The sequence below is a fragment of the Phyllostomus hastatus genome, unplaced genomic scaffold, assembly GCF_019186645.2.
Source record: "Phyllostomus hastatus isolate PE091 unplaced genomic scaffold, TTU_PhHast_1.1 phas_scaffold_129, whole genome shotgun sequence".
Lineage (NCBI taxonomy): Eukaryota > Metazoa > Chordata > Mammalia > Chiroptera > Phyllostomidae > Phyllostomus > Phyllostomus hastatus.
This window is the reverse complement of record NW_025334009.1, coordinates 1-66,725: the sequence shown is the minus strand read 5'-3', so window position 1 is coordinate 66,725 and position 66,725 is coordinate 1. Positions and strand designations below refer to the sequence as shown.

At 46.3% G+C, this 66,725-nt stretch overlaps 1 protein-coding gene and 1 pseudogene across 4 annotated transcripts; both read right to left on the bottom strand.

Moving 5' to 3' along the window:
• Positions 1–10,295: 10,295 nt before the first annotated feature.
• LOC123830631 (histone-lysine N-methyltransferase PRDM9-like) lies at positions 10,296–22,305 on the bottom strand. Of its 4 annotated transcripts, none has more exons than XM_045857066.1 (8): positions 22,190–22,305; positions 21,084–21,132; positions 17,968–18,124; positions 17,253–17,354; positions 16,782–17,053; positions 16,255–16,322; positions 14,880–15,073; positions 10,296–12,747 (listed from the first exon to the last, which is right to left on the bottom strand). In XM_045857066.1, exons 3-8 carry the CDS (start codon positions 18,110–18,112, stop codon positions 10,637–10,639), a joined length of 2,892 nt encoding a protein of 963 aa, XP_045713022.1. In that variant the 5' UTR covers positions 18,113–18,124; positions 21,084–21,132; positions 22,190–22,305; the 3' UTR covers positions 10,296–10,636. The 4 variants fall into 4 exon arrangements, with proteins under 4 accessions (XP_045713022.1, XP_045713023.1, XP_045713025.1 ...); XM_045857067.1 differs by having other exon boundaries at positions 10,296–12,744; XM_045857069.1 differs by lacking the exon at positions 17,968–18,124.
• LOC123830696 lies at positions 18,213–40,791 on the bottom strand (annotated as a pseudogene).
• Between the last annotated feature and the right edge of the window lie 25,934 nt (positions 40,792–66,725).

Below are 66,725 nucleotides of genomic sequence, written 5' to 3'. Positions count from 1 at the left end.
TTGAGGACAACATGGAATGGGAGAGATTGTGGGGAAACAAAGGAACCAGCACTCGCCCCTCCCAAGGGTGGTCGTCATCCAAAGGAAGTAATGATGTCCTTGTGGTGAATTCGGGAGGGAGTCCTGCAGTAGGAGCTCCTTTTGCAAAACCAGCAGGTTACTGGCAACAGGTATTGCTCCGAGTCATACCAACTGAAAGCTCTGCCTGAGGGGAAGAGTCTGAAATTTGTCAGCAAATGATGTGGAAGGTGAGGATGAGGTGAGAAAGCACATTTCTCTTTGGTGACCAGGGAAAAACAGTTCCAGCCTGGCTGCACAGTCCTCATTCCTCCACAGTAATCAGAAGACCTTGCTCCTTCCCACAACCATTTAGTTCATCTCTCTGAATTGTTCTTTGTGGAGAGAAATTTCCATTCCCTGGAAGACTGCAGAAGACACCTGGAAGAGTTCTCTGCTCCAGAAGAGAACAATGTTGTGGGACGATGGAATGGTGAAATTGCATGAAGGGGGTAGAGGGTAGAGAAAGAAAATGGTGATGACATTGTGCAGTTCTGTTGTGGGGGGACAGTGAAAAGTGTGCCCATGATTGCATCTCAGGGTAAAAAGCGAAGGAACCTTTCAGCCAGGCTAGTAGTAGGATATGTGTTGCATCTGTCAGTGTCTTCTGCCATCTTGTGACCATTTTGGGGAATGTCACCTTATTGCAGGTCCTCAGGAAAAGTGGGTGGGTATACTGTATCATCTAGGAATGTGGAATCCAACATTATTTAGATGTGCATTTCATCACTTTATAAAATAAGGACTTTTTAGTAACTTTTGTTACTTATTTCTAGATTGACTGCAGTTAGTGTCAGCAATATGCTTTACATAATTTCAATTTTTTGAACTTTGTTGAAACTTGCTTTACAGTACAAGATGATTGCTGAAAAAAATGTTCCCAGTGCGCCTCTCTTCTGCCATCTGGTGTTCACGTTGGGAAAACACTTCGGTGCAGATCAGAAGGAAATGTTGGGTGTAGTGGATCATCCCTAAATGCTGAATCCAATTTTTCTGCTCATAGTAGTTTATTTTTTTTTAAGATTTTATTTATTATTGTTAGAGAGGGGGTAGGGGAAGGAGAAAGAAAGGGAGAGAAACATCGATGTGTTGATGTGTGTAAGAGATACATCAATCGGTTGTCTCTCACACACTCCAAACTGAGGATCTGACCCCCAACCCAGCCATGAGCCCTGACTGGGAGTCCAACCATGACCGTTCAGTTCTCAAGCTGGTGCTCAGTCTGCTGATCCACACCAGCCAGGGCTCATGTGAAGTTTTTATATCTCTACAGGGTTTTTTTTTTGGGGGGGGGTGGTAAACAAGGCTACAGGTTTGATCCCTGGTCAAGCCACATGCAAGACTCAGGCAATGGCTCTGACTGGTGTGGCTCAGTGGGCTGGGTGTCTGACTGCAAACCAAAAGGTGACCAGTTCCATTCCCAGTCAGAGCACATGCCTGGGTTTGAGGCAGGAGATAGTCAGGAGGAAACTCCGGAGGTGCTCCAGGGACAAGATAAAGGACATCAATACAGGACAGAGACTGTGTTCTGAGACCACTTGTTCCTGCTTTCTGGGAAAGTGCTGAATCATGGCGAATCATAACTGCATCTGTGCAGAAGACGCTACATGACCCCTGCCTCATTATAATAGCAGTATAATAAACCAGCATTGTGGGACCCCTGGTGGTCAGTCAAGGAAGGTCATGGGAGACCACATGTGCAGTAGTTTTAAACTAATATAACTACTTGTACATGGGCAATAAAAGCCAAGAAATATTGCCCTATAAGTATGGAATCCCTCTAGCCCCTGAGACCAATCTCTGCTTGGAGTCAGCTCTCACATTCTGTGGAGTGTGCTATTGCTTGATAAATCTGCTCTCTGTCTGTCTGCTATAAACTCTCTGTGTTCTGTTCAATTCTTTGTTTGCTGGTTACCTGTGCCCACCTGTGACAAGTTGTGGGCCAGGTCGCCAGCTGGGAGCACGTGAGAGGCAAACGATAAATGTTCCAAACAAAAAGTAAATTAATAAATTTTAAAAAACTAAATTAAACAAAACACAATTTCTATGTGTATCTGTATGTTTTAATGGACCCTGTATTCTTTTCCATCAATCTGTCTATTCATAGGGCATTAATCCACTGTTATGCTTACTGTAGCTTCCTAATATAATACACCTTTTAATTTTTCCTTATTTTAATAGGTAAACTTAAATTGAGCTTGTTTTACTTTAAAAACTTTTACTGAGCCCTGGGCAATGTGGCTCAGTTGGTTGGAGCTTTGTCCTGTTAGGTAGGATAGATAGCAAACCAAGCCAAGGAGGAGGAGGGAGACATGTCTCACCCACTGACTCAGCTGTCCTGAGACGGATCTGATAATAGTGCCAGGTATTTGGAACACCACAAGAAACACCATGGTAGAATGGGAAGAGGGTGACCTTGAAATTCTATGTATTGTTTCTACTGTCTGGGAAAGAAAGCCTTTGAAACTGTGTGTTAATTCCAAGGTCTGGTTGGTGGGTGGGAGGGGGTCCACAGAGCCCAAAGAAGAGGCCCACAAAACAACTTTGGTTACTTGCCTACCTCTGGTCACCATCTGTTTTATGAGGAGTCCCTAATGTTTACAGAAAGAGCCTGTAAATAAATAACTTTGGGTGACTGCCCCAAATTTAACTGCCTCCTGTCACATTTCTGTTTTACAACAAGAGGAACATATGGGGTCTGGAGTGAGATAAGGATTCAGGCTAACAGACCCCCACACATACCTAAGTTTGGGTAGTCACATCCCCTGTGGAAGCTGGTACCACCTTTACCCACCAATCAATATGTAAATTCTTCCCCCACCCCCCATCCCGCCAACTACATACGTCCTCAGGACCAGGGACCTGAGGCTCTTGACACTCTTGCCCTTCCCCATTGCCGCCCTTACCTTGCCCTGCCTGGAATCCATACCTTTCACTCCACCTTGGCAAGGCCTGTTCTTTTCCATGAGAACGTATCACTAGTAAACCCTGCTTGCTCACTAACAGACTGGCTGATCTGTAGGTCTTTACTGCATTGTCAAGAAGAACCAAGTTTCTCCCATAAACGGAAAGGTTGTAGCCAACCTCTAGTCAAGGCCTGTGCCTAGGTTGCGGGTTTGGTCCCCAGTGGGAACGCATATGAGAGGCAACCCTTCAATGTTTCTCTCTCACATTGATGTTTCTCTCCCCCTCTCTCTTCCTCCCTTCCCTTTTCTCTGAAATCAATAAGCATATCCTCAGGTGAGGATTAAAATTTTTTTTGCTGATACTGTAATGTAGATCATATTACATTTGTAGGTAACTGTGGGAAATGGAGATTATTACATGTTTTTCTATCCAAGAACATGCTGTTACTTTCCTGTTGTTCAAGTGTCTTCCGAACAAAAGATTTTATTTATTTTTAGAGAGAGAGGATGACAGTATAGGAGACTATTCTGTGTGGCGTGGGCCCAGCTCCCATTCAGAGATGCACAGGACCCACGTTCACAGATAGGTTCTCCCATGGGGAATCAGGCCTGCATTGTATCTAGACTGCTATGAGACTTGCTTTTGCTAAAACTCCTTCACCCTGAATTGAGACATCAAGTGCTTACTGCAACTTCCTAAAATCCATGCTGAAACTCCCCAATATGGAGTGTAACTGGTTCATCCACTTTTCTCTTTGCATTTGCAAATATCCTTCTTCTGTGATGTGATTAGTGGCATCATCTCCTTCTGTCTTCTATAACCACCTAAAGCGAACCTGTGCATAGTAGATGAGGACCATCATGTAATGTGCCCAGAAAAGAAATAAAGGCCTGTCACAGCAAGGGGCCGAGGCTTTTTCTCCTCTTGAGAGAAAAGACATGCTGCCCCCTTTCCTCCACAGGACTTGGTAGTCTGTGTGAATTTCTTGTGTCTCATCCACAATGTGGCGGACTCCACGAGCCAGGGTCAGCATCATGAAAGGGAGAAAGAGAGAAAGAGAGAGAGATCGATTAGTTGTGTCTCACAGGCCTTCAACTGGGGCCTGAATTATCAACCCAGGCATGTGTCCTGACTGGAAATTGAACTGGTGACCTTTAGATCTGTGGCATGGCGCCCAAACCACCAAGCTACCCCAGTAGGTGTTGTTCAAGTGTCTTTTATTGAGTAGCTAGTTATGAATCAGTTTATTCTGATCTTACACATTCTTGTTAAGTTCATTCCAAGGCATTTTACCAGTTTTGTTGCTATTTGGTGTTTTTAAAAATTATATCTGTAACTTACTCTTTTGTATATAAAGGATATTTAATTATGCATGCAATTTGTCCTATACATTACTTAATTATATTATTTGTAATAATGTAAAAGTTGATTATAATGAGTTTCAAGGTAAGTAAGCTATCATGTGATAATGATTATCACATTATTTTAGTTATATATAACATAAAAATCTTCATAACATAACAAGCTTCAGTGGAAGCTTGATAGAGAATATGAAGAAATAAGATAATGTGAAGGGTTAGAAAAATTATTTTTGTTAGTTGTAAGTTTACTAGTGAGTAAATAAAGTAGTAACAGCATTCTTAGCATTTTAAATGAGTTAGGGCCTAGATGCATGGTGTTCTAGTACTCAGAAATCAGAAGTATCTTGTAAGTGAAACTGTGCCCCTTGTAGGTAATCTAAGGAACTTATAATATGGCAGATGTCCACATTTTCAAAAGGGACATTTTAGATGGTGAACTATGGGAACTAAAAGACTAAGATTATTGATTCTAGTTACATTATAGAATACTGGTTAACAAGCGATTTATGGGCAATGAAAAGAAGCAGTGACCCTCAGGTGTCTGCCATGGTGTATCACAGTGTGGTTCCACCTCCTAAGGTGTCAGACCTTTTTTACCTCCTGACTTTTTGAGGGTGTCTTCTCAGTCTAGGACACTCGCCAATCTTTGCAAGATGGCGAGCTTTGGTTGTTGTTGTTGTTCTGTAGGTCTCAGTTTGTATGCTGCCTGTGAAAAGAGAGAGCCATTGTTTCAGATCTGGGGAGCAAACTGACGTGCGGTTTCCATTCTCCTGGGCGCTTCATTGAGTTCCACGCAGAGCAGGGTGATGCGGACTCTGACCAGTGGGGTCCGTGTGTTGTCTCTGTGACAAACAAATTCACACGGACTGCAGAAGTCCTGTGGAGAAAAGGGTCTGGATGGCCACTCTCTGAGTGACAGAGCTCCTTGACCCTTGCCTGAACAGACTATTATTGCTATTCTGGGCACATGACATGGAGGGTGGTCCTCATTAAGTATGCACAGATTCACCTTAGGTGATTATCTTTTACAGATAACAAAGGAAAGGATTTTGTTGATTACTTCAAAGAAAGGATGTTGTAAATGCAAGGGGGAAAAGGGTGGAACTGGTTACACTCAGTCCTTGGGAGGATTAGCACAGACTTTAAGAAGTTACTTTAAAGATATGCAGTAAACATTTGCTGCTTCAATTCAGGGTGAGGGAATTTTAGCAAAAGCAAGCCTTAAAGCAGCTTAGGTACAATGCAGGCCTGGTTCTCCATGGGAAAGCTGATCTGTGGACATGGCTCCTGTGTGCTGCCTCATGCCTATCAGTTTTTCAAACCAGGGCTGAGCTACATTCACCACTGCCACATGGATTGATTCCCTATAGCAGGGCTTTTCATTCTCAGCACTGTTAAACAGGATAGGTACCAAACCAGGTGAAGAGGGTGAGGGGGACATGTCCCACCCAGTAATTCAGCACTCCTAAGTGGGGTCAGGTAAGATTTTCAGAGGTTCCAAGGTCACAAGAGAGACTAGGACCAGCACACCAGCAGCTGGAGGGGAGCCTTTGTAATTCTATGTATTCTTTTTTCTATCTGGGAAAGGAAGCCTTTGAAGCTGTATGCTAATACCAAGGTCAGCAGAAGGGCTGGGAGAAGGGCTGTGGAGGGGAAGCCTGGAGGCTTGCTGCAAACATGAAAGCCCTGAAATCCCAGCAGGTGGGGCACTCAGACTAGCTGGGGGCAAGCTTGCAGGTTCCTGTCAAGTGAATTTCACAAATAAACCTGCTACTTCACCTTCACTGTGCTTGTTGCCCCCTGCCTGAATCCATTCTTTCGAGCAGGACAAGAACTGAGGAGGGGAAGGCCCATAACTCCCCTAACTTGGGTCTTCCCAGTAACAGCACTGCTGATCCTCTGGGCCAATAATTCTATCTACTGGGGTTTTTTCTTTTCCTGCATTGCAGGTGCTTGTTAGCATGCGTTTCCTCTAGTCACTGCTGGCCAGTAACACCCTACCTCACTTCTGCCCTCATGACAATCTGAAATGTGTCCCTGCTTCACCTAATGTTTCCCTGGGGGCAAAATCACTTGTGCTTGAGAACCACTGACCTTGGCTGTTTGTTAAACCTGAATGATTTGGCTTTGGTATGCAGTATTTTTATTATCACTTAGTTTAAGTTAATTCTAGCTCCAATTGCGACTTGTTTGGGGGGTTATTTAGAAGTGTACTTTATAACATACAAATAAGAGGACTTTCTAGTTACCTTCTGTTTCTGATTTCTGGATTATCAGCAATGAGAGCAAGTAACATACCTTATATAATTTTATTGAATTGAAATTTGTTGGAACTTGCTGTATAGCACAATATGGTTAACTTTTTCAATTTGTGTTATTTTATTTTTTTCTATTTCTAGTTCAAAACTATAACCATGGGCATTCAGCATTGTCATAGGTGGGCACAGGTAACCAGGTTCTTGATGATCACAGACAAAAATTTGAAGTGAACACAGAGAGTTATAGCAGACACAGAGAGAACAGATTTATTAAGCAATAATACACTCCACAGAACATGGAGTAGGCCAACTCTGAGCAGAGATTGACCTCAGGGGCCAGAGGGATTCGGTTCTTATAGGGCAGATCCTCCCTGGCTAGACTTGGCAGGCTTTTATTGCACTTTTACAAATAGTTGTAATATTTTAAAGTTACTGTGCATGTGGTCTCCCATGATTTTCCTCAATTGACCATTGAATAAGGGGGTTACATGATGTTAATTTATTATAATGCTATTATAATGAAGCAGGGGTCGTGTAGCATCTTCTGTGCAGGTGCATTTATGAATCACCATGACTCAGTGCTTTGCCAGAAAGCACGAACAACCCATCTTAGAACAGGGTCTCTGTCCTGCATGGATGTCCTTTATCTCAGCCCTGGGGCACTTCCGGAGTTTCCTCCTTCCTGACTATCTCCTGCCTCAGAGGAGGCATACAAATGACACTTACAAAGAAAAAAAACAACAAAATACCAAGACACCCAAGTGAGATGCTTGGCAGAGAGAAACCAGTCAGGACATTGGCAGGGGTGGGGGTGGGGACAGGGATCAGGGGCTCAGTGGATACTCACAGGCTCCTAGCTGACAGTCAGCTTCATCCCATCCCAAGACCCAGAGTCCAGTCAGACAAGGAGCACCGATCCTGCCAGCAGGGGCCAAACACCTCACAGCCCTGATCCCAGGTGCTCCACTGGCAGGAGGAGGAGATAGTAGTGGCCGTGAGAAGCTGCGCCAAGACTGCACACCCTCAGGCCCCGAGTCTGGCTGTCAGCCCTGCAGGGCTGGGAGTGGAGCCAGAAGTCAGGCCTGGAGTGTCCTCTGCTGCCAGTGCCCCCTACCACCACCACCTCCTTGTCACAGCCTCTCTGACTGTGTTTCCGAGGGGAGCAAATTTCTCCATCCTGACCCAGGCCTGTGCAATCTTAGGTAGAGCCCAGTTGGAATGCCCAACAGCCCCAGGTGAGACCCTGACATCCATTTGTCACCTTGGGGGCAGAGCTGGGTTTACTGCTCGGGACCATTTAGATGAGAGAGTTGTGTCCAGATGTGCTTTCACATCTCTGTCACTGGAACAAGGGCACAAACTCCTGCTATTCTCTGTCTGTGTCCTGGCATCTCTGTTTTGGGATCAAAGGACACAAAGTATGGCTTCATCCAGAGTGGGGAGGGCTTTCCAACTGTAACAAGCCCAGCAGTAGCGGCCTCCCAGTTCAAAAGAAACTGACTTCCACTCTCCCACCTTCCAGTCTCTGGGATGAGATGAGTGTGATGCTGGAAGTGCAGGGGCCCCTCAGTACCAAGAGGACTAAACACAGTCCCAGGAAGACAGAGCAGAAAGACAGCTGAAGCTGTGTGCCTGGTGCTGCTGCTGGGCTGCCTGGCAGCCGGGCCTCTGGGCCTGGACTGTGTGCCAGAGCCTTAGTGCAGTTGTGCTCTTGAAGCATCTCGCTAACATTTCCGGGCACGTGGCTAAAGGTGTTTCTGCCTCATAGGTTTCAGACCACGCAGGTAAAGCACGCTGCACACACTGCTCAGTAACCTGTAACTGATGTTTCTTCTTGGTCAGCCAAGACCCTGAGCAGAGATCTGAGAATTTGGCTGGTGTGGCTGATGTCTGCATAAGCACCAACCACAGAGAGGCTCTCACGCATCACGGTGGCTGGACTGTCACAGGAAGGATACATGTGCCTATCTATCCCTGATGCCACTGTGATGGGAATTTGTGGTTGGAGTCAGAGCCCCTCTCCTGACCCCGGTCACATCTGGATTTTGTCATGGACTCTGCCTGCTGCCCTTGTCTCCCCATTTGAGTCACTGCCCAGGCCAGAGATGGCTGCCCCTACCCTGGGACAGTCAGTGGGTGTGTCCCAGTGAGGTCCAGAGGGTTCTAATGAGCCACCTGGCTGAGGACCACAGGCCCAGGCAACACTGCGGCTCAGCATAGTGGCACACAGGCTGCCAGTGAACACAGTTCACGGGATGTGTGCTGGCCCCTGCTGGATATGGTCAGGCTTGAGACGGGAGGGTGGCTGTTGCTGTCAGTGTGAGTCCAGCTGTCATTTGGTCATCTTGTAAAATAGATATGACAGGAGACAGTGAAAGTTAAAGCAGTCACCCAAAGTTATCTATGGGCTCTTTCTGTAAACATTAGGGAACCTTCATAAAACAGATAGTGGACAGAAGCAAACAGTTAGCCAGTTTTGTTTTATGGGTCCTTTCCTTGAGTGCTGTGGACCCCTCCCATCTTCCAGGTCTTGAGATGAATACACTTTGAAAGCCTTTCTTTGCCAGACAGTGGAAACGATACCTAGAATTTCCACATGTTAGCACGGTGTTTCTTGTGATGCTGGACCATCTGGCAATAGAAATGGACCAGGCTCAGGACTGCTGAGTTAGTGGGTGCCACGTCTTCCTCATCCTCCCTGCCTTGGCTTACCATCTATCCTAACACACCAGTGTGGGCAGATGTTGCTTCCAGTGTCAGTTCCCAGCAAGGGGTGGGTGAGGGTCTTATTTCACAGGGTATTTTCAGTACCACCTGCCTGTGTTGAGGAGGCTCTGAGGGTGCACAGGCTGAGTGAGAGGGTGGTAATGTGCAGGGAGGCACATCCCCCACCTCACGCCTCCTTCTCAGGGCAGTTGAGTCTATGTGGGGAAAGCAATGGGGTCTGCTCAAAATCTGAGTTTGGCTACAGATCCCCACCCTGTCCTTATCTTCCTTTGTCCAGTGCTAAAGACCCAGAAGACATGGGCACTGAAAGCTATTCAGCAGGACTTGTGATCTCAGCGATCCTCTGTGCTGACTCAACTTTGAATTTCAAACTGACAGGCTGGAGTTCCCACTTCCAGTGCACAGACTAGGAATCAGGCAGAGAGAAGTTGAGAATCTTGCCCTAGGTCACACAGCTGGAGATGACAGAGCTGAGACTCACACCGACTATGGACTGATGTAGAACCTGTATGCTGTGCACCAGGAAATGCTGACCCTGAAGGGGCAGCAAGGAGAGTGAGGAAGACCATGTGCCCAGACTGAGCAAGGCTCACTTCTGTGCACAAGTACACACCCCTCCCTGCTGTTCACTTGAGGCTCCAGAGATTGTAGGAAACCAAAAGAGCCAAGAGAATCCAAGGGAGGAGGGTAGGGAGCCTATTAAGAGAAAAGGCCCCACCTCCCAGGAGTCTGGGGAATTCCCTTCTCTGGTGAGTCTGTCTCAAATCCCTCTCTCTGGGCAATAACCAAAGTAGACTGACTCCAGGCTTACCCATTTGCAGGGGTTGAATTTCTGAGGCTGAGAATATGAGTTCTTTGTGGCTCTTCCCAAACTCTCTACTTTAACTGATGGGGGAATGAAAGATGTGGGCTTCATATTTGTATGGAGACAAAACTCTTTAGAAAAGCACATCAAAAAACCATGAAAGAGATTGGTGCTGATATCCCCACATTACTCATGGAACTGTTTGTCCATCTCTTCTCTTGTCATGAAACTACAGGGTTTGTTTAACCAGTTACTTCTGCAATAACTACACTTTTGGGGAGAGTAAGGTTCCATAGACTTCTTAGGGCTATTGATATGTGATTTAAGGGTAATGATTCATTCATTTCACCTGCAAACATACCTTCTCCTGAGTGTGTACTCTGGTGCCTGATGAGATATGGCTTCTCTGTAAAGCCTCACCCACACGCCCTGCAATCATAGGGCTTCTCCCCTCAGTGCGTCCTATGGTGTCTGTTGAGATGTGACCGCTGTGTAAAGCTTCTCCCACACTCCCTGCAAATTTAGGGCTTCTCCCCTGAGTGTGTCCTATGGTGTATGATGAGATGTGACTTCTGTGTAAAGCCTCGCCCGCACTCCCTGCAAACAAAGGGCTTCTCCCCTGAGTGTGTTCTCTGGTGTGTGATGAGAATTGACTTCTGTGTAAAACCTCGCCCACACTCCTTGCAAACATAGGGCTTCTCTCCAGAGTGAGTCCTCTGGTGTCTGATGAGACCTGTCTTGTCTGTAAAGCCACGCTGGCACTCCCTGCAAACATAGGGCTTCTCCCCAGAGTGTGTCCTCTGATGTCTGATGAGATGTGACTTCTGTGTAAAGCTTCGCCCACACTCCCTGCAAACATAGGGCTTCTCCCCTGAGTGTGTCCTCTGGTGTGTGATGAGACATGACTTGCTTGTAAAGCCTCGCCCGCACTCCCTGCAAACATAGGGCTTCTCCCCAGAGTGTTTCCTCTGGTGTGTGATGAGACATGACTTGCTCGTAAAGCCTCGCCCGCACTCCCTGCAAACATAGGGCTTCTTTCCAGAGTGTGTCCTCTGGTGTGTGATGAGATCTGACTTCCGTGTAAAGCCTCGCCCACACTCCCTGCAAACATAGGGTTTCTCCCCTGAGTGTGTCCTCTGGTGTGTGATGAGATCTGACTTCCGTGTAAAGCCTCGCCTGCACTCCCTGCAAACATAGGGCTTCTCCCCTGAGTGTGTCCTCTGGTGTTTGATGAGATACGTCTTCCATGGAAAGCCTCGCCCGCACTCCCTGCAAACAAAGGGCTTCTCCCCAGTGTGTGTCCTCTGGTGTCTGTTGAGATCTGACTTGTATGTAAAGCCTCTCCTGCACTCCCTGCAAACATAGGGCTTCTCCCCTGAGTGTGTCCTCTGGTGTGTGATGAGAACTGTCTTAAAGGTAAAACCTCGCCCGCACTCCCTACAAACATAGGGCTTCTCCCCTGAGTGTGTCCTCTGGTGTGTGAGGAGAACTGACTTCCAGGTAAAGCCTCGCCTGCACTCCCTGCAAACATAGGGCTTCTCCCCTGAGTGTGTCCTATGGTGTGTGAGGAGAACTGACTTCCAGGTAAAGCCTCGCCCGCACTCCCTGCAAACATAGGGCTTCTCCCCTGAGTGTGTCCTCTGGTGTGTGGTGAGAACTGACTTACAGATAAAGCCTCGCCCGCACTCCCTGCAAACATAGGGTTTCTCCCCTGAGTGTGTCCTCTGGTGTGTGAGGAGAACTGACTTACAGGTAAAACCTCGCCCACACTCCCTGCAAACAAAGGGCTTCTCCCCAGAGTGTGTCCTCTGGTGTATGATGAGAAGTGACAGCTGTGTAAAGCCTCTCCTGCACTCCCTGCAAACATAGGGCTTCTCCCCAGAGTGTGTCCTGTGGTGTGTGATGAGATGTGACTTCTGTGTAAAGCCTCGCCCACACTCCCTGCAAACATAGGGCTTCTCCCCAGAGTGTGTCCTCTGGTGTCTGATGAGATGTGAGTTCCGTGTAAAGCCTCTCCCGCACTCCCTGCAAACATAGGGCTTCTCTCCTGAGTGTGTCCTCTGGTGTGTGATGAGAGTTGACTTCCGTGTAAAGCCTCGCCCACACTCCCTGCAAACATAGAGGTTCTCCCCTGAGTGTGTCCTCTGGTGTGTGATGAGATGCGACCCATCACTGAAGCCTTGACAACACCCTCCGTGCTGGATTGTTACAATTTTTGACATTCCAGCTTTCACAAATAACTTGCCTGTGTCCTCTGGACTCTCTTTCTGGCCCCTGCAGGGCTCTTCCTCCATCATTCTCTGATGCTCACTGGAGCTCTTCATTCGTTCTTTGGAAGTTTGGAAAAAGGGTCTTGAGAGTCTGCTCAGACTGATCCTTTTAAGCAAAGGTTTGGACCTTTCTTTGACCTCTTGACCTTCAGCTTTATCATTCCAGCTATATGTACTACTATGTGGCTGCTGCTGATTATGATCCTCTGGACAGGGCTCCTCTGCTTGGAGGTGTTTTCTTGCAGATGTTCCCAGGAGATTCTGAGAGAGATGATTGAATTTCACGTGTTGGCTGAGGAATTTCTGACTGGAGAAGGCCAGAGAGCAGGAGGGACATGGGTGGATCTCTGTCTTGGGTTCTGCTGAAAGAGAAAGGTTTGGTCAGGGCAGATGTTGATGGGAATGCCTGGGCTCTATGATTAGTCTCCTGGTAAGACCTTCCCCATGATTCATTCTTACTGTGGTGACAATGCAAGCTCTGTCTCCCACAAACTGCCACACGCTGTCTATTTTCCTTTTTATGCAGTGTATCTTCTTCAGAAATCCAGAAAGCCCACATCAAGGGTCTCTTCTAATATTGCCCAGACTAGGGATTCTCAAGAAGCATCAGAGGCCATTTTACTCCCTGTATAGATGGAACTGCATTGACCTTTCCCTTTCATAGGTATTTTCTAAGTCATGTTAAAGAGGAAAGCCACAGGCTCCAACTAGGAACTGCTTCTCTGCCTTCCAAAACAGTAAAATAAAATGTCCTTCCTGCTCTTGCTTGTGTGGCTCAGTGGATTGAGTGCCAGCATGCTAAGCCAGGAGTCACAAGTTCAGTTACCAGTCAGGGCATGTCCCTGGGTGTGGGCCAGGTCACTAGTAGGGGGCATGTGAGAGGCAACCACACATGGATGTTTCCTTCTCTTTCTCCCTCTTCCCCTCTAAAAATAAATAAAATCTTAGAAATATCCTTCCTCAAGCCTAATACCAAATATTTAGGTTTCATTCCATTCAGTGTTAGCCCATTTCAAATACACTGAGAAGTCTTTTTTCAAAATATTTCTCCAACCACACTTCTTATACACGTGACTCCTGTTCCTCTCTGGCCAATCCAACATGCTTTCTCATTTGCAGATGAAGTAATTTCTGAGGGGATTCCCCACTGGAGTTTATTTTGTAAAAATTAACAAAGCATAATCAGAACAGAGAACACACTTTCACTCATGAAAGTCCCCAATGTCTCAACTCGGGTCATCAGCACTGCATTTCCAGGCTGCTGAGCATCTATCTGATCTCCATTCTTATGCTCAATGCTGAGATGAGACCTGAGTGACCCTCAGCCAATTCAATGCCCCACCTCTTTTCTTCCTGCACTAGCTGCTCCCTCTGCCTGGGATCCTCTGCCCCCAGGTATTTTCGTAAATGTTATCTCCTGAGGAGCCCTTCCCGGAACACCTGCCACACTGTACCTCCCCTCACACTGATCCCTAGGCACTTGTCCTGAATTAGTTTTCTCCAAAGCACTAACCGCTGTGTGGTGTTATGCACATGAAAGCACGTATGCCTGCGTTTCCCTCCTTTACCTGTCAGCTCCTCAAGAGCAGTGATTCTCATCCTCATGGTAATCTGTATTTCCAGGTCCCAGGACCCTGTGTGCCAGAGTAGGATCTCACCTGACAATTCACTGAAATGGTGAATGAATGTGCCCTGCCTGAATGGTGTGGCTCCGTAGGTTGGGTGTTGTCCGAAAAATGAAAGGTTACAAATTCAATTCCCTGTCAGGGCACATGCCAGGGTTGTGGCCAGTTGGGGGTGTGCCAGAGACAACTGATTAATGTTTCCTTTGTACATTGATTCTTTTTTCTCCCTGCTTTCTACTCTCTATAAAAATAAACAAAATCTTTTAAAAAAAGATTTATTTTGAGAAAAGGGGGAAGGGAGGGAGGGTGAGGGAGAAAAACATCTATCTGTGGTTGCCTGTCACCTTCCCCTTACTGGGGACCTGGTCCGAAACCCAGGCATGTGCCACAAGTAGGAATCAAACTGGCAACCCTTTGGTTCATAAGCTGGCACTCAATCCACTGAGCCACACCAGCCAGGGCAAAATCTTTAAAAAATAATGAATGCCTATAAGGAATGTTTTATTTAGAAGTATGGAGGAAAGTTAAGAAGAAACAGCTATTAAAGTGTCCGAAAAACTGCCTTGGTGAGAGAGCTGGTTAGTGCTTGAAAACTGTTTTTTTGTTTGTTTGTTTGATTGTTTTTTGCCTCTTAGCCTTTCAACGCTATATGTGGTTGTATATTTTATGTATGAAATATTTTTTAAATAAAAAATATAAAAATTTTGCCTAAGAGCCAAAGGCATATGAATGAATTGTGAATTTCTGAAGCATCTGACTCGAAACTTAACTGACTTTAGAGTGGATTTTACTCTAGTTAAGAGTTGGATCATGAATATCTGTATGGAGAATTCTCTTTTGTTTCTGTTTTGAAGAACAGTGGTGCCCACCTCTCCCAGATGGGAGCTGTCTCTTCCATTTGCTGCCCCACTTGCTGCCCAGCTCCTGGCCATACTCATCCCCAAACCAGACCAGCAGCTCACAGCCCGGCCTGATGACCCGGCAGGTTCGGTAGAAAATCTCCCCATGGTATTGAAAGGCCACCAGGTTCTGCTCTTCATCATCCCGGGCACAGTTCACAAACCTGGGATTGAGGCAGAGGAAGGGAAAGAAAACCACAGTGATGAGTTTCCACTACCTGTTACATCCATGTCTACCTCCTCACTGATTTTAAGGTCCTCAGGTTCTGGTGTTGCCCACTGCCTGTAATGCTCCAAGGGAGCCTTTTATTCAGGGTCTGAGTGTCTGTCAGCATGTCATGTGAATTCCTACCTCCAAGTTCTGCTTGCAGTGTGAATGCTGCCTAATAGCACTTTCTAAGACCCAGTTCTAGACTTAACCTTCACCCTGATTGTCCATAATATCCATTGATTTCTGGCTTCTCCAAACACTAAATCAAGTTGTCTCACACCACAGAAGGTGGTGCCTGATCTAGAGCTCTGCTTCGAACTTAGCTCACTAATTATTCAGTACTCATCCCACATGTGTTCTCTGAGAGGCCTTTGTCCAACCCCCCTCAATAAATGTAGGGTACAGAAGTGCACAGTGTCAAGATAGCACAATGTAGGGGGGTTGGACAACCCCCTTTATTGAGGGTACCATTCACTTGCATGCCCAAGGTGACCATAGAAAATTGGAGGTCTTTTTGTCCTAGTTAAAACAGAACAATAGTAGTTGATTCATATTCTGTTATCCCTGATAAAAAGAGCCCCTCTCAGGAAAGGGGCCCATGACCACTCCTCTGCAGGACTCAGAGCCCAGTTATAGTTTGAAGTGAGGCTGGGATGATTTGCTAAGCCATCCTTGGTTTGTGCTACCTTGACACTGTGCACTTCTTGGAAATGATAGTCAAATGCTTGTAAAAGCAATTGTTTTATGTCTGTCTATGAGAAGTCCTCCATAAGGACATGGGTTATGTGATCTATTTAAGTAATGTATTCCTTCATCTAAACTGGAATATAGTAAGTGCTTAATTAATGTTGATTTGATAAATTAAAGTGTAGTCCACTGTCCCTGGTAAATCTAGGCTCCTCAAGGTCTTTTCTGGTGCCCAAGTTGTGTCTAGTAGAGGGCTTTATATTTTGAGGACATATGCTATACACTTTTCCTAAATGTCCCCTGAAATGAAAGAACACTTTATGGAAAAAAGAGGGAAAAAGGATTAAGGGAGACCATTGAGGGAGGCATGATGAGAGGGAAAGATATATGGACTTGTGGGGGATGAGAGTCCCCTCTGGCACCAACCCAGAGACCTACTGACCTCACCTCATCCAGTTGGCCCAGGATCTGTCCTTTCCATCCACATACTCATAGCAGTTTCTCCCGTTGGTGATCTGAGTTTCAGAAAAGAAGTTAAAGAATTAACTTCTATTTTTTTTTTTGGTGGGGAGGTAATAGTTTTGTGGGGAGTTATTGTTTGTGTGGGGAGGTAATAGTCAGAAGAATTCTTTTACTCTACTGTCATCAAAGCTCTTCCAGCTTGCATGGGGATTCAACTGTCACCTGTGACCACATGATATTTTTCTTACTTATCATCTACACATCCAAGTCTACCTGTCCAACCAGAGCAGGAGCCCCACAAGGGAGGAGCCAGTCCTTTGTGTCTGCACCACTTTGCTCCCACTTACCATCTGATCCTTAAACAGGAGCTCTGTGTTCATGTAAAGTCCAGTCAGTACACAGAGCTAACCATATTGTCCCCTCTATGTCTAGCATGTAGGAGGTGAGGTCCTTCCAAGCCTCAGAAGGAATGTGGGAAGGCAGGGATAGTGGAAGAGGTAAATACTTCTCACCAGCCAGGAGTATCTGCTGTTGGCTGCCTCTCCATCTTCTGTGATGTGTCCTTCATAAGGGCCAAAGTGCAGACCCACTGGCAAGTCAGCTGCCTCATTCCACACTCCAAGCCCAGCCTCAGGGATGCCTGATGGCCCGATTCTCAAACCAGGGGGCAAGGTAAGGGCTGAGCGATGGGGATGCCCCTTGTCCACTGCACTGTCCTGTACAAATGTAGGGGGTCCATGCACAGCACAGTTGTTGATGAAGAAGTTCTGACACTTCTCACAATCTGGAGGTGAGAGCAACAGGGGTTAGGGAAGGTATAGTGCTTGTACCTGGACACAAAGAGCTTCAGAGGGGGTCTGGCACTAACATCATTGAGACTCAATCCTGTATTCCAGGTCACTAGAGGAAGGGCATAATTTGGGGACCAAAGGACTAGATGAAATTATTGTATCATAACATACTTCTTAGCGAGGGTCACTTACAAAGGTAGTCATCATCTTGAGGTTCGGTGACCTCTTGGTACACACAGTCCTTTCTTTCTAGTAGGCTGTACATCTTCACGTCCATCTCCTTTCTCCTGAGTTCTGAGTTGGAGAAGGACAGGTGAGCAAGGTTGGTGGGGTCTGGAGTATTAGTTCCCATTTTGTCAGATAACACGATCTCCCATCAAATTATTACCTGTTCTTTTGCATACTCTGGTATTTTACTCCATTAACTATTGTCCAGAAGACTAAGACTCCACGCTAAGCAGAGATGACTGATTCAATGTTAGTTTCTAGATCTTCCCATTATCAGGTTTACTTGCCAATATTTAATCATTCATAACATATTTATTGAGTGCACTTTATGTGTTAGGCATTGAGTAAAGGCCTGGGCACTCAACACCAATAAAATGTGGTTGCTTTTATCACTGATCAATTTATTGGAAAACTTGCATGTGTCAATTGTTTTAAATTTCATTTAATGGTTTCAAACAATATGTGAGTGATGTTTCCTTATCTTCTCCTTACACATTAGCATTCCGGAGGTCAGAGAATTTATAGGATTTGCCCAAAGCTCCATTGCTTAACTTCAGTCTCAGTTTAGCCCAGCTTAAATCCAGGCCTATTCATAGTCTGCCCAACATACCTAGGTCATACTTATCAGCCCTTCTATAGGACTCAGAGGAACTTAAGTCTCCAAATTATTTTTTCTTACCCGATTTTTGACTAGTGTGCTTTCCAAAGGCACATGCTTTTCCAGGAGAGGACACTGGTTTCTGGGCATGCTCCGAGTCACCTGAAGTCATCAAATTTGCTGTTTCTGACAATTCCTTCAAACTATATTCATTGCTTAATGGCATCCTGGATGTTGCCTTCAATATAAGAGTCACACATTAAAAGATAATGTGTATTTAATTTTTTAAGGCTTATGATACGTTTTACATGCATGTCTTTAAAACTTCAACCCTTGGAAATACCTAGGGAGTATGAGTATTAGAGGGGATAGGGCCATTGTGCATAATGAATCCAAGATTAGAACTCATGCCTTATGGCTCTTTCAACTGTGTCTATAATATTGAGAGTGAGGGATATTGGGAAGAGAATAAAGGAATAGTTGGCAGAAACATACCTAAACAATAAATAAAATGGTGATAAAATTTGCAATACCTTAGAAAGAATATTTTTATTTAGTTGGTTCCCAAAAATTCTGTTTCAATAAGGCTGTATCAGTAGCTGGCTGTCTTCAGTTTCACAATCTATTACATGCTAATTTTCAATGTTAGAGTGAAGGTGCCATTAAATAATGCTGACCAGTGTTCTGTGAACTGTGTAACAGTATGAATGTGAGATTACAGTCCTGATATCAATTTACCCCTCAACTCTCTCCATATTTCAAATCTCACAGAAATTACCCTCAGCGTTCATTGATCATCTTCTAGCTTAATTCGTAATTGTGATATCATTCATTCAGCAAATATTTGTGGCCCCTCAGGGGCCCTGATCTGGGCCTGTGACCTCTGAGAACACTCAGGTATGGACCAGTCTCTCAAAGAGCTCATAATGCAGAGGTGGGTGGGCTGAACAAATGATTCTAAACAGGATGAGAGTGGCCTCATTGGGACTCAAGAGAAAGGTGTTACTTCACCTTATAAGAAATGGCATTTGAAATCAGTTCCAGATTGATGAGTTTCTTTAGAAGAGTGTATAACCTATATGAAGTCCTTAAGTCATTTTATTATTTGTTGTTTCTCAATCATCAAACCTGAAGCTCTTCAGGGGTGGGAGATGCTCTTTGATTAGAGTGGGAGACTGTGATCCTGGACATTTTACATTCTTCTTCATCTGGGACCATCTACTGTACGAACTGCCTGCACATTGTATGCCTTCCTTAGTCAGAAGGTCTTAATGCATCTCTCATGTCCGATAGCAGAAAAGAACTTTGGTTGAATCCGTCAGTCAGATGAATGATGTAATGACATATGGATAAGACAATGTAAACTTTAGAAAACTATTAAAGTTTATTTTTCTAATTTTTAAAAAAGATTTTGTTCCCTGGCTGGTGCAGCTCAGTGGATTGAGCACAGGCTGCGAACCAAAGCATCGCAGGTTCGATTCCCAGCCAGGGCACATTCCTGGGTTGCAGGCCATGGACCCCAGCAACTGCACATTGATGTCTCTCTCTCTCTCTCTCTCTCTCTCTCTCTCTCTCTCTCTCTCTCTCCCTTCCCTCTCTAAAAATAAATAAAATCTTAAAAAAAATTTTTTTAATAAAAAATGTTAAAAAAAAAGATTTTGTTTATTTTCTTGAGAGATGGGAAGAGAGGGAGAAAGGGAGAGAAACATTGATGTGAGAAACATTAGTCACTTGCCTCTCACACGCACTCCAAACAGGAACCTGGCCCACAACCCAGGCATGCGCCCTGACCAGGAATCAAACCCAAGATCTTTTGCTTTGCAGGATGACACCCAGCTGAGTCATAGTGGCGAGAGTAAAACTATGAAAGTTTTAATGAGTTTGTAAGTGGTTTAGAGAAGCAACTATGGGATGGATTGCACTACCACTGATACTGTGATGTAAGATATATAGTCAAACATTTCTACTATGGAAAGCAGTATGGAACTTCCTCAGAAAGCTAAAAATGGATCTGCCTTTTGACCCTGCGATTCCACTGCTGGGACTCTATCCTAAGAATACTAAAACACCAATTCAAAAGAAGCTATGCATCCCAATGTTCATAGCAGCACCATTTACAATAGCTAGATGCTGGAAGCAACCAAGATGCCCATCAGTAAATGAATGGATCAAAAAACTATGGTACATTTACACAATGGAATTCTATGCAGCAGAAAGAAAGAAGGAGCTACTACCCTATGCAACAGCGTGGATGGAGCTGGAAAACATTATGCTAAGTGAAACAAGCCAGGCAGTGAAAGACAAACACCATATGATCTCACCTGTAACAGGAACCTAAATAAGAAAACAAAGAAACAAACAAAATGTAACCAAAGACACTGAAATAGAGGACAGGCTGACAGTGACCACAGGGGAGAGTAGAGGGAATTTAAGGGGACAGTGGGAAGGGTTCACAGGAACAAACTTAAAGGACACATGGTCATAAACTAAGGGGAGGGTGGTAATGGGAGGGAAGTGGGGAGGGGTGGGAGGGGGGAATGGATTGGGAGTAAAAAGGAGAAAACTGTACTTGAACAATGATTAAAAATAAAAAAAAACACATTTCTATATCTCTGAAAGCTCACTTCCCTCATCATAAATGGTGACAGTTATAGTACATACCTCATCAGATTGTTATAATGTTTAAGTCAGTTTATTCACATAGAATTCTTAAAGTCTGAAACATTGTGAGAATGAAACAACTGGTAGTTACTATTGTTGCTGTAGTTGGTAACTATTAAGAGGATGATGAGCCCTGGCTGGTGTGGCTCAGTGGACTGCATGCTGGCCTGAAGACTGAAAGGTCACCAGTTCCATTCCCGGTCAGGGCACATGCCTCCCCAGGCATGTGGACCTAATAAGAAACTCCAGATTTTGTGGGGTGTGGACCAGGTCCCCCACTTGGGGGCGTGTGAGAGGCAAGGTATTCATGTTTCTCTTGCACATATTTCTCTCCTTCACTTTCTCACCCCTTTCCCCTCTCTCTAAACAAATCGATAAATAAAATCTTTAGAAAAGGATGATAATGTTGGACAGTGTGTTGAAGAGACCAGGAAAGGAAGACAGTAGTTCCTAGGATACTTTCTGCATTTTCCTACTCTTACCTGCATTTCTATCCACAAGGAAAATTTTCTTGTCAACAGGATTTGGTCACTCACCTTGTGGTGTTTACTCTGTTCCTTCTGAAGGCCACCCAAGAAGGTTTCACTGAAAGGTGATGAGAAATCAGTGTTCTGGTTGGTTAATGTTTCTAAAATCTGGAGTTTCTTATTAGGGACACAGAATTCTGAATGAGAGTAGTCCAAGAACAATCCCGGGATGGCTGGAAAATGTTTCTGAGATTCATTAAGGCCTAGGCTTCTATTGGGGCCATCCACTAATTTCATTAGAATGATTAAAAAAATAGACAAAGTGTCATCTACACTTTACCCTATGTTCATAAGGCATCTATTACATTTATTAAAATATAAATTGTCTTCTCCTGACAATTAGTAACTGCACAGAAACTCCATGTCTTCAACATAACCCTTTCTATGTGCCATTTTCTTCATTCAAACTGTCCTTGTCCAGGCTGAGGACACCAGGACCACCTCACCTCCTTTCTCTGGTATCCGCTCCCCCACCCCCACCCCGCCCGTCCCCGCACATACTGGCCACCCACGCCCTTCCTTAATCATTAGACTCTGGTCAGCACCCACAGTCTGTCGACCTCAGAAAGGTAATCCCAGTCAACTTGAAGATCACATCTTGACTTCAGCTGTGTCAACCCCAGAACCATGAAAGTGGACCGACCGCACCCTCCGAACACTCACGATACTGGACAGAACATGGGGCCGACATCAGGAAACCACACGGTGACCAACCCCTCCCGACCCTTGGCCCTCCCCCACTCCCGTCATCACCACGTTAACACTGCTCCCCGCCCCCGTCTCCATGCGGGCCACCGCGCGGCCAGGTGTGGGGACCCTCCTCACCGCCCAGACCCGCCTCCCTCTCTTGCGATGCTGACCCTTCTGAAGTAGTTATTTCTCGCTCACTTTATGTTCCTACACATTCACTGCTTACTAATGTGTCTATAAATACATATGATTACGTCGCCCACGTGAAAGTTTACAGGAACAGCCCCTCACTGTACGACACACTGTTGTGCCTCTTGCTTGTTCGCTGCACCAGCAAACCTGTTCCCTGGTGACGTCCTGAGATGCCGCCCGACCTACACCAGGTCCGAGCCGGGAGGGCAGCGCTGGCTCCTCCCGCCGCTCACCGTGCTGCCTCGGAGCCCGTTCTTCATCGGAGTCCTCAGGGTCCTCCTCCTGGAGCTCGGTGCTCTGCCTGCGGCGGTGACACAGGACAGCCGGTCGCAGGGCCCAGAGACCTGGGAAGAGACAAGACCTCTGTCCTGAAGCAGAGAGCGTGGGGGAGGGACAAGCCCAGGAAGCCCGTGGGACTGGCTCCGATGGGACGGCAGAGTCTGCAGCGAGTTGCCGTGAGCCCCGCACCCTCGTCAGCGCCGGCCCCGCTCTGACTGAAGGAGCAAACTCCCCCTGATCGGTGTCCCTGCCGGAGGGAGCTGCGGGCGGATGGAGCCGCCTGAGCCGGAGCCAGCCCGGCGCCTGCGGGGTCTCCAAGCCCCTGGGCCCAGCGCCTGCGCGCGCGCTACCTGGGCTGGTGAGCGCGTCCGAATTCCTCTTCACGTCCCGGTACCGGCCTTTCTCTGGGTTGGCCTGGCTCAGAGAGCCAGATGCAGGGGCCTTGCGGGAGGAAGGGCTGGATAGGGTGGGGCAGACCCGCCAGAGGGGAGGCGTCCTCCCCCGCCCCCCTCGCCAGACTCAGCGCGGGCTCCGCAGGCAGCGGCCAGGGCGTCTGAGGGACCCCGTCGGCCGGGCGGGCCTGTGGCGGCGCAGGAAACGCGCTTCTCCCGGGGAAGGGCCCGGAGGCGCCCCCGGGGTCCGGAGAAGCCCGCGCGAGGCGCAGGCGCAGTGTCCGGCACTCCGCCGTCTCTCGGGCTGAGAGGCTCGGGGTCCCTCAGGACTCCATCTGCGTCTTCCGGGCGGAGGACACTCAGCGTCCCGGGGGGAGAGGGCCAGACCGCCGCGCTGAGGGGAGTCGGGGCGTCTCACGAGGGGCTTCCGGGTCCCCTCCACTGAGTCGGTTTCCAGGACGACGGCATTCGGGGTCTCTGAGTTTGGGGAGGTTTGGTCTTTCCGGGCGGGCGGGCTGCAGGAAGGGCGCCCCTGAGCTGAGGGGAACTGGGGTTTCAGGCTGTTTGGGGGTCTGAGCGTTGGGGGTCAGGAGACGTGGGGTCCTCCGGGTTAGCGGACGCGCCCCTCGGTGCTGAAGGGGCTTGGGGCCCCTCGGGATGAGGGCATCTGGGGTCTCTCGGGCTGGACTTGGAAGGTCTCGGGCTGAGGGTTCCACAGAGCAGGGCTCCCCGCTTACCGGCCAGTCTCCCGGGGCCCATGCCGCGCTGCCCACCTCAGCAGAGCATCCTCTCGGAGTTCCCGGGCTTCCCGCCTTGGGGAGGAGGCTCCACCCTGGATAGCCACGTGGGCACAATCCGCCAATCAGTGCTGGGATCCCAGGGCCTGCCCGCCAATGGGCGGTCAGAAGAAGCTGAAAGGGCGGGGCAGAGGGGCAGAGCCCCATGGGTTCAGGACCAGGCAGCAGAAGACCTGCCCCACCCCACGGGGATTGGCTACCCTGGGTCTCCCCGTGCACCAGTCACGCAGCCTGCCGCTCCTGTGGCTCGTTTTCCGCAGCTGGTGAGGGGTCCGCCCCGCAGGAGCTGGGAGTCCCTATCCGGGGCCGGACCATAGCGTGGACGTGGTCCTCCTGCCGCCTGACAAAGTGTTTTTGTTCCTCCAGACCGTAGTCGGGATCCCCAACTCACATCAAGGCCCGTCCGTGCCCCGCTCCCCCCCCCCCCCCTTCAAACCACTTTCAGCTAGAGCTGCCTAAGCAGTGAGGACGCGGTCAAGACTGCATTGCATTTCGTGGAAACTTAAGTCAGTAAATCCTGACCACGCAATTCACAGACACAAAATAAGTCCCAGACGGCTCAAGTATTTAAACACAACAAATAGAACAATAAGTATACTGGAAAACACACTGGGAGAATTTCATGTCTCAGGGAAGTGGTGTTATGATTAATAGGTGTATTTAAGTAACTCAGGTGTAAACACATTTCAGTAATAGGAAGATGAGATAAAACCAAACAAAACTAAATAAATTTAGAAATTCTGGAAAAACCTACAAATATTTTGCATAAAAATAAGATGAAGTTTGAGGACAGGGATTCACAGAGCAGAGTCAGTTTAGCTGCTACTGGCTTTCACGGGATAAAGTGGGAGAGTGTTTCTGGTCCTTACCTCGTTTTCAACACGTAAATATAACTTGATTTCCATGGACCTGAAATGACCCAAATAACTGTATTACTGTGAAACTGCATAAAGGGAAACCTCACTGAACTGGAGTTGGGGGTCAGTGTGGGTGCTGTCACATAGGACCACCTGGGGTCAATTACAGGAAAGATTGTCTGTCGCAGGCCCCAACATGAAGATGTACCCTGTGCTGCCAGGAGAAACTGACTCCCTAGCAACTCAGCCAGAGAGAAACCATAGTCACCCTGAACTGATGCTTTCCTCCAGCACACTTTCATTTGAAATGACCCCTCCTAGCTTCCTCCAGAGAGGGGAGGGCTTCCCAAATGTAACAAGCCCAGCAGTAGTGGCCTCCCAGTTCAAAAGAAATTGACTCCTGCCCCCTTCCCTCCCTGTCCCTGGAACTGGACAAGTGTGATACTGGAAGTGCAGGAGGCCCTCTCAACCAGGACGACAAAACACAGTCCCAGGAAGACAGAGCAGAAAGACAGCTGAAGCTGTGTGCCTGGTGCTGCTGCTGGGCTGCCTGGCAGCCGGGCCTCTGGGCCTGGACTGTGTGCCAGAGCCTTAGTGCAGTTGTGCTCTTGAAGCATCTCGCTAACATTTCTGGGCACGTGGCTAAAGGTGTTTCTGCCTCATAGGTTTCAGACCACGCAGGTAAAGCACGCTGCACACACTGCTCAGTAACCTGTAACTGATGTTTCTTCTTGGTCAGCCAAGGCCCTGAGCAGAGATCTGAGAATTTGGCTGGTGTGGCTGATGTCTGCACAAGCACCAAACCACAGAGAGGCTCTCACGCGTCACAGTGGCTGGACTGTCACAGGAAGAATACATGTGCCTATCCCTGATGCCACTGTGATGGGAATTTGTGGTTGGAGTCAGAGCCCCTCTCCTGACCCCAGTCACATCTGGATTTTGTCATGGACTCTGCCTGCTGCCCTTGTCTCCCCATTTGAGTCACTGCCCAGGCCAGAGATGGCTGCCCCTACCCTGGGACAGAGTCAGTGGGTGTATCCCAGTGAGGTCCAGAGGGTTCTAATGAACCACCTGGCTGAGGACCACAGGCCCAGGCAACACTGCGGCTCAGCATAGTGACACACAGGCTGCCAGTGAACACAGTTCACGGGATGTGTGCTGGCCCCTGCTGGATATGGTCAGGCTTGAGACGGGAGGGTGGCTGTTGCTGTCAGTGTGAGTCCAGCTGTCACTGCAGAACTTAACTCGTCACCTTGGACCATCAGTCTGCACATGGGCATGTTTTGCAGACACATACACAGTGTTCTGCTCTGAGGTTCAGAGGCAGGTTGGGCTCATCCATCCAGGGCCACCCAGAGAGCAGATGAGGAGCCCCTGAGGCACCCACCTAGAAGAACCATCCTCTCCATTAAACAACCAGCTTCTGGGTAAGGCAAGAGGCTTGGAATCCATCAGATGTCAGGCTGCAGTCACTTCTTGGAGCCTCCACTTCAAAACAAGGATGGTGGTTGCCAGCCACTGCCAGGTGGACAAGGGGTGTGTGTGTGTGTGTGTGTGTGTGTGTGTGTGTGTTCCCTGAACAAGGCGGTCTGAGATTCTGTGAACTATGCAAGCAAGGCTGAAACAAGTCTCTTTCTGACTTAGCTTTGAGAGCTGCACACCATTTTCATAACACAGATCAGCTCGGTTATGTGGAGGGACTGTACAAGGGCATGTGCATTTGGGGGGTACCTTGGAGGCTGGCAGCTACACTAGGAATGTGGTTTGCTGCTGAAGGGGAGGGAGAGGGAACAGACCTCTCTACTCATCTTGAATCACTAAGCCTTCTGGGAGAACTCCAGGGTCTGTCCTGGTGTTGGGGGTGGTGAGCATCATGTGGCAGTCTGTGGGTTCCCCTTCCCACTGTATTCAATGCCAGCCCCTCTGCCAGCATTACAGCAGGACTCTGCACCTCTCCCATGGCCCATGCTAAAAGCCACGGAATATTGAGTTTATGGTGTTCTTTCTGGGCTCTGGTGGTGGGGGGAGAAACAGGGAAGGGAAAAAAAACCCCAAAAATACACCTTCCTTTAAAAAAGCATAAAAGGAAATAATAGTGGATATTTATTATTGAAATCCACATAGTTTATGTAGACACTCTTCTTCACAAGCCTGACATTGGGAGGAAAGGTCATCATTCCAGGTCATGGGGGTAGGTGTCCCTGTTTGGTGAACCCACTCTAGCAGGAACAGGGTGGGTCATGCTTAGGGCTCCCTCATGCAGGAATGGGTAGGATGGGGTTCTCACTAACTGTTCACCATCTCTGTGTATTGAACTCAGCTGGGGTTCTAAGAAAAGTGTGACCTCTGGGAGCTGTTAGCACCCTTCCTAATGCTCATGCAGATGCAGATGTTTACTCTTGTCATCTTGAGTCTCCCGGGACTCCCACCATTGGCCCACTGGAATTTTGTCCTCCTGGGCCATTGTGGACATTATCTGGGAAGGGGTGGCCAGGAATGACCAGCATTGTGCATGTCCATTATCCCATCAGGCTTGACCTCACAAAGTTTAAAGATACAGTAGGTACTAATTTCGAGATGGTGTTAGTGTTGTATTAAGCCCTGTGGGGCCCAGGTACAAGGAGAGTACATTACAGAAGCTCCTGTGTTGGGGGCTTCATGAATGCCATATGCACATTGGGTGCACCTATCACAGGAGAAACTGCTCTTCTTTCCAATGCAGTATAGGATTACAGATCAGCAAGTGTATTAGTGTGTAAGCAGGGTTTGTTAGTAATATGTTCTCATGGAAGAGGACAGGTCTTGCTGGGATGGGAGTGAAAGGGAAGAGCTTGGGTGGCAAGAGCACCAGGTCCTTTGTCCTGAGGACTTATATAGTTGGTGGGATGGGAGCAAAGAAGTTACATATTGATTGATGGTTAAAAGTTGTGCCAGCTTCCACGGGGGATGAGACTACTCAAATGTAGGTATGTGTGGGGGATCATTAGCCCAAATTCTTATCTGGCTTCAGACACCATTTGGTTATCTTGTAAAACAGATACAGGGCAGGAGACAAAGTTAAGGCAGTCATACAAAGATATCTATGAGCTCTTTCTGTAAGCACTAGCGACTCTCATAAAACAGATAGTGGCCAGAGGCAAACAATTAGCTAAATTTCTTTTATGGATCCTAAGCCTTGAGTGCTGTGGATCCCCTCACATTTTCTAGGCATTGGGATGAAGTTTGAAAGCCTTTCTTTCCCAGATAGTGGAAATGATACCTATAATTTCTATGTGTTAGCATTGATGTGTCTTGTGATGCTGGACCATCTGGCAATAGAAGTGGACCAGGCTCAAGACTGCTGAGTTAGTGGGTGAGACCTGTCTTCCTCGTCCTCCCTGCCTTGGCTTACCATCTATCCTACCTAACACACCAGTGTGGGCAGATGTTCCTCCCAGTGTCAGTTCCCAGCAAGGGGTGGGTGAGGGTCTTGTTTCACAGGTTATTCTCAGTACCACCTGCCTGTGTTGAGGGGGCTCTGAGGATGCCCAGGCTCAGTGAGAGGGTGGTGACCTGGAGGGTCGTTAATCTCCCACCTCAGGCCTCCTTCTCAGGGCAGATGAGTCTATGTGGGAAAAACAGTGGGGTGTGCTGAAATTCTGAATTTGACTACAGACCTCTACTCTGTCCTTATCTTCCTGTCCAGCACTAAAGACCTGGAAGACAAGGGCACTGAAGTCTGTTCAGCAGGACTTGTGATCTCAGCGATCCTCTTGCCAGATTCTGTCTGTGCTGACTCAACTTTGAATGTCAAATGGAAAGGCTGGAGTTCCCATTTCCATTGTACAGACAAGGTAGCAGGAAGAGAGAAGTTGAGAATCTTGCCTTAGGTCACACAGCTGGAGAAGACAGAGCTGAGATTCACACCCACTATAGACTGATGTGGAATCTATATGCTGTGCACCAGGAAATGGTGACCCTGAAGGAGCAACGAGGAAAGTGAGGAAGACCAGGTGCCCAGACTAAGTCAAGCTCACATCCATGCACAAGCAAGCATTCCTCCCTACCGTTCACCTGAGGCTCCAGAGGTTGTAGGAAACTAGAAGAGCCAAGAGAATCCAAGGGAGGAGGGCAGGGAGCCTATTAAGAGAAAAAGCCCCAGTTCCCAGGAGTCTGGGGGAATTCCCTTCCCTGGTGAGTCTGTCTCAAATACTTCTCTCTGGGCAGTAACCAAAGTAGACTGACTAAAGACTTATGCATTTACATGAGTTGAATTTCTGTGGTTGAGACTATGAGTTCTTTGTGGGTCTTCTGGAACTCTCTGCTTTCAGTAATGGGGGAATGAGGAATGTGGGCTTCATATTTGTATGGAGACAAAACTTGTCAAAAAACCATGAAGGAGATTGGTGCTGACATCCTCATATCACTATGGAACTGTTTGTCCATCTCTTCTCTTGTCATGAAACTGGAGGGTTTGTTTAACCAGTTATTTCTGTACTAATTGCAGTCTTGGGGAGAGTAAAGAGCTGCAGACTTCCTATGGCTATTGATATGTGACTTAATGCTAATGACTCACTCATTCCACCTGCAAACATGGGGCTTCTCTCCAGAGTGTGTCCTCTGATGTGTGATGAGATTTGACCGCTGTGCAAACCCCCTTCCGCATTGCCTGCAAGCATAGGGCTTCTCCCCTGAGTGTGTCCTCTGGTGTGTGATGAGGTTTGACCACTGTGCAAACCGCCTTTCGCATTCCCTGCAAGCATAGGGCTTCTCCCCTGAGTGTGTCCTCTGGTGTATGATGAGACATGACTTCTGTGTAAAGCCCCTCCCACACTCCCTGCAAACATAGGGCTTCTCTCCTGAGTGTGTCCTCTGGTGTGTGATGAGACATGATTTCTGTGCGAAGCCTCTCCCACATCCCCTGCAAACATAGGGCTTCTCCCCTGAGTGTGTCCTCTTGTGTCTGATGAGACATGACTTGCTTGTAAAGCCTCGCCCACACTCCCTGCAAACATAGGGTTTCTCCCCAGAGTGTATCCTCTGGTGTGTGATGAGATCTGACTTGGTTGTAAAGCCCCTCCCACACTCCCTGCAAACATAGGGCCTCTCCCCTGAGTGTGTCCTCTGGTGTCTGATGAGATATGACTTCCGTGCAAAGCCTCTCCCGCACTCCCTGCAAGCATAGGGCTTCTCTCCTGAGTGTGTCCTGTGGTGTGTGATGAGAGTTGACTTGCTTGTAAAGCCTCGTCCACACTCCCTGCAAACATAGGGCTTCTCCCCTGAGTGTGTCCTCTGGTGTCTGATGAGACATGACTTGCTTGTAAAGCCTCGCCCACACTCCCTGCAAACATAGGGCTTCTCACCTGAGTGTGTCCTCTGGTGTGTGATGAGAGCTGACTTGTGTGTAAATCCTTGCCCACACTCCCTGCAAACATAGGGCTTCTCCCCAGAGTGTGTCCTGTGGTGTATGATGAGTTGTGACTTCCATGTAAAGCCTCGTCCACATTCCCTGCAAACATAGGGCTTCTCCCCAGAGTGTGTCCTCTGGTGTGTGATGAGACTTAACTGTTGTGTAAAGCCTCTCCCGCACTCCCTGCAAACATAGGGTTTCTTCCTGGAATGTGTCCTCTGGTGTGTGGTGAGATGTGACCGCTGTGTAAAGCCTCTCCCGCACTCCCTGCAAACATAGGGCTTCTCCCCTGAGTGTGTCCTCTGGTGTGTGATGAGATATGACTTCCGTGCAAAGCCTCTCCCACACTCCCTGCAAACATAGGGCTTCTCCCCTGAGTGTGTCCTCTGGTGTGTGATGAGAGTTGACTTCTGTGCAAAGCCTTGCCCACACTCCCTACACATATAGGGCTTCTCCCCTGAGTGTGTCCTCTGGTGTGTGATGAGAGTTGACTTCTGTGCAAAGCCTCGCCCACACTCCCTACAAACATAGGGCTTCTCCCCTGAGTGTGTCTGGGGTCTGAAGAGATGTGACACATCATTGAAGCCTTGCCAACACCCTCCGTGCTCCATTGTTACAATTCTTAACATTCCTGCTTTCAAAAATACCTTGTCAGTGTCCTCCGGACTCTTTTTCTGGCCTCTGTGGGACTCCTCCTCCATCATTCTCTCATGCTCACTAGAGCTCCTCATTTGTTCTTTGGAAGTTTGGAAAAAGGGTCTTGAAATTCTCCTCTGACTGGTCCTTTTAAGCAAAAGTTTGGACCTTTCTTTGATCTCTTGACCTTCAGTTTTATCATTCCAGCTGTGTGTACTAGTATGTTGCTGCTGCTGATTCTGATCCTCTGGGCAGGGGTCCTCTGCTTGGAGGTGTTGTCTTGCAAATGCTCCCAGGAGAATCTGAGAGGGATGATTGATTTTCACGTGTCGGCTGAGGAATTTCTGACTGGAGAAGGCCATAGAGCAGGAGGGACATGGGTGGATCTCTGTCTTGGGTTCTGCTGAAAGAGAAAGGTTTGGTCAGGACAGATGTTCATGAGAATGCCTGGGCCCTATGATTTATCTCCTGGTAAGACCTGCCCCATGAATCCTTCTTACTGTGGTGACAACACAAGCTCTGCCTCCCATAGTGTCCACTCGTGGTCTATCTTCCTTTTACTTTTTGCAGTGCATTTTCTTCAGAAATCCGGAAAGCCCATACCAAGGGTCTTTTCTAATAATGCCCAGACTAGGGACTTTCAAGTAGCATGAAAGGCCATTTCACTCCCTGAACTGCAGTGACTTTTCCCCTCTATAGGTATCCTTTATGTCATGTTAAAACAGTAAACTAGGAATTGCTTCTCTTTCAGTTTTTCAAAACAATAAAATAAAGTGTTTTTCCTGCCCTTGTTCATGTGGCTCAGTGGATTGAGTGCCTGCCTGTGAAGCAAGGACTCACAAGTTAGATTCCCAGTCAGCATGCCTGCCTGGGTTGTGGGCCAGGTCTCTAGTAGAGGGTGCGTGAGAGGTAACCACACATTGATGTTTCCCTCTCTTTCTTCCTCTTCTCCTCTAAAAATAAATAGATAAAATCTTTAAAAAAGTCATTCCTCAAGCCTCACACCAAATATTTATGCTTCATTTCATTGTGTTAATCCATTTCAAATACGCTAAGTCCTGTTTCAAAATATTTCTCCAACCACACATCTTACATGTCTGACTCCTGTTCCTCTCTGGCCAATGTGCCATGCTCTCTCACTTGGAGATGAAGTAATCTCTGAAGGGATTCCCCACTGGAGTTTAGTTTCTAAAACTTAACAAAGCATAATCAGAACAGAGAACACACCACTCTACAGATGACAAATGCACACTTTCACTTTTAGGAAAGTCCCCAGTGTCTCAACTCAGATCATCAATACTGTACTTCCGGGCTGCTAAGCACCTATCTGAACTCAGTTCTTACCCTCCATGCTGAAAGGAGACCTGAGTGACCCTCAGCCAATCCAATGCCACACCTCTTTTCTTCCCTGCACTAGCTACTCCCTCTGCCTGGGATCCTCTGTCTGCAGGTAGTTTTATAAATGTTATTTCCAGAGAGAGCCCTTCCAAGACAACCTGCCACAGTGCACCTCCCCTCACACTGATCCCTAGGCACTTGTCCTGGATTAGTTTTCTCCAAAGCACTAACTGCTGTGTGGTGTTATGCACATGCAAGCATGTGAGCCTGGTTTTCCCTCCATCACCCGTCAGCTCCTCAAGAGCAGTGATTCTCATCCTCATGGTAATCTGTATTTCCAGGTCCCAGCACCCTGTGTGCCACAGACTAGGATCTCACCTGACAGTTCACTGAAATAATGAATGAATGTGCCCTGCCTGAATGGTGTGGCTTGGTGGGTTGGGTGTTGTCTGAAAACTGAAAGGTTACAAGTTCAATTCACAGACAGGGCACATGCTATGGTTGTGGGCCAGTTGGGAGTGTGTCAGAGACAACCAATTAATGTTTCCCTTGTATTGATTTTTCTTTCTCCCTCCTTTCCACTCCCTACAAAAATAAATAAAATCTTGTTTAAAAATATTTGATGTATGTATTTATTTTCAGAAAAGGGAGAAGGGAGGGAGAGGGAGAGAAACATCACTGTGTGGTTGCCTCTCACATGCCCCCTACTGTGGACCTGGCCCAAAATCTAGGCATGTGCCCTGATTGGGAATCAAACTGGCAACCCTTTGGTTCACAGGCTGGCGCTCAGTCCTCTGAGCCACACCAGCCAGGGCAAAATCTTTAAAAAATAATGAATGCCTATAAATAAAATCATTTTATTTAGAAGTATGGAGGAAAATTAAGAAGAAACAGCTGTAAAAGTGTCAGAAAAACTGCCTATTTTTGAGAGAATTGGTTATTGCTTGAAAACCTTTTTTTTACTCTGTCTTTCAGTACTATATGCAGTTGTGTATTTTGTACACAAAATATTTTAAAAATAAAAAATATAAAAATTTTGCCTAAGAGTCAAAGGCATATGTGAGTTTCTGAAGCATCTGTGAATTTCTGAAGCATCTGATTTGAAACTATAATGACTTTAGAGTGGAGTTTACTCTACTTAAGAGTTGGATCATGAATATTTCTATAGGGAATTCTCTCTTTTCTTTCTGTTTTGAAGAACAGTGGTGCCCACCTTTCCAAGCTGCGAGCTGTCTCTTCCACTTGCTGCCCCACTTGCTGCCCAGCTCCTGGCCATACTCATCCCCGAACCAGACCAGCAGCTCACAGCCTGGCCTAATGACCCGGCAGGTTCGGTAGAAAATCTGCCCGTGATATTGAAAGGCCACCAGGTTCTGCTCTTCATCATCCCGGGCACAGTTCACATACCTGGGATTAAGGCAGAGGAAAGGAAAGAAAGAAAACCACAGTGATGAGATTCTACTACCTATTACATCCATGTCCTTCTCCTTACTGACTCTTAAGACACTCAGGCTCTGATGTTGCCCACTGCCTCTAATGCTCCCAGGGAACCTTTGTTCACTGTCTGAGCATCCGTCAGCATGTTACGTGAACTCCTATCTCCAAGTCCTGTTTGCAGTGCCAATGCTGCCTAAGACCATTTTGTAAAACCCAGTTCTAGACTTAACCTCCACCTTGATGGGCCATAATACCCCGTGATCTCTGGCTGCTCCAAACTCTAAAAGAAGTTGTCTCACACCACAGAACCTGGTGCTTGATCTAGGGCTCTGCTTCTAAATTAGTCCACCAATTATTCAGTACTCAGCCCACATCTACTTTCTCTTGAGGGGCCTTTCTCCAACCCCCCTACACTTTATTTAGGGTACCATTCACTTGCCTGCCCAAGGTGACCATAGAAAATTGGAGGTCTTTTTGTCCTAGTTAAAATAAAACAGAACAATAGTAGTTGATTCATATTCTGTTATCCCTGATAAAAGAGAGCCCCTCTCAGGAAAGGGGCCCATGACTGTTCCTCTGCAGGACTCAGAGCCTAGCTCCAGTTAGAAGTGAGGCTGGAATGGTGTTCTGCCCTCACAAGTTTAGGCCATCCTTGGTTTGTGGTATCTTGACACTGTGCACTTCTTGGAAAGTACAGTTAAATGCTTCTAAAAGCAATTTTTTTATGTCTGGCTGCAAGAAGTCCACCATAAGGACACGGGTTGTGTGATCTGTTTAAGTAAAGCATTCCGTAATCTAAACTGGAATAAAATAAGTACTTAATTAATGTTCATTTGATAAATAAAAGTGTAATCCAGTGACCCTGGGTGAATCTAGGTGCCTCAAGGTCCTTTCTGATGCCCAACTTATGTCTACCAGAGAGATTTATCTTTTAAGGACATATGCTATATTTTTTTCCTAAATGTCCCCTGAAATGAAAGTACACGGTATGGAGAAAAAGAGGAAAAAAGGATTAAGGGAGAGCACTGAGGGAGGCATGATGAGAGGGAATGATATATGAATGACCCTCTGGCACCCAGAGACCTGTTGACCTCACCTCATCCAGTTGGCCCAGGATCTGTCCTTTCCATCCACATACTCATAGCAGTTTCTCCCTTTGGTGATCTGTGTTTCAGAAAAGAAGTTAAAGACTGTTTATTTTTTTGGTGGGGAGGTAATAGTGAGAAGAATTATTTTACTCCACTGTCATCAAAGCTCTTCCAGCTTGCATGGGGATTCAACTGTCACCTGTGACATGATATTTTTCTTATCATCTACACATCCGAGTCTACCTGTCCAATCAGAGCAGGAGTCCCACAAGGGAGGAGCCACTCCTTTGTGTCTGCATCACTTTGCTCCTGCTTACCTTCTACTCCTGAAATAAGAGCTCTGTGTTCATATAAAGTCCAGTCAGTACACAGAGCTAACCATATTGTTCTCTCTATGCCTACCATGTAGGAGGTGAGGTCCCTCCAAGCCTCAGAAGGAATGTGGGAAGGCAGGGACAGTGGAAGAGGTAAATAGTTCTCACCAGCCAGGAGTATCTGCTGTTGGCTGCGACTTCATCTTCTGTGATGTGTCCTTCATATGGGCCAAAGTGCAGACCCACTGGCAAGTTTGCTGCCTCATTCCACACTCCAAGCCCAGCCTCAGGGATGCCCGATGGCCCAATTCTCAACCCAGGGGGCAGGGTGAGGGCTGAGCGGTGGGCATGCCCCTTGTCCACTGCACTGTCCTGTACAAATGTAGGGGGCCCATGCACAGCACAGTTGTTGATGAAGAAGTTCTGACACTTCTTACAATCTGGAAGTGAGAGCAATAGGGGTTAGGGAAGGTATAGTGCTTGTACCTGGACACAAAGAGCTTCAGAGGGAGTTCAGCACTGACATCATTGAGACTTAATCCTGTATTCCAGGTCACTAGAGGAAGGGCATGATTTGGGGACCAAAAGATTAGATGAAATCATTGTATCATAACATGTTTCTCAGTGAGGGTCACTTACAAAGGTAGTCATCATCTTGAGGTTCGGTGACCTCTTGGTACACACAGTCCTTTCTTTCTAGTAGGCTGTACATCTTCATGTCATTCTCCTTTCTCCTGAGTTCTGAGTTGGAGAAGGACAGGTGAGCAAGGTTGGTGGTGTGTAGAGTGTTAGTTCCCAGTTTGTCAGATAACACAATCTGCTCCCATCAATTTATTACCTGTCCTTTTGCATACTCTGGTATTTTACTCCATTAACTATTGGTTCAGAAAACTAAGACTCCACACTAACTACAGATGACTGATTCAATTTTAGTTTCTAGATCTTCCCATTACCAGGTTTAACTTGCCACCCTTTAATCATTCATAAAATATTTATGGATGCACATTATGTGTTAGGCATTGAGTAAAGGCCTGGGCACACAACACCAATAAAGTGTGGTTGCTATAATCACAGATGGATTTATTGGACAACTTGCATGTGTCACTTCTTTTAAAATGTAATTTAATGTTTTCAAACAATATATGAGTGATGTTTCCTTATCTTCACTTTACAGATTAGCATTCAGGAGCTCAGAGAATTTATGGGATTTGCCGAAAGGTCCAGTGCTAACCTCAGCCTCAGCTTAATCCAGCTTAAATCCAGGCCTGTCCAAAGTCCATCCCACAGACCTAGGCCATACTTATCAGCCCTTCTATAGGACTTAGAGAAACTAAGGTTTCCAAAGTATTTTCTCTTACCCAATTTTTGTCTAGTGGGCTTTCCAAAGGCACATGCTTCTCCAGGAGGGTACACTGGTTTCTGGGCATGCTCTGAGTCACTTGCAGTCATCAAATGTGCTGTTCCTGACAATTCCTTAAAACTATATTCATTGCTTAATGGCACCCTGGATGTTGCCTTCAATGTAAGAGTCACATATTAAAACATAACATGTATTTAATTTTTTAGGCGTGTATACAATTTACATGCATGTCTTTAAAACTTCCACCCTTGGAAATACCTAGGGAGTATGAATATTAGAGGGGATAGGGCCAATGTGGGTAAGGAATCCAAGATTAGAACTCATGCCTTCTGGCTCTTTTCTTTCAACTGTCTGTATAATATTGAAAGTAAAAGATATTGGGAAGATAATAAAGATAGTTGGCAGAAACATATGTAGACAATAAATACAATGAAGATAAAATTTTCGATACCTTGGAGAGAATATTTGTACTTAGAGTAGCTGGTTCCCACCAATTGTTTGAATAAGGCTGTACCAGAAGCTAGTTGTCTTCACTTTCCTGATCTGTAACATGCTAATTTATAATGTTAAAGTGAATGTGAAGTGAATATTCAGCAAAGTGTTCTGTGAATTGTGTAATACAGCATGAATGTGAGATTAGTCATGTGATCAATTTACCACTCAGCTCTCTCCATATTTCAATTTCACAGAAATTACCTTCAGCGTTCATTGATCATCTTCTAGTTTAATTTGTAATTGTGAAATCATTCATTCAGCACACATTTGGGGGCCCTCAGGAGCCCTGATTTGTGCCTGTGACCTCTGAGAACACTCATGTATGGACCAGCCTCTCAAAGAGCTCAGAACACAGAGGTAGGCAGGCTAAACAAATTATTCTAAACAGGATGAGAGTGGCTTCATTAGAACTCAGAGAAAGAAGCTGTTATTTCACCCTATAAGAAGCGGCATTTGAAAGCAGTTCCAGACAGATGAGTTTCTGTTGAATAGTTCAACCTATATGAAGTCCTTAAGTCATTTTATTGTTTGTTGTTTCTCAGTCATCAAACCTGAAGCTCCTCAGGGATGGGAGATGCTCTTTGATTAGAGTGGGAGGCTGTGATCCTGGACATTTTACATTCTTCTTCACCTGGGACCATCTACTGTATGAACTGCCTATACATTGGACCTTTCCTTATTCAGAGGGTCTTAGTGTATCTCTCACTTCAGCACAGCAGAGAAGAACTTCGGTTGAAATCATCAGTCAGATGAATGATACAATGACATATGGATAAGGCAATGTAAAGTTTAGGAAGCTATGAAAGTTTTATTATTTAATTTTTTTAAAAAGATTTTGATTTTTTTTGAGGGGAAAGGAAGGAGAAAGAGAGGAAGAGAAACATCAATGTGAGAGAGAAACACTGATCACTTGCCTCTCACATACACCCTAACTAGGAACCTGGCTCACAACCCAGGCATTTGCCCTGAGCAGGAATCCAACCGGCAATCTTTCGCTTTGCAGGATGACACCCGACTGAGTCACGGTAGCTAGAGTAAAACAATGAGTGTTTTGATGAGTCTGTAAGTGGTTCAGAGAAGAAACTGTGGGTTAGATTGCATTGCCACTGATACTGAGATCTTTGACATATGGTCAAACATTTCTATATCTCTGAAGGCTCACTTTCCTCATCATAAATGGTTACATTACCCATCTCATCAGGTGGTTGTAATGTGTGAGTTTATTCACATAGAATTCCTAAAGTCTGAAACACTGTGAAAATAAAACAACTGCTAGTTACTACTGTTGCTGTAGTTGTTAACTATTAAGTGATGATGAGTCCTGGCTGGTGTGTCTCAGTGGACTGAGCCTGCAGACTGAAAGGTCACCAGTTCCATTCCCGGTCAGGGCTCATGCCTAGGTTGTGGACCAGGTGCTGTAGTTGGGGTGTGCAAGAGGCAAGCTATTCATGTTTCTCTCCCTCTCTCCCTCCTTTCCCCTCTCTCTAAAAAACCGAATTAAAATCTTTAAAAAAGGAGGATAGCATCTGACAATGTATGGAAGAGACCAGGAAAGGAAGGTGGCAGTTCCTAGGATACTTTCTGCATTTTCCTACCCTTACCTGCATTTCTATCCATGAGGAAATTTTTCTTGTCAACAGGATTTGGAAATACTCACCTTCTGGTGTTTACTGTGTTCCCTTCTGAAGGCCACCCAGGGTTTCACTGAAAGATGACAAGAAATCAGTGTTTTGGTGGGTGAATGTTTCCAAAATCTGGAGTTTCTTATTAGGGACACAGAATTCTGAATGAGAATAGTCCAAGAACAATCCCAGGATGATTGGAAAATGTTTTCTGAGGTATCATTAAGGCCTATGGTTCCATTGGGGCCATCTACTAATTGCATTAGAATGATTAAAAAAATAGACAAAGTGTCATCCATGCTTCACCCTATGTTCATAAAGCATCTATTACATTTATTGAAGAAATTGGCCTCTCCTGACAAAAATGTAATATAAATAACTGCACAGAAACTCCATGTCCTCCACATAACCCTTTCTCCGTCCTGTTTTCTTCACTCAAACTGGCCTTGTCCGGGCTAAGGGCACCAGGACCACCCGGCCTCCTTTCTCTGGTATCCTCCCCGCCGGGCACATACTGGCCACCCACGCCCTTCCTTAATCATTAGACTCTCGTCAGTATCAGTACTCTGTTGACCACAGAAAAGTTAAAGAGCACATCTTGACCTCAGCTGTGTGTCAACCCCAGACCCATGAAAGTGGACCGACCGCACCCTCCGAACACTCACGATACTGGACAGAACATGGGGCCGACATCAGGAAACCACACGGTGACCAACCCCTCCCGACCCTGGCCCTCCCCCAGCTCCCGTCATCACCAGGGTTAACACTGCTCCCCGCCCCCGTCTCCATGCGGGCCACCGCGTGGCCAGGTGTGGGGACCCTCCTCACACACCAGACTTGCCTCCCTCTCTTGCGCAGCTGACCCTTCTGAAGTAGTTATTTCTCGCTCACATTATGTTCTTACACAGTCACTGCTTACTAATGTGTCTATAAATACATATGATTACGTCGCCCACGTGAAAGTTGACGGGAACAGCCCCTCTCTGTACGACACACTGTTGTGCCTCTTGCTTGTTCGCTGCACCAGCAAACCTGTTCCCTGGTGACGTCCTGAGATGCTGCCCGACCTACACCAGGTCCGAGCCGGGAGGGCAGCGCTGGCTCCTCCCGCCGCTCACCTTGCTGCCTCGGGGCCCGTTCTTCATCCGAGTCCTCAGGGTCCTCCTCCTGGAGCTCGGTGGCCCGCCTGCCTGCGGCGGTGACCCAGGAAAGCCGGTCGCGGGGCCCTGAGACCTGGGAAGAGACAAGACCTCTGTCCTGGAGCAGAGAGCGTGGGGGAGGGACAAGCCCAGGAAGCCCGTGGGACTGGCTCCGAGGGACGGGAGAGTCTGCAGCGAGTTGCCGTGAGCCCCGCGCTCTCGTCAGCGCTGGCCCCGCTCTGACTGAAGGAGCAAACTCCCCCTGATCGGTGTCCCTGCCGGAGGGAGCTGCGGGCGGATGGAGCCGCCTGAGCCGGAGCCAGCCCGGCGCCTGCGGGGTCTCCAAGCCCCTGGGCCCAGCGCCTGCGCGCGCGCTACCTGGGCTGGTGAGCGCGTCCGAGTTCCTCTTCACGTCCCGGTACCGGCCTTTCTCCCCGTCTCCCACCTCTGCCCACTGCTCCCTGGAGAAGTGGAGGGCAGCGTCTTCCAAAGCTTCTTCGGCCTGGAGAGGAGAGTGGACACACCCGTAAGTCTGTGATGCGAGTGAGAACACGCGGGGGGGGGGGGGCGGGGGGGGGCAGGGAGCAGGCGGGGCCTCGGTGGTCCACGTGCCGCAGGCGCAGAGCCTGATATCCGTCCCGGAGCCGCTGTTCCTCTGGGGTGTGTCCCGGGGGCTGCTCGCACGCTGGGCCTCCTCCCAGGTCCCTGACCGGCCCTGCCCCTCGGAGTCCCGCCTCTCCCACCAGCGCTCCGCACGCGCACAGCGAGGGTCACCCCAAGGGCCCGGGCGTCTGCGGGGCTCTGTCCCCAGCCCTGTCCCCACGCTCCCGCCGGCCCCTCAGCTCACCTGAGGCGTCTGCCCCACTCGCCCCGCTTCTCCCTCAGGGCGCTCCTGCGGATCCCCGTCGGGGTTCATGGCTTCCGAGCCCCGAGTCCCAGGCGCCTGTGGTAGGAGAAGGGGCTGAGAGGGCCGAACGCTTTTCTCCGGGTGGCAGGGCGCCCGGAGAGGTGTCCGCGGGGCCCTGCGGGAGGAGGGTCTGTGGTGGGGGGGGCTCCTTGTTCCCGCCCTTTCCTCCTCCAGCTGGGGCCCGGGGCGTCTGAGGGGCCCGTCGGCCGGGCGGGCCTGTGGCGGCGCAGGAAACGCGCTTCTCCCGCGGAAGGGCCCGCAGGCGCCCCCGGGGTCCGGAGAAGCCCGCGCGAGGCGCAGGCGCAGTGTCCGGCACTCCGCCGTCTCTCGGGCTGAGAGGCCCGGGGTCCCTCAGGACTCGATCTGCGTCTTCCGGGCGGAGGACACTCAGCGTCCCGGGGGAGAGGGTCAGACCGCCGCGCTGAGGGGGGTTGGGGCGTCTCCCGAGGGGCTTCCGGGTCCCCTCCACTGAGTCGGTTTCCAGGACGACGGCATTCGGGGTCTCTGCGTTTGGGGAGGTTTGGTCTTTCCGGGCGGGCGGGCTGCAGGAAGGGCGCCCCGAGCTGAGGGGAACTGGGGTTCCCAGGCTGTTTGGGGATCTGAGTGTTGGGGGTCAGGAGACGCGGGGTCCTCAGGGTTAGCGGACGTGGCCCCTCGGTGCTGAGGGGTTTGGGCCCCTCGGGATGAGGGCATCTGGGGTCTCTCTGGCTGGACTTGGAAGGTCTCGGGCTGAGGGTTCCACAGAGCAGGGCTCCCCGCTTACCGGCCAGTCTCCCGGGGCCCATGCCGCGCTGCCCACCTCAGTGCAGCGTCCTCTCCCGGCTCCTGGGCTTCCCGCCCTCGGAGGAGTGAGGGGGCAGGGGCGAGGTTCCTGCCTCGATAGCCTGGGTGGAGCAATCCACCAATCAGCGCTGCGATCCCGGGGCCCTGCCCGCCAATGGGCGGTCAGAAGAAGATAAAAGGGCGGGGGAGGGGCGGAGCCCCCTGGTTGCAAGTTGGCCAGCGGAAGACCCGCCCCGCCCCGCGGGGATTGGCTACCCTGGTTCTCCAGAGCGCCACTCAGCAGCCTGCAGTGAGCACCGCGGTTCTGTGGGTAGTTTTCCAGCCGCTGGTGAGGGAGTCGACCCGCAGGAGCTGGTAGCTCTGAGCCCGGGTCGGTCTGTAGGGTGGACGTGGCCCTCCTGCCCCCTGACAAAGTGTCTTTGTTCCACCAGACTGTGGCCGGGATCCCCAACTTTCGTCTAGAGCCCTCCGTGCCCTCCCTTGTCAAACCCACTTGCAACCAGAGCTGCGTAAGTGGCGACGGCGCGGTCAAGACTGCACTGCACTACTGGAAACTGTTGCCAGTAAATTCCGACCACACAATTTGCAGACACAAAATAAGTCCCAGAGAGTTCCAACATTTAAACACAACAAATAGAATAATAAGTGCACTGGAAAACACACTGGGAGAATTTCACATCTTAAAGAAGCAGCGTTATGAATAATAAGTATGTTGAAGTAAGTCAGGTCTAAAAAGATTTCAGAAATAGGAACACAAGATAAAATCAAACCAAAGTAAATAAATTTTTTAAATGCTTAGAAAAACTACAAGTATTTTGCATAAAAGTAAGATATCAATTTTGAGGACAGGGGTCCACAGAGCAGGGTCATCATAGCTGCTACTGGCTTTCTTAAGTGTGCAGCATGCCTCTGGTCCTTACCTCGTTTTGAGCATGCAAATGTAACTTGATTTCCATGGACTGGAAATGAGCCAAGTAACTAGTTATTACTGTGAAACTGCATAAAGGGAAACCTCACTAAAGTGGAGTTGGGGGTCAGTAGGGGTGCTGTCGTATAGCATCACCCAGGGTCAGTTACAGGAAAGATTGTCTGTCACAGGCCCCAACGTGAAGATGTACCGTGTGCTCCCAGGAGAAACCGGCTCCCCAGCACCTCAGCCAGAGAGAAACCATCCTCACCCTGAACTGAGGATTTTCTGCAATGCACTTTCATTTGAAATGACCCCTCCCAACTTCCTCCTTTCTCCCTGTGAAATAACGTTCCTCTCCTTTACTTGTGGAGCTTGCCTATGATTTTTGCTACACCTTGCTTGTCCTAAATTGTAATCTTTTACTGTTTCTGAATAAACCCCTTATCTGCTGGTAAAATAACTGACTGCTATGTTTTTAAAGTCAACATAATTTGGTGGCCTGTATGGGGATCCAGAGGACTCCTGACATGTCTGAGGCTGAAGAGCAATCAGGTGCAGTGTCCTTGCTCTGAAAGATTCCGGGAAGGGTCCTTTGGTGCAGACTTCCCAGGGATCATTTTGAGAATACCTATCCAGAAATAACACCCTCATACCCTGTGATCCAGAAATTCTACTTTTCAAAATTTTCTCCTAGTAGCCCTGGCCTGGTAGTTCAGTTGGTTAGAGTGTTCTGCGTATGTGCCAAGGTGGTCAGTTCATTCTCCAGTCAGGGCACATACAAGAAACAACCAATGAATGAATACATAAGAGGACCAACTAACTCTCTCTCTCTTTCAAATTAATAAATGAAAAGAAAAGCATGAAAAATTCCCCCCAGTTATGCTTCCCTGTGTATGAAATGAAGTATGCTTAATATATTTTATCCAACACATAATAACATATAATTTTTAAAATTTCAGTAGAAGAGAATTTGTTAAATTATGGTTTGCTCACACTGTAAAATATTACAGAACATTAAAAATGGGTGAGAATATATATTTCACTGAAGAAATAAAACCTAGTAAGGTGGTTCTAATGAATTTTAACAGAATGATTTGTAAATAATGTTATTATGAGAGAAAAGTATCCTGCAAAACAAATTATGTAAAAAAATAAATAAATAAAAACCCAGGCAGAGGACGTGCTGAGAGGAGACATAGGGACTAGTCACCGGGACCAGGGCCTGGGCAACGTGGAGGGGAAAACTTGCATTTCCTTCATGTCATTTGGAATGTTGTGTCATTTGTTTTCTCCTTTACTTAAAATAAATGTATCTATAAACATTTTTGTAGATAAAAGAATGGATGAGAAATAGTTGGTTATTTATATATGCATTTAAACATGACTCAACAAAATTTATGCACACCCTCATTAAATCCAGTGTCCCACACTGCCTTCCTTATCTAAATAGCATCCTGACCACCCAAAGTGTCCAATTTGCATCCAAAACTGGATTCCAGCAGGAACATTTCCATAGTGCAAAATATATGGTGTCATACACTTACTGTTTGTGAGATGAAAACCATTTATTATAAAAACAATAAATTTTATATTTAAGTATTGGATCCAAGGTCACTTATAGAATGCTATTAAGAATATTATAAGCCCTGACTAGTGTGGTTCAGCTTCCCTGTGTGGCATCTGGCAACTAGGGTTCATTGTCTAGTTCCAACTCTGGAGTCTCGCTGTGGGGTCTTGGTTACAGCTCTGGGTCCTGTCTTTAAGGTCTGTGGCCTGGGTTTGAATCCATTTGGCTATGGGTCTCAGATCTGGGGTCTCTTTGGGTGTGGCTTTGGGGTCTCTGGGTTTGTGTGTGGGGTCCATGTGGCTGTCTATAAATTTATAGTTGTTGGCTCCAAGTCAATGCCAAGAGGAGTCTGGAGGCTGGGGTGTGGTGAAGAAGGAAACTTTAGTGCAAATACCTGAATTTTAATATAGAATGGCTGTGAGTACAGAAGGGTTGTTAAGAAGCTCAGTATTGTTACAGGTGAATGATGAAGCAGCACACTGTGTATCAGCTCAGTAGTGTTGCTTCTTAGTTACTTGGCATCAGGGCCCTGATGAAGAGGCCCTGAAGTGAGGCAGCCCTGGGGCAAATCCCTCCCCTACTGTTCTGCTTAGGGCTTCTCCACTTATCTACATGACTTCTCATCTAGACCTTCATTTCCTCTTTGCTCGGCTGCATTTGTACATGAAGAAGTGAAAATTGGACGAGGAGCCCCTCTGAATGAGGAGATCAGGCTGGGTGAGCAAAGAAAGGCCTCTGGTGTTGTCCCCACAACAGACTAGATTTTTATTATTATTAAATTATGCCATGTTTTCCTGTAGTACTTTTTAAGCCCAAACTGAGACAGCCTTTTTTGTTGTTGTTGTTGTTGTTGCTGTTGCCACTTAAATTACATAAAAATAAAAATAATTGAAAATCCTACCCAAACAGGTAATAACTGCTATTATATTAAGTATATGTACTTCTAAACAAGGTGGGGGTGTGTGGGGTGGGATGCACAGAGGAAGGCAAAGGGGAAAAATTGGGAAACCCTAGTAGAATAACAATAAAAATCATTTAATAAAAAAATAGTATATACCCTTCCAGACATCACTACTTGCACATTCTTCCACTTTCTCTGAATTTAATTTATTATTTGGGATTTATAATATGATGCAAAATTTGTACATTTTGAGGCTTTCTCCCTAATGTGTGGATTTATCAATACATTTTCCCAGACTATTTTTTATGTGCTATTTTTATTATCATTCACTTCAAATTATTTTTTAACTGCAATTGTAATTTAATTTGTGGGTTATTTTGAAGTGTATTTTATAGTTTTTAAATATTAGCACTTTCTAGTTATCTTTTATTACTGATTGCTAGATTACCTGCAATGGAAACAAGAAACATACTTTATATAATTTCAACCCTTTGATATAGTTTTTTTGAAACTTGCTCCATAGTACAATATGGCAATATGGTCAATTAAAAAAAAAAAGCTCCAAGCATGATTCTGTGATGCCATTTCTTGTTCATTTTGGGAATAACACCTTAGTGCTGGTCAACAAGAAAAATGGTGGATCCTGGTGGAATCTCAATGGCTATTGATGGCAATGGTATTTAGAATCATATTTTAAAATGTCTCAAGGTATAGACTGTCATTGTGATTACCTTGTGACTAGTTTCCAGATTAAGGCAAAGGAAGCAGTAATCATGTTGTATGTGCCATTTGTTGGAAGTTGCTTTACAGTGTAATAGAGTCAGATTTTTAGAAGTTCCCAGTGTGCTTGACAATCATTTGTAATTTGCTTTGTTTGTTGCTTCTTCCTTAAACAATGAAGAAAGTAAAATCTATTTAAAATAAATTTTAACCCAATAGGTTCAAAAGATAAAACTGCTGTCATTTTAAAAGTGAAAATCGAATGAACTATTTGGCCCAGCCACTAATACGTGTCCCAAGCACAATCACCTCATCTTCAGACAGTAAGACTCCTAGCAAGAGCTTATTTATCCTCTTACTGAACTCCTTGTGTCTTAAGGTTGTGGGAGTTGCCCAACAAAAATCAACCTGCCAGGTATGCTGCCTTTTTTCCCTAAATTACCTGCATGTCTTCTATTTCACCTTTGAAATATAAGACTCTATTCTTCCATTTACCAAAATACCCTATACACCATATTACTTCATTATGTTTGGTATTCACTTTAATATGAATTCTCTTTGCCCTTGTATTAGACATTGAATACCTCCCATTAATCAGATTATGTCAATTTGATTGTTATCTCAGCTGTTAGAATTTACAAGGCATGACAAAAATAACCTTTTATTCCCACACAGGTTTTGTGAGTTGGCCATGTGACATTCATGGCTGGGACACTAACTTCTGGAAAGTGCAGCCTCTGAGAGATCATGGACATCTCCTGGCAAAATTAAGCATTATTGTTATTTTTTGTTCTGTCTGCCTCTTTGGTCTATTTCTGCAGGGCTTGGCATAATTTAGTAGTGCCGGGAGTGATTTTCTTCCCTTGTACACTTACATTGGTGTGAAAAACTATTTCTGAGGCCAGCTGCTTGGACTTAGAGAGTCAGGAATGTTCTGTATCGGCTCCTGGCTCTGTTTACATTGTGAGGACTCGGTTCTGCTCCTGCATCTGGCAACTGGGCTCCATTGCTCAGCTCCAACTCTGGAGTCTGGACAGATCTGGGCCATTTTCACATCTGGGGTCTGTGGCCTGGGTCTGTGGCCTGAGGTTGAACCTGTGTCTGTGTGTGTGGGATCTGGGGTCTCTTTGGGTGTGGCTTTGTGTCCTGGGTGGGTGTGTGGGGTCCACGTGCAGCTCTGGTGCTAGGGTCTGATGCACAGAACCTGGTGTCCATGGTTCTCTGTCAGTCTCTGGTGTCTGGGGTCTGGCATTCAGGGTTGAAGGTCTGGCCTGGGTTGTGGGGACAGTTTTGGGATTCGGGCTGAGATATGGGGTTAAGCTTTTGGTTCTGGGTCTGCTCTGGGGTTCAGGTTCTGGACTCCAGACCCTGTGTCTGTTTTGGCATCTGGTGTCTGTGAAGTGATGGTCATTGGCTCCAATTCAATGCTAGCAGGAGTTCCAGAGTTAGGGTGTGGGGGGGAATGAAACTTTATGTAATAGATATGGCTCCACAGAATGACAAGTAATGGTTTTGACACAGAATGGCTGTGAGTGCGGCATGTCTGTGTTAGGAAGCTCAGTATTGTTACAGGTGAATTTTGAAGCAGCACCGCTGTGGGTCAGCTCAGTAGTGTTGCTGCTTGGTTGTAAAGCTTCAATGCTGCCAGGAGGCCCTGAAGTAAGGCATCCCTGCGGCCTACTTCACCTCAGACTGGGCTGCTCTGCCCATTCTGGTCTGGTCCGGTCCTGTCACTTCCTCTCCATTCTGCTGCATTTGCACACAAAGAAGTGCCCTTTGGAAAAGGGGCCCCTCTGAGGAGATCGGGCTGGGTGAGCAGAGAAAAGGCCTCTGGTGTTTTCACCACAGCAGCCTGGGTTATTGTTATTTTAATATTATGCCAAATTTTCTTCTTGTACCTTTTTTTAACCCAAACTGAGACTGCCTTTTTTTTTATTGCAGCTTACTTAACTATATAGAAAAATAAAAAATAATTGACCCTTACTTAATTATATAGAAAAATAAAAAATAAACCTACCCAAACAGGTACTAACTGCTGTTGTTTTAAGTATATACCCTTCCAGACATCTCTCCTTGCTCATTTCCATTCTTCTATTTTCCTGGATTTAATTTATTATTCTGGGCTTGTGATATGGATGCAAAAGTTGTAAATTTTCAGCTGTCTCCTCCTAATGTGCAGATTTATCACTATCTTTTCCCACAGGTTTTTAATGTATTATTTTCATTATTAATCAGTTCAAATTATTTGTAACTCCAACTCTGATTCATTTTGAGTGATATTTAGACATGTATTTCATAACTTTTAAGTGTAAGGACTTTCTAGTTACATTTTACAACTGGTTTATCAATTAGCTACAATGAGAGCAAGAAACATACTTCATGTAATTTCAATCCTTTGAATGTTTTTTGAAACTTGTTTCATTCCAATACGCTCAATGTAAAAAATGTTCCAAGCCTGCATCTCTGCTGCCATCTTGTGTTGATTTGGGGAATAACACCCTAGGGCAGGTCAGCAGGAAAAGTTGTGTACAGTCGTTTCGTTCTTTGTGAATGTTGAATCCAATTTGCTGCTCATGGTGTTTCTTACACCCTTACTGAATTTTGTGAGGTGGTCTCTTGTTTCTGAAAGAGGTGTACTCTATCTCGGATGAGAGAGGTTTGTTAAATCTGTTATGATCATAAAGTTTTCCTTGTGTCTCTGTTCTACACAATTTCAGTTTATGACATTAAGTACATAGTGAATTTGGATCTTCCGGGTAAATTAAGCTTTTTGAAGTGAAGCACTCATCATCTCTAGTCATGCTTTTTACCTCGAAGTCTACTGCATATTATTCTGTAATTTTCATGTGATTTATGTTTCTGATTAAAGCTACTTTTGCACCATCCTATGTATCTTTTCCCATTCTTTCTCTTTTGATCTTCTGTCAAAACATTTGATCCCCAATGTTTAAGGTAATTAATATTTTCTCCCAGTTTGTGTATTTTATTTGTATTGTCCAAACGAGTTCTTTTTCAGAGTTGTCTTTCATTTTATGAAGTATATGTTATTAATGTATTCTTCATTCAACTGCATCTCCACAAGTATACTTGATTCCTGGCTACTTTTGTTTAAATAGACCACTAAACATCAAACCTATGGATGAAAGGCGGGGTCTGTGTAAGGTCAGAGCTGGAACTGGGCTGGAGGTGAGAGGGGGCCACAGATGGGGCGGGGCTGGGTGGGAGGCGTATTTAGGCTGGCGGGCGCGAGGGGCGGGGAGTTCTGGTGGAGAGACAGACAACTACACGGACTGGAGTATAGGCGCTGCCGGCGCCAGTCTCCATGGTAACGAGGTGACACTTACAGAGTAACGTGATGCAAGCAGCGCGGTCCAGGGGCAGGAGGTGAGCTGCGTGGGGGCTATGAGGTGAGGGGGTGGGGGGCAGAAAAAGGGCCCAGACTGGGGTACACATCTCAGGTCCCAGTTTAACTGACCACTTCCTGTGGGACCACTTTTCTATATTAATCTAGGTTATATTACATTTACAGACAACTTTGGTAAATGGGTATCATTGTGTGTTTTTTCTGAAATCCAAGAACATGATTATACTTTTTATTTGTTAAAGTTTCTGCTATTGGGTAGCAATGACCAATTTTCTTCACACAGATCCTATATATTATTTCCAGGGTCTTTTTTTAAACCTGTTTTGTTGCTAGCAAGTCTTGTTAAAAAATTATATGTTTAACTTAGTATCCCTACATATTTATTTCTGCATGTTATTTCCCCATCATTGTACTAAATTCTGTTTGTGACACTTTTCCGTTGATTTGCATGAGTTACGAAGATAAACTTGCTCTCATGCAATAATGATCATTAATGGTAGTAGCTGTATGTGACCTAGAAATAGCTAAAGCTTGAAGGAAACAAGAAGTGAGGTAATGTGAGGAGCTAGAAAAGTTCTCTTTATTATTCATGAATATGTTAATGACTAAAGAAAAGAGTAACATCCTTCTTAGCATTTTAAATGAGTTTAGGGCCTGGGAACATGGTGTTCTAGAAATCAGAAGTATGTTGTTACAGGAAATGTTCCCCCCCGGGTAGGTAATCTGAGGAATACAGAATGTAGCAAATGTCCACATTTTCAAAGAAAAAAACTTGAGATGGTAAAATCTGGAATCTAACAGAGTAAGACTCTGTTCTAAGTGACACTATGAATAAGTTATTAAAGTGATGTATGAGCAGTGGAAAGAAGCAGGGATCCTCAGAGGACTACTCTGTTTAATCACAGTGTGATCTGGTCTCCTAAATGGACAGATCTTCCTTTGCCTCCTGACCAATAGGCTAGGACACTTCTCCCCAATATTTGCGAAATGGCTGGCATTTTTTGTTCTTTAAGTTTCAGCTTCAGGCTTCCTGTTCCTAGAAAGGCAGCATTTCAGATGCAGGGTGCAAAGGGACATGCTGTTTGTATTCTAGTGGAGTCTTCATGATACAGAGTAGGGTTTCTCATTCTCAGCACTATGGACTTTTGGGTCAGAGAATGCATTCTCCTGGGGGATTGTCCTCTGCATTGTAGGTGCTCATTAGCATCCAGTACCTCTATTCACTGTCAACACCTTCACTTCTCTACCCCTCAGGACAATCTAACAGGCTCAGTACTTTGCCTAAGTCCCCTTGGGGCAAAAATCACCTTAGGTTGAGAAATAGTTTGAAGCTTTGATCATTTTTGAAACCAGGAAGATCTGGCTCTGGTATGCAGTATTTTTATTATTTTTCTATGTAAATTATTTTCCACTCTGACTGTGATTTATTTTGGGAAGGTATTTAGAAGTATATTTTTAAAACATATAAGTATAGGGACTTTCTAGTTACCTTGTGACTGGTTTCCAGATTAATGGCAAAGAGAGGAATAAACATAGTTTGTAAGACATTTGTTGAAACCTGCTTTATAGCTAAATATAGTCATTTTTTAAAATATAGTCATTTTTTAAAAAGTTCCAAGTGTGCTTGAAAGCATTTTTAATTTACTTTGTTGCTGATTACTTAAACAATGAGAAAACATTTATTCAAAATTCTATCCCAAAAGTTAAAAAGAACTGCTATCATTTCATGTATATACAATTGCAGATATGTCGACATGCACGTTTCTGTCTACTTTCTATGGATTTGATTTACTATTTTAGCTTATAAGTGCAGGCACAAAACTTGTATATTTTCAGCTTTTATTTTTGATAATGTTTCTTTGAAGGGTAAAGATGTTTTTCATAACTTTTAGTACGTAGTATGTGTATCCCATTCAGTTTATTTTGTAATTCAAATTGTTTTATTTTTGAGGTTATTTATATTACATAACTACCAAGTATAAGGACTTTCCAGGCACTCACTTGTAGTGAGTTCTGGCTGAAGTGCAGTAGGAGCACTTAGGAAACTTATTGTATATCATTTCAATGCTGTGATGCTTGCTGAAACTGGCTTTATATTGGCTTGGCTAAAAGATAAAAACTTTTGGGAAGATGGAATAATGAAGATGCCCCAAAGTTGGCAGAATAGTGGGATAAGATGGTGAATATGTTGTTCAATGAAATTATTGGTGAAAATGAAAAACGTCTCATTGTGTCTTTACCTAAAAACCGAATGAACCTTTTGGCCAAGAAAATAGTACAGTGTGCATCTCTGCTGCCATCGCGTGGGCCTTTTGGGAATGACAAGTTAGCTGGTCAGGAAAAGTGGTTCACTGCCGGAGAATATCAATGAATGTTGATTGCAATGTTATTGAGACGTGCATTTAGTAAGTTTTAAAGATCAGGACTTAGTAGTTACCTTTTGTTCCTGATTTCTATATTATCAGCAATGACAGAAAGAAACATACTGTATATAATTTCAGTCCTTTGGAATTTCTTAAAACTTAGCCTTAGCACAGGATGGTCCCTTTGAAAAATGTCCCAAGTGTGGCTCTCTGCTGCCATGTCGTGTGTAACTTGGGAATAACAGCTTCCTGCAGGCGAGCAGGAAAAGTCATTGGCGATAGTGAATTATCTACCGAGGGTTCATGGGATATTGTTTATGAAGTGTCTTTCATTACATTTAAATGATAGGACTTTCTAGTTATCTTCTCTTTCTGACTTCTACATTAGCAACCATGGGGCGAAACATGTGTTTTTTATAATTTCAGTCTTTTGAAGTTGGTTGAAACTGATGGAAGGTACAATATGGTCATTTCCAAAGTGTGCGGAGTGTGCATACTGCTGCCATCTCGTGGGCATTCTTGCAAATGACACCTTCGTGCAGGTTGGCAGGAAAAGTGATTGATTCCAGTGGAATATCAACGACTGTTGATTGCAATGTCGTTCAGAAGTGTATTTTCTAATGTTTATTTATTTTTAAGAGATTTTTAAAAGATTTTATTTATTCATTTTTAGAGAGGGAAGGGAGGGAGAGAGAGAGAAAGAGAGAGAAAGAAACATCAATGTGCAGTTGCTTGGGGCTGTGGCCTGCAACCCAGGCATATGCCCTGACTGGGAATCGAACCTGCGATGCTTTGGTTCGCAGCCTGTGCTCAATCCACTGAGCTACGCCAGGCAGGGCTGATACTTCTGATTTCTAAGTACTAGAACACCATGCATCTAGGCCATAACTCATTTAAAATGCTAAGAATGCTTTTACTAATGAACCAATTCTGTGAGCATCCTGATCACCAGTGCTTTGAACTGTGCATCTGATAGGTTGGCTATCTCTTGGTTGCTTAGATGTATTGGCTCTGGAGCTTTGATCTGTTCTTCCGTTTGAGCCACTTTTTTGTTTGTTTGTTTGTTTTTGGTCTTGTCGCACCTGTTACGTATGAGGGGCGGTGCCTTAGGTGTTCATCTGGGCAGGGAAACCCAATTGCTGGATTGTGATGCTATATGTGGGGGCGAGGTCCGAGAGGGAACAATTGCATTTGCTCCGCTCTCTGTCCGACTTCAGTCCCTTCTGCCACTTCCCACAAGCAAACTGGGCCCTTCTGGTGCTGGTTCCCAGGTGGGTGGGCTTGTGTACGTTGTAGGACCCTGTGGGTCTCTGCAACAAACTCTCCTGTGAGGCTGGCAGTCTCTCCCGGCACCTCAACCCCAACAAGTGTTTCCAATCGGTGCTTTCAGGCTTTATTTCCAGTCCCTGGGGCCCTGGGTTGCGTGGTCTGTCTCGCTCCCTGTTTTCATCTGGCTTATCTGTGCGGGGATGTGTGTCCAAGGTCAGCCAGTGGCCTTGCGAGCCTCACTGGGTCTGCCCGTGGCCACCCCGAGCCAGGGTCTGCTAGCCTGTGCCTGTGCACCCAGGACCTCCAAGCACAGCTTTCTCCTGCCGCAACCCGTCTCCATAGGCCATGAACTCTGCCCCTCTTACTGGTCAGGATGAATGGTTGTCAGACTTCCGTACAGTTCAATTTTCTGTGAGATCAGATTGTTTTTTTGTTTCTAAATTTTCGTTGTCCTTAATTTTGGTTGTGTGAGGAGGCACAGCATGTCTACCTGTGCCTCCATCTTGGCCAGAATAATTCCCCACAGTTTTGAAAAGCCAGCAGTGTGGAATGAATGGTGAGACAGCGCTAACTCCTGAAGCTGTTGCAGCTGAGAGATCATGGACATCTGCCATGCAACGTCAGCATCCTTTTTGTTCACTCAGTGTTTTGGCCTATTATTGCTGGGTTTGGTAAAATTTTGAAGTTTGCATTTGGAGAGACAAAGGTTTTATCATACTGAATCACAGGTGGTTTACAGTGTGAAGATCTGGTTCAGCTGCTGCCTCTGGCCTCGGGCCTCTGGCAACGGGGGCCCGGCATCTGGCCCCAACTCCAAATTCTGGCCGTGGCATCCTGGTTACAGATCTGCGTCCTGTGTCCAGAGCCTGTGCCTCAGAGTCAAAATGTATTCTGTTGTGTGTCTGCAGTCTTGCACCTCTTAGGATGTGGCATTGTGTCCTGGGTTTGCCTGCAAGGTCCACGTGCAGATGAAGATTTAGGTTGTGGTGTATGGAATCTGGCATTATAAGGGTCCAATGTCAATCCCCGGCATCTGGTGTTTGGCCCTTGGACCACATGGTCTGGGTCCGGTGGGCACAGGGCTTTGCTCCCGGAGTCCTGGTTTTGGTTTGGGTCCACTGCAGGGTCCAGGTTTTGGAGTCAAAGGTCTGTGTCCAAGGTCCTGAGTTCGGCTCTGGTGTCTGCCCACAGATGATCATTGTTGTCAAATTCAATGCCAATATGAGTCCCCAAGTATATGGAGTTTAGGCACATTAGTAAAAAAGCGAGGAAAATTCCTTGGCAAATGGAATGGGACAACTGAGTTTGAGAGCTAAATAAGGCCAGCGATGTACAGCCCGGTCATAAGTCTGAGGATCTAACTTCCCTAAGCAAGGGCATTGGAGAGCAAACGGTTTACAAGTTTCAGTCCACGCAGGGGAAGGCCCACCTCAGTCCCAGCCCTTCTCTGGTGACTCTTCTGAAGGAGAAGTTCACCAGAGAAGGACCCTGACCACTCTGTGTGCTCGCTGTGTTGCATCAGCACATCAAAGGGCGCCCCTGGAAAGCTGAGTGTTCTGTGGAGCTGACTCTTCTGAGACCTCCTCGAAAGTCCTCAACGTTAGAAAACAGGTAAAACCCTAAAGACAGAGCACCCAGCACGCACTGTTTGTTGAGCACACATGTGCCTTCCCTGCTCTTCTTTGCTGCGTGTCTTCACTGTGTTTCTCCTTATCGCCTTATCCCTGTGGGACTTGCAGCCAGGGAGCAGTGGGCAGCGGCAGCTTGTCCCAGGGTCACCCCGATTCTGTCTCCAAGGACCTTCTTTGCATCTGACTTTTCTGTTTCCCCAGAGGCAGTGCCACCTACGCTCACTCTTGTTGCTCTGACTGTGCCTCTTCTCTCTGAAGCCCTTTCTTTGTTTCACTGTCCTTACATTTAATATACAAACTCAAAATTCCCTAGGTTTGTGTTATGAAATTTTTACTGCACAAAGTCAAGTGTCTACATGTATGACACCTTGTCAGGGCAAACCTGCCTTGGAGTAAAAGTCCAGTAACTTCTTGTTGATAGAATAACCAAATTTTGTGTATTCATTTACTTGGGGATGGACATTTGAATACTTTCTACCTTTTGGTTGTTAACAGTGCTGTTAAAAATAATCATGTATAAGTTTGTTATAACATCTGCTTTCAAATTCTCAGCTATGTGTTTCAAAGTGGAGTTATTGAACACAGTAGGGTAATTTTTTGATGAAATATAAAATCATTTTATAAAAGGTTTGCAATAGTTTTTTTTATAACTCTTTATTTTATTTTTTCTTTTTTAAAAACATTATATATTTTTTAAAATATTTTATTTATTAATTTTCAGAGAGGGAAGGGAGGGAGAAGGAGAGAGAGAGAGAGAGAGAAACATCAATGTGCAGTTGCTGGGGGCCGTGGCCTGCAACCCAGACATGTGCCCTGACTGGGAATTGAACCTGCGATGCTTTGGTTCACAGCCTGCGCTCAATCTACTGAGCTATGCCAGCCAGGGCTTGGTTTGCAATAGTTTACATTTACAATAGAAATGATCAGTCATTCTAATTTTTGTTTGTGATCATAAACATTCCTCAGTTTTGCTTTCTCATTATAGCCTTTGTAGTGTCTGGGAAGGGGCATTGTGCTTTGATGTAGCCATGGGACATCTTCTCTGGTATTTTTTTTACCACTTCTATGAATGTCTTCTCGTTAGAAGGGACTATTCAAGTTTTTTAAAATACAGATGCCTGCCTGGGTGGTGTGGTTCAGTGGATTGTGCACCGGCCTGTAAACCAAAGGGATCTCCGGTTTGATTCCCAGTCAAGGGTATATGCCTGGGTTGCAGGGCAGGTTCCTAGTAGGGGACGCGTGAGAGGCAACCACCCACTGATGTTTCTCTCCCTTTCTTTCTCCCTCCCTCCCCCTCTCTAAAAGTAAAGAAATAAAATGTTTAAAATAATATAGGTGTCTCTTCATTGATGAGTCATAAAGTTCTTTGTTGTGGAAGAAAGAGTCTTACTGAAAGTATAATGTGCAAGCACTTTCTTCAATTCCGTGCGTGGTCTTCTTACTCTGAGAATAGCTTCTCCTGCTACCCAGAATATTTTAATCAAGAGGATATCACGTTTACTGGTTTACTTTCATCAGTTTTGCTTTGAAAGGGTGTGCCTTGATATGCCAGCAGCAGCCTCATGCATTTCGGTCTTATGTGTGTCATCACTGAATTATTTAATTTGCTTGATTTAATATAACATGTTTCACAGAAACCTGCTTTATCGTTTTAGACATGAGATGATGACCTTTCAAGGGCTTACACATTTAAATAGGAGGACACAGTGTTCTCTGTGGTTTGATGTCCAGAGTCAGGGACAGGCTTCGGGCACCCGGTCTGGTGTCTGGTGCGTGGCATGGTTCGGGGTTAGGATTACGGGTTGGGGTTGTGGTGGATGCCATGACTTGTCTTGAACCTCATTCGAACCCATCATGTTAGACTGTATTGTGACAGGTATCCTATGGGTGTGTGATAAAAAAATCTCACCACAAGTGGTGAGTGTATGGTTGGCCATTTCCGCAGTGAGTATGCATGAACATAAGCAACATTTTCGGTCCCTTTGGCTTAGTCACTTCAAAGAAGGTACAAGGGCAACTGTAAGGCAAGAAAAGGTCTGTGGTGTGTGTGGAGACGATGCTGTGACTGATGAAGTGTGTCAGAAGTGGACTTCAAAGTTTCATGCTGGAGAGTCCTCCTCCCACAGGCAGGCAGACCAGGTGCAGTGGAGAGCCCTCAACAGCAGACGTTCACTGAGGACAGAGCACGTCATGGCAGGCGGGAGACAGGCAACACGTTCAAAGTGTCCTAATCAGGCTTTGAAAATCATTTGCACCAGCTTGGTTATGTTAACTGCTTTGCCATTTGGGCTCCACAGGCGTTAAGTGGGATGGTGGGGACCCTTCATGAGTGCATTTCCACAAGTGGTTCTCCACTGAAACATAAGGAAAATGTTTCATTTCCATGAAGATTGTGTGTGGCGGGGGTTGGGGGGGATGAGTCTTTGCTGTTTGAGAACAACGTGGAATGGGAGAGATTGTGGGCAAACCAAGGAACCACCACTCGCCCCTCCCAAGGGTGGTCATCATCCAAAGGAAGTAATGATGTCCTTGTGGTGAATTCTGGAGGGTGTCCTCCAGTAGGAGCTCCTTTCAGAAAGCCAGCAGGTTATTGGTGACAGGTACTGCTCCCCATCAGACCAACTGAAAGCTCCGCCTCAGGGGAAGAGTCCAGGGAATTTGTCAGCAGAAGATACGGAAGGTTAGGATGAGGTGAGAGAGTGCATTTCTCCTTGGTGACCAGGAAAAACGCTTCCAGCCTGGCTGCGCAGTCCTGATTGCTCCACAGTACTCAGGAGACCTTGCTCCTCCCCACAGCCATTTAGTTCATTTCTCTGACTGTTTCTTTGTGAAGAGAAATTTCCATTCCCTGGAAGAGTGCAGAAGACACCTGGAAGAGTTCTCTGCTCCAAAAGAGAACTGTTGGGAACCGCCCTGACTGGTATCAGAGGCTGAAACCCCTGCCTAGGCTAAAGCTAAGGGAACGCCCTTGGAACCGTGAGCCAGCAAGGAGACAAAAGCTTATCTCCCTGGCAGGAATGCTGCTTCTGCTGCTTTATTCATGACTGAACCCCAAAAGCTTGGTCGGTTAGCCAAAGACGGGTAAGATTCCCCACGGGGGAACGACCTAAGCCAGGCACGATCACTTTTGGGAGGCCCCCCCAAAAGAAGGACTTGGGGGGCTGCAGCAAAAGGGGGGTGATGGACCCTCACTCCTCGGCTTTGACAAAGTCTGAGTTCTCAGCGTCTGGAAGAAAATCTCCTTATCTCTCGGTGGCCTTAGTTCCCTTGCTCCACCTAAGCCTGAAACAATGACAGGGTAGTACAGCTCGGTACTGAGAAGTGCGGATTTCCTGGGGTGATCAGGCCTAAGAAAGAACATGTAAATTACTGTGAAACCTTCTTTGTTTAGAATGCTCTCAGTTGAATGGGAAGGGTCTTAGGAGGAAGTTAGTTTGTTCCTCAGTCTTACAGCTCTTTGACCCCCAACTCAATAGACGGGCAGAGTTCTTTGTTTTCTATAGTTCCTTACTTCCCCTAATGAGTACTGTACTTTACCTGAATTATTATGTAGCATGAGCCCAATAAAAGCAGGTATGGACTGTAAATCAGCGTGCTCCTCACTAGAAGGGGTGGCCATTTCGTCCCTACTTCTCCACAGAAACTAGTTCGTCTCTGTGCATGTTTTTTCTCGCGTGTTTATTGTCGAGCCATCCACAGCGTTCCGTGGTCACTGCTGGCCAGTGACCCACGCGCAACAGAGAACAATGTTGTGGGACGATGGAATGGTGAAATGGCATGAAGGGGGCAGAGGGCAGAGGAAGAAAACGGTGATGGCATTGTGCATTTTTTTGTGGGGAGACAATGAAAAGTGTGTCCGTCATTGCATCTCAGGGTAAAAATCAAGGGAACTTTTCGGCCGGGCCAGCAGTAGGATATGCATTGCATCAGTGGGTGTCTGCTGCCATCTTGTGGCCATTTTGGGGAATGTCACCTTATTGCAGGTCCGCAGGAAAAGTGGGTGGGTATACTGCATCATCTAGGAATGTGGAATCCAACATTATTTCGATGTGCATTTCATCATTTTTTAAAATAAGGACTTTTTGGTAACCCTTTGTTACTGATTTCTAGATTAACCGAAATTAGTGCCAACAATCAGCTTTACATAATTTCAATGTTTTCAAGTTTGTTGAAACTTGCTTTACAGCACACTGATCACTGAAAAATGTTCCTAATGTGACTCTCTTCTGCCACCTGGTGTTCACGTTGGGAAAACACTTTGGTGCAGATCAGAAGGAAACGTTGGGTGTAGTGGATCATCCCTAAATGCTGAATCCAATTTTGTTGCTGCTTGTTAAGTTTATTTTTTTTAAGACTTCATTTATTATTGTTAGAGAGGGGGAAGGGAAGGAGAAAGAAAGGGAGAGAAACATCGATGTGTTGATGTGTGTAAGAGATACATCGATCGGTTGTCTCTCACACACTCCAAACTGAGGATCTGGCCCCCAACCCAGCCATGAGCCCTGACTGGGAATCCAACCATGACTGTTCGGTTCTCAAGCTGGTGCTCAGTCTGCTGATCCACACCAGCCAGGGCTCATGTGAAGTTTTTATATCTCTACAGGGTTTTTTGGGGGGTAAGCAAAGCTACAGGTTTGATCCCTGGTCAAGCCACGTGCAAGACAAGCAATGGCTCTGACTGGTATGGCTCAGTGGGCTGGGCATCCGCCTGCAAACCAAAAGGTGACCAGTTCCATTCCCAGTCAGAGCACATGCCTGGGTTTGAGGCAGGAGATAGTCAGAAGGAAACTCCAGAGGTTCTCCAGGGACAAGATAAAGGACATTGGTACAGGACAGAGACTGTGTTCTGAGACCACTTGTTCCTGCTTTCTGGGAAAGTGCTGAATCATGGCGAATCATAACTGCATCTGTGCAGAAGATGCTACATGACCCCTGCCTCATTATAATAGCATTATAATAAACCAGCATTGTGGGACCCCCTTCCCTCATTGTCAATTAAGGAAGATCATGGGAGCCCATGTACAGTAGGTTTACACTAATATAACTACATGGGCAATAAAACCCTGCCAAAACTATCCAAGAAATATTGCCCTGTAAGGATAGAATCCCTGCAGCCCCTGAGATCAGTCTCTGCTCCAAGTCAGCTCCCATGTCCTGTGGAGTGTACTATCACTTAATAAATCTGCTCTCTGTCTGCTATAAACTCTCTGTGTTCAATTCTTTGTTTGCGATCACCAAGAACGTAGTTACCTGTGCCCACCTGTGACAAGTTGCGGGCCAGGTCGCCAGTTGGGAGTGCATGAGAGGCAAATGATAGATCTTCCAAACAAAAAAATAAATCAATAAATTAAAAAAAACTAAATAAAACAAAACACAATTTCCATATGGATCTGTATGTATTAATGGACCCTGTATTCTTTCCCATCAATCTGTCTATTTACAGAGCATTAATCCACTGTTATAAGTATCTTCCTAATACAATACACCTTTTAATTCTTCCTTACTTTAACAGGTAAACTAAAATTGAGCTTCTTTTACTTTAAAATATTTTGCTGAGCCCTGGGCAATGTGGCTCAGTTGGTTGGAGCTTTGTCCTGTTATGTAGGATAGATAGCAAACTGAGGCAAGGAGGAGGAGTAGGGAGACAAGTCTCACCCAGTGACTCAGTCGTCCTGGGACTGATCTGATAATAGTGCCAGGTGTTCGGAACATCACAAGAAACACCATGGCGGCACAGGAAGAGGGAGCCCTTGAAATTCTAGGTATCATTTTCACTGTCTGGGAAAAAAGCCTTTAAAACTGTGTGTTAATTCCAAGGTCTGGTTGGTGGGTGGGAGGGGGTCCACAGAGCCCAAAGAAGAGGCCCACAAAACAACTTTGGTTACTTGCCTACCTCTGGTCACCCTCTGTTTTATTGGGAATTCCCTAATGTTTACAGAAAGAGCCTGTAAATAAATAACTTTGGGTGACTGCCCCAAATTTAACTGCCTCCTGTCACATTTCTGTTTTACAACAAGAGGAACATATGGGGTCTGGAGTGAGATAAGGATTCAGGCTAACAGACCCCCACACATACCTAAGTTTGGGTAGTCACATCCCCTGTGGAAGCTGGTACCACCTTTACCCACCAATCAATATGTAAATTCTTCCCCCACCCCCCATCCCGCCAACTACATAAGTCCTCAGGACCAAGGACCAAAGGCACTTGACACTCTTGCCCTTGCCCATTGCCGCCCTTACCTTGCCCTGCCCAGAATCTACACCTTTCACGCCACCTTGGCAAGGCCTGTTGTCTTCCATGAGAACGTATCACTAGTGAACCCTGCTTGCTCACTAGTAGACTGGCTGATCTGTAATTCTCTACTGCATCGGCAAGAAGAACTGAGTTTCTCCCATAACAATCCCATGAACCAAAAGGTCATAGTTTGAGCTCTAGTCAGGGCACATGCCTAAGTTGCAAGTTCATTCCCCTGTGGGGACACGTATGAGAGGCAACCCTTTGATGTTTCTCTCTCATATCAATGTTTCTCTCCCTCTCTCTCCCCCCCTTCTCTTCTCTCTGAAATCAATAAGTATGTCCTCAGGTGAGGATTAAAACATTTTTTGCTGATATTTTAATCTAATCACATTACATTTATAGGTAACTAAGAAATGTAGATCATTATATATTTTTCTATCTAGAATATGCTGTTGCTTTTCTGTTGTTCAAGTGTCTTTTCAAACAAAAGGTTTTATTTATTTTTAGAGAAAGGGGATGGGAGGTAGAAAGAGAGAGAGAGAGAGAGAGAGAGAGAGAGAGAGAGAGATCAATCAGTTGAGTCTCACACGCCCTCAACTGGAGAGCGAACCGTCAACCCAGGCATGTGTCCCGACCGGAAATTGAACTGGTGACCTTTAGATCTGCGGCATGGTTCCCAAACCACTGAGCTACCCCAATAGGTGTTGTTCAGATGTCTTTTATTGGGTAGCATGTTATGAATTTGTTCATACTGATCTTACACATTCTTCTTAAGTTCATTCCCAGGCATTTCACCAGTTTTGTTGCTATTGGGTGTTTTTAAAAAATATATCTTTAACCTACTCTTTTGTATATAAAGGGTATTTAATTATGCATGCAATTTGCCCTACACATTACTTAATTCTATTATTTGTAATAATGTAAAAATGGATTCTAATGATTTTCAAGGTAAGTAAGCTATCATGTAATAATAATTACCACATTATTTTAGTTATGTATAACAGAAAAGTAGCTAAAGCTTGGCAGAAAACATGAAGAAAGAAGATAATGTGAAGGGTTAGAAAAATTATTTTTGTTGGTTGTAAGTTTATTAGTGACTAAACAAATTAGTAAAAGCATTCTTAGCATTTTAAATGAGTTATGGCCTAGATGCATGGTGTTCTAGTAGTTAGAAATCAGAAGTATCAGCCCTGCCTAGCATAGCTCAGTGGATTGAGTGTGGGCTGTGAACCAAAGTGTCGCAGGTTCGATTCCCAGTCAGGGTACATGCCTGGGTTGCAGACCATGACCCCAGCAACCGCACATTGATGTTTCTCTCTCTCTCTCTATCTCCCACCCTTCTCCCTCTAAAAATAAATAAATAAAGTTTAAAAAAAATTTAAAAAAGAAAAAGAAATCAGAAGTATCTTATAGGTGAAACTGTGCCCCTTGTAGGTAATCCAAGGAATTTATAATATAGCAAATGTCCACATTTTCAAAAGGTGAATTTTAGATGGTGAATTCTGGGAACTAAAAGACTAAGATTATTGATTCTAGTTGCATTATAGGAGAGTTATTGAAGAGTGATGTATGGGCAGTGAGAAGAAGCAATGACCCTCAGATGTCTGCCATGGTGTATCACAGTGTGGTTCTGTCTCCTAAGGTGTCAGACCATTTTTGCTTCCTGATGTTTTGAGGGTGTCTTTTCAGCCTAGGACACTCGCCAATCTTTGCAAGATGGTGAACTTTTGTGGGTGTTGTTGTTGTTCTTTAGGTCTCAGTTTGTATGCTGTCTGTGCAAAGAGAGAGGCATTGTTTCAGATCTGGGGAGCAAAGTGATGTGCGGTTTCCATTCTCCTGGACTGTCCATTGAGTTCCACGCAGAGCAGAGCTACTCATTCTCAGCACTGCTAAGCAGCATAGGTAGCAAACGAAGGTGGGGAGGGGAAGGGGCCACATACCACCCAGTATTTCAGCAGTCCTAAGTGGGGTCAGGTTAGGTTTTCAGAGGTTCCGAGGTCATGAGTGACCAGGATGAGCACACCAGCAGCTGGAGGGGAGCCTTTGAAATTCTATGTACCATTTTCTCTAATGGGAAAGGAAGCCTTTGAAACTGTATGTTAATCCCAAGGTTGGGAGAAGGGCTAGGAGAAGGCCTGCAGAGGGGAAGCCTGGAGGCTCGCTGCAAATATGAAAGCCCTGAAACCCCAGCAGGTGGGGCACTCAGACTAGCTGGGTGCAAGCTTGCAGTCCATGGTGTTCATGGTGCCAATAATTCCTTCTCCTGTTTTTTTTTTTTTCCTGTCAAGTGCATGTCACAAATAAACCTGCTACCTCACTTTCACTGTGCTTGTTGTCCCTTGCCTGAATCCATTCCTTCAAACAGGACAAGAACCGAGGAGAGGAATCCCCCTAACTCCCCTCACTTGTTATTCCCTAGTAACAGTACTGATGACCTTTTGGGCCAATAAGTCTTTCTCCTGTTTTTTTTTTTTTTCCCCTGCTGCATTGTAGGTACTAGTTAGCATGCATTACCTCCATTTACTCCTGGTCAATAACACTCTCCCTCACCTCCACCCGCATGACAATCTAAAATGTGTCCCTGCTTTATGTAATGTTCCCCTGGGGGCAAAATCACTTGTGCTTGAGAACCACTGACGACCGTTTGTGGAACCTTAGTGATCTGGCTTTGGTATGTAGTATTTTTATTATCACCCAGTTTAAGTTAGTTCTAACTCCAATTGTGATTTGTTTTGGGGGTTATTTAGAAGCGTATTTTATAACATACAAATAAAAGGATTTTCTAGTACCCTCTGTTTCTGATTTCTAGATTATTAGCAATGAGAGCAAGTAACATACCCTATATAATTTCACTGAATTGAAATTTGTTGGAACTTGCTTGTCAGTTCCAACAAAGAGCACAATATGGTTAATTTTTCCGATTTGTATAATTCATTTTTGCTCTTTGTAGTCCAGAATTATAACCATGGACATTCAGAGTTGTTACAGGTAGGCACAGGTAAGCAGGTTGTTGGTGATCGTGCACAAAGAATTGAACTGAACACACAGAGTTTATAGCAGACAGAGAAAGCAGATTTAGTAAGTGATAATATGCTCCACAGAACATGGGAGCAGGCTAACTCTGAGCAGAGATTGACCTCAGAGGCTGGAGTGATTCTGTTCTTACAGGACAGATATTTCCTGGCTAGTTTTGGTGGGGTTTTATTGCGCATGTGGTCTCCCATGATTTTCCTTGATTGGACATTGGAGAAGGGGGTTACACAATGTTAACATACTATAATGTTATTATGATGAAGCAGGGGTCGTGTAGCATCTTCTGTGAAGGAGCGTTCATGAGTCACCATGATTCAGTGCTTTTCCAGAAAGCATGAACAACCCATCTTAGAACAGGGTCTCTGTCCTGTATGGATGTCCTTTATCTCAGCCCTGGGGCACCTCCAGAGTTTCCTCCTTCCTGACTATCTCCTGCCTCAGAGTTATACAAATGATATTTACAAGGAAAAAAAATACCAATACACCCAAGTGAGATGATTGGCAGAGAGAACCCACAGTCAGGGCATTGGCAGGGGCAGGGCTGGGAGCCAGGGATCAGGGGCTGGGTGGCTTCTCACAGGCTCCTGGCTGACAGTCAGCTTCATCCCATCCCAAGACCCAGAGTCCAGTCAGACAAGGAGCACCGATCCTGCCAGCAGGGGCCGAACACCTCACAGCCCTGATCCCAGGTACGCCACTGGCAGGAGGAGGAGATAGTAGTGGCTGTGAGAGGCTGTGCCAAGACTGCACACCCTCAGGCCCTGAGTCTGGCTGTCAGCCCTGCAGGCCTGGGAGTGGAGCCAGAACTCAGGCCTGGAGTGTCCTCTGCTGCCAGTCCCCCCTACCACCGCCACTACCTTCCTGTCAGAGCCCCTCTGACTGTGTTTCCGAGGGGAGCAAATTTCTCCGTCCTGAGCCAGGCCTGTGCAGTCTTCAGGAGAGTCCAGCTGGAATGCCCAACAGCCTCAGGTGAGACCCCGACATCTGTTCATCACCTTGGGGGCAGAGCTGGGTTTACTGCTCGGGACCATTTAGACGAGAGAGTTGTGTCCAGACGTGCTTTCACATCTCCGTCACTGAAACAAGGGCACAAACTCATGCCATTCTCTGTCTGTGTCCTGGCATCTCTGTCTTGGGATCAAAGGATATAAACTACAGCTTCATCCAGAGTGGGGAGGGCTTCCCAACTGTAACAAGCCCAGCAGTAGCGGCCTCCCAGTTCAAAAGAAACTGACTTCCGCTCTCCTTCCTCCCAGCCTCTGGGATGAGATGAGTGTGATGCTGGAAGTGCAGGGGCCCCTTGCTACCAGGAGGACAAAACTCAGGCCCAGGAAGACAGAGCAGAAAGACAGCTGAAGCTGTGTGCCTGGTGCTGCTGCTGGGCTGCCTGGCAGCCAGGCCTCTGGGCCTGGACTGTGTGCCAGAGCCATAGTGCAGTTGTGCTCTTGAAGCATCTCGCTAACATTTCTGGGCACGTGGCTAAAGGTGTTTCTGCCTCATAGGTTTCAGACCACGCAGGTAAAGCACGCTGCACACACTGCTCAGTAACCTGTAACTGATGTTTCGTCTTGGTCAGCCAAGGCCCTGAGCAGAGACCTGAGATCTGGTCTGGCTGCTGTCTGGAGAAGCACCGACCACAGGGACGCTCATGCCTCAAGGTGGCTGGACCGTCACAGGAAGGATGCCTGTTCATATCCCTGAGGCCACTGTGATGGGAATTTGTGGTTTAGAGTCAGAGCCCCTCCCCTGACCCCAGAGCAGCCACATCTGGATTGTGTCATGGACTCTGCCTGCTTCCCTTGTTTCCCCATTTGAGTCACTGCCCAGGCCAGAGATGGCTGCCCCTACCCTGGGACAGAGAGTCGGTAGGTGTGTCCCAGTGAAGCCCAAAGGGTTCTAATGAGCCACCTGGCTGAGGACCACAGGCCCAGGCAACACTGAGGCTCAACATAGTGACACACAAGCCACCAGTGAACACAGTTTATGGGTTGTGTGCTGGCTCCTGCGGACATTGTCAGGCTGGAGACGGGAAGGTAGCTGTCACTGCAGAATTTAACTTGTCACTTTGAACCATCAGTCTGCACACAGGCACTTTCTGCAGACAGACACATGGTGCTCCGCCATGGGGATCAGAGGCTGTTTGGGCTCATCCACCCAGTGCCACCCAGGGAGCAGATGAGGAGCCCCTGAGGCACCCACCTAGAAGGACCATCCTCTCCATTAAACAACCAGCTTCTGGGCAAGGGCAAGAGACTCAGCATCCAGCAGATGTCAGGCTGCAGTCACTTCTTGGAGCCTCCACTTCAAAACAAGGATGGTGGTTGCTAGCCACTGCTAGGTGGGCAAGGGGTGTGTGTTTGTAAACACCCAGCTCCCTGCACAAGGTGGTCTGAGATTGTGTGAACTATTCAAGCAAGGCTGAACCAAGAGTCTCTCTTTCTCACTTAGCTTTGAGAGCCACACAGCATTTTCATAACACAGATCAGCTCGGTTGTGTGAAGGAGGGAGTGTACAAGGGCATGTGCATTTGGTGGGTACCTTGGAGGCTGACAGCTACACTAGGAATGTGGTTTGCTGCTGAAGGTGAGGGAGAGGGAACAGACCTCTCTACTCATCTTGAATCACTAAGCCTTCTGGGAGAACTCCAGGGTCTGTCCTGGTGGGGTGTCATGGTGAGCATCATGTGGCAGTCTGTGGGTTCCCCTTCCCACTGTATTCAATGCCAGCCCCTCTGCCACCATTACACCAGGACTCTGACCCTCTCCCATGGCCCATGCTGAAAACCACAGAATATTGAGTTTATGGTGTTCTTTCTGGGCTGTGGTGGTGGGGGAGAAACAGGGAAGGGAAAGAAAACCCAAGAAATACACATTCCTTTAAAAAAGCCTAAAAGGAAATAATAGTGGGTATTTATTATTGAAATCCACATAGTTTATGTAGACACTCTTCTTCACAAGCCTGGCACTGGGAAGACAGAAAGGTCATTGTTCCAGGTCATGGGGGTGGGTGCCCCCCTTTGGTGAACCCACCCCAGCAGGACCAGGGTGGATCATGCTTAGGGCTCCTTCATGCAGGAGAGGGTATGATGGGGTCCTCACTAATTGCCATCTCTGTGTATTGAATTCAGCTCTGGTTCTAAGAAAAGTGTGATCTCTGGTAGCTGCTAACACCCTTCCTTATGCAAATGTAGATGTTTACCCCATTCTCACCTTCAGTCTTGCTGGACTCCCACCATTGGGCCCACTGGAATTTTGTCCTCCTAGGCCATTGTGGACATTGTCTGGGAAGGGGTGGCCAGGAATGACCAACATTGTACATGTCCATTATCCCATCAGTCTTGACCTCACAAACAAAAGTTTAAAGATACAGTAAGTACTAATTTCAAAATGGTGTCAGTGGTGTATTAAGCCCTGTGGGACCCAGGTACAAGGAGAGTGCATTACAGAAGCTCCTGTGCTGCAGGCTTCATGAATGCCATATGCAGACAGGGTGCACCTGTCACAGGAGAAACTCGGTTCTTCTTGCCAATGCAGTGAAGGATTACAGATCAGCAAGCGTATTAGTGTGCAAACAGGGTTTGTTAGTGATACGTTCTTATGGAAGAGGACAGGTCCTGCTGGGATGGGAGTGAAAGGGAAGAGCTTGGGTGGCAAGAGCACCAGGTCCTTTATCCTGAGGACTTATATAGTTGGTGGGAGGGGGGCAAAGAAGTTACATATTGATTGATGGATAAAAGTGGTGCCAGCTTCCACGGGGGATGAAACTACTCAAATGTAGGTATGTGTGGGGGTTGGTAGCCCAAATCCTTATCTGGCTTCAGACCCCATTTGGTTATCTTGTAAAACACATCTGTGACAGGAGACAGTGAAAGTTACAGCAGTCACCCAAAGTTATCTATGGGCTCTTTCTGTAAACATTAGGGACCCTTCATAAAACAGAT

Bases quoted from the DNA above. Each gene is read 5' to 3' on its own strand.
- LOC123830631 (XM_045857066.1), bottom strand. From the start codon at position 18,112: ATGCCATTAAGCAATGAATATAGTTTGAAGGAATTGTCAGAAACAGCA. The intron at 16,323-16,781 runs GTGAGAAGTATT...TCTGAAACTCAG, and splicing joins ACAGCAGATACTCCTGGCTG to ATCACCAACGGGAGAAACTG. The intron at 15,074-16,254 runs GTGAGGTCAGTA...CCTCAATCCCAG, and splicing joins TCCTGGGCCAACTGGATGAG to GTTTGTGAACTGTGCCCGGG.